At 43.1% G+C, this 71,008-nt stretch overlaps 4 protein-coding genes across 7 annotated transcripts; 3 read left to right on the top strand and 1 right to left on the bottom strand.

Moving 5' to 3' along the window:
* The first annotated feature begins 22,290 nt into the window (after positions 1 to 22,290).
* Positions 22,291 to 23,286, top strand: Or52w1 (olfactory receptor family 52 subfamily W member 1). Its single transcript, XM_048427712.2, has one exon. The coding sequence runs from the start codon at positions 22,291 to 22,293 to the stop codon at positions 23,284 to 23,286; it is 996 nt and encodes a 331-aa protein (XP_048283669.1).
* A 5,282-nt stretch (positions 23,287 to 28,568) lies between these two features.
* On the top strand, positions 28,569 to 32,226 carry C7H11orf42 (chromosome 7 C11orf42 homolog). 2 transcript variants are annotated; one of them, XM_085692841.2, is made up of 3 exons: positions 28,569 to 28,936; positions 30,879 to 31,680; positions 32,057 to 32,226. In XM_085692841.2, the coding sequence occupies exons 1-3, from the start codon at positions 28,865 to 28,867 to the stop codon at positions 32,224 to 32,226; spliced, it is 1,044 nt and encodes a 347-aa protein (XP_085548967.2). In that variant the 5' UTR covers positions 28,569 to 28,864. The 2 variants fall into 2 exon arrangements, with proteins under 2 accessions (XP_085548967.2, XP_048283596.3); XM_048427639.3 differs by having other exon boundaries at positions 31,956 to 32,191.
* Positions 32,227 to 32,408: 182 nt separating this feature from the next.
* On the bottom strand, positions 32,409 to 55,162 carry Fhip1b (FHF complex subunit HOOK interacting protein 1B). 3 transcript variants are annotated; one of them, XM_048427636.3, is made up of 12 exons: positions 55,026 to 55,162; positions 44,232 to 44,560; positions 43,451 to 44,092; positions 42,984 to 43,142; positions 42,712 to 42,798; positions 42,355 to 42,522; positions 39,489 to 39,568; positions 39,097 to 39,302; positions 37,708 to 38,499; positions 35,285 to 35,463; positions 34,964 to 35,126; positions 32,409 to 32,928 (listed from the first exon to the last, which is right to left on the bottom strand). In XM_048427636.3, the coding sequence occupies exons 2-12, from the start codon at positions 44,367 to 44,369 to the stop codon at positions 32,570 to 32,572; spliced, it is 2,973 nt and encodes a 990-aa protein (XP_048283593.2). In that variant the 5' UTR covers positions 44,370 to 44,560; positions 55,026 to 55,162; the 3' UTR covers positions 32,409 to 32,569. The 3 variants fall into 3 exon arrangements, with proteins under 3 accessions (XP_048283593.2, XP_048283594.2, XP_048283595.2); XM_048427637.3 differs by having other exon boundaries at positions 39,139 to 39,302; XM_048427638.3 differs by lacking the exon at positions 32,409 to 32,928 and having other exon boundaries at positions 34,970 to 35,126; positions 35,262 to 35,463.
* Positions 55,163 to 56,835: 1,673 nt separating this feature from the next.
* Positions 56,836 to 64,307, top strand: Cnga4 (cyclic nucleotide gated channel subunit alpha 4). Its single transcript, XM_048427674.3, has 6 exons — positions 56,836 to 60,364; positions 60,442 to 60,543; positions 60,715 to 60,821; positions 61,051 to 61,696; positions 62,406 to 62,755; positions 63,218 to 64,307. Exons 1-6 carry the CDS (start codon positions 60,303 to 60,305, stop codon positions 63,673 to 63,675), a joined length of 1,725 nt encoding a protein of 574 aa, XP_048283631.2. The 5' UTR covers positions 56,836 to 60,302; the 3' UTR covers positions 63,676 to 64,307.
* Positions 64,308 to 71,008: the final 6,701 nt, after the last annotated feature.

Below are 71,008 nucleotides of genomic sequence, written 5' to 3'. Positions count from 1 at the left end.
CACACCTCGGCATGCATGTGCAATCACACACAATTTTTATTTTAAAGACTTGACTCTTCCCAGGTCCAAGAAGATGTCCCCAGCTTGTTCCTTGGGCAGCAGAGGAGAGGGTGCCTGAACTGGCCTTGTCCCATAGCCACACTGATGAATATCTTGTATATCACCATAGAACCTTCATCTGGTGATGGATGGAGATAGAGACAGAGGCCCACAGTGGAGCACTGGACTTAGCTCCCAAAGTCCAAATGAGGAGCAGAAGGAGGGGAAACATGAGCAAGGAAGTCAGGACCACGAGGGGTGCGTCCACCCACTGAGACAGTGGGACTGATCTAATGGGAGCTCACCAAGGCCAGCTGGTCTGGGAGTGATGGAGCACGTGATCAAACCAGACTCTCTGAATGTGGCTGTCAATGAAGGCTGACTGAGAAGCCAAGGACAATGGCACTGGGTTTTGATTCTACTACATGGACTGTCTTTGTGGGAGCCTGGTTTGTTTGGATGCTCACCTTTATAGTTCTGGATGGAGGGGGTAGGACCTTGGACTTCCCACGGGGCAGGGAATCCTGACTGCTCTTAGGACTGGAGAGGGGGGAGGGGAGAGGAGGGAAAAGGGAAGTAGGGAGGAGGTGGAAATTTTTAATAAATAAATAAATAAATAAGAATGGGAGCTAACTGAAACCCAGGCTGTAACTACACAAAGAGGACCAACAGGTGAGTGACCACCCACCAAGCAGGACATCCCATTCTCTAAGCTCTCTATATTGGGGTAAAACCCTGGGACCCTCCCGACCTACCTCAGTTTCTCTAGCCAGCCAGCAGGCAAGCTTCCTGCAGGTAAGTTGCTCCAACACCCCCACCCCATTGACCAGAACCTGCAAGCTACAAGTTCCATGTTTCTCCCAAACCCTAATATCCCCCCATAACCTCAGAGGAACTCTGAAACACAGGCTGCAACTACACAGAAAGGACCAAGAGGTAGGCTGCTCCAACAACCCACCCCATCTATCAGACCCTGTAAGATGCAAGTCCCACTTCATCCCCAAACCCTCCTATACCTCCTACCCCACAACCTCAGGGGAACTCTGAAACACAGGCTGCAACTACACAGAGAAGACCATGAGAGGAACCCTGAAGCACAGGGTGTGACTGCAAAGATTGGACCAAGAGAGCGAACCAAGAGAGTAGGCCAAGAGAGTGGGCCAAGGAAGACCTCAGTGGCTCTTTGAGACACAGGCAGAGACAGTGTACAGAGCAGACCAAGAACAGTTCCCATAAAGACACAAATGGCCACTGCAAGAACTTGACCAAGAGAAAAAGACACTGCCGACACCAACTAGAGAAAGTGATGGGTAGGCGCCAAAGGAAGAATTCATTCAACAACCTAAAAAGCAACATAGTAACACCAGAACCCAGTGGTCATACAGCAGGAAGACTTGATAATACTAACCCAGAAGGAGAAGAAAACTATTTTAAATGTAACTTTATGAGGACGCTGAAGATCTTTAAAGAGGATGTGAAAAATTCCCTTAAAGAAATTTTTCTTTCTTTAAGAAAATACAAGCAAAAAAAAATGGAAGAAATCAATAAATCTCCCAAAGAAACTCAAGAAAACTAAGAAAAAAACAAACAGGTGAAGCACATAGTTCAAAGAATTCAAGACTTAAAGACTGAAATAGAGGTAATAAAGAAAACACAAACTGAGGGAATTCTGAAAATGGAAAATCTGGGTAAATGAACAGGAACTACAGAGGAAAGCATAACCAACAGAATACAAGAAATGAAAGACAGAATCTCAGGTGTTGAAGATACTGTAGAGGAAATAGATTCATCAGTCAAAGAAAACATTAAATCCAACAAATTCTTAACACAAAATATCCAGAAAATCTGGGACACCATGAAAAGAACAAACCTAAGAAAAATAGGGATAGAAGAAGAAGAAGAACTCCAGCTCAAAAGCACAGAAAATATATTCAACAAAATCATAGAAAAAAACATTCCCAACCTAAAGAAGGAGATCCCTCTGAGGGTAAAAGAAGCTTACAAAACACCAAATAAACAGGAGCAAAAATAAGTCTCCTCACCATATAATAACCAAAACACTAAACACATAGAATAAATAAAGAATATAAAGAGTTGCAAAGGAAAAGGATCAAGTAACATATAAAGGCAGACCTATCAAAATTGCATCCACCTTCTCAATGAAAACCATGAAAGCCAGAAGGTCCTGGGCAGATGTGTTGCAGACACTAAGAGACCATGGATGCAAGCCCAGACTACTATACCCAGAAAAGCTTTCAATCACCATCAATGGAGAAAACAAGATATTCCATGACAAAACCAGATTTAAACAATACGTATCCACATATCCAGCCCTACAGAAAGTACTAGAAGGAAAAACTCCAGTCCAAGGAAGTTAACAGCACCCACAAAAGCACAGGCAACAGATTACCTCACACCAGTAAATCCCAAAGATGGGAAACATATAAACACTACCACTGAAAAATAACAGGAATTAACAATCACTGGTCATTAATATCTCTTAATTTCAATGAATTCAATTCACCTATAAAAAGACACAGAATAAAAGAATAGATATGAAAGCAGGATCCATCTTTCTGCTGTATACATGAGACACACCTCAACCTCAAAGAAGATATTGCCTCAGAGTAAAGGGTTGGGAAAAGATTTTCCGATCAAATGGACCTAAGAAACAATCGGGTGTAGCTGTCATAATATCTAACAAAATAGACTTCAAACTAAAATCAATGATAAGCGATGGAGATACTTCATACTCATAACAGAAACAATCTATCAAGATGAAGTCTCAATCCTGAACATCTATGTCCCTAATACAAGACCACCCACATATGGAAAGGAAACATTACCAAAGATTAAACTGCACATCAAACCCCACGGAGACTTCAACATCCCACTCGCAGCAATGGACAGGTCAACCATACAGAAACTTAACAGAAAAATAAGAGAACTAACAGATGTCATGACTCAAATGGACTTAACAGACATCTATAGAAAATTTTACCCAAACACAAAAGAATATACTTTCTTCTCAGCACCTCATGTAACCTGCTCTAAAATTGACCACATACTCAGTAGCAAAGCAAATCTCTACAGATACAAAAAATTTGGAGTAACCCCCTGTTACTTATCGGGTCATCATGGTGTAAAGTTAGAATTTAACAACAACACTACTCTCAGAAAGCCTACAAACTCATGGAAATTGAACAGTGAACTACTAAACCACTCCTGGGTCAAGGAAGAAAAAATAATTAAGACTTCCTAGAATTCAACAAAAATGAAGGCACAACATACCCAAACCTATGGGACACTATGAAAGCAGTACTAAGAGGAAAGTTCATAGCACTGAGTACCTACGTGAAGAAAGCGGAGAAATCTCACATTAGCAACTTAACAGCACACCTGAAAGCTGTAGAACAAAAAGAAGCAGACTCACCCAGGAGGAGCAGATGCCAGGAAATAATCAAATTGAGGGCTGAAATCAATAAAATCGAAACAAAGAAAGCAATACAAAGAATCAATGAGGCAAAGAGTTGGTTCTTTGAGAAAATCAACAAGATAGACAAACCCTTATCCAAACTTACCAAAAAGCAGAGAGAGAACATCCAAATTAACAAAATCAGAAATGAAAAGTAGGACATAACAACAGACACCAAGGAAATCCAGAGAATCATTAGGTCATACTTCAAAAACTTGTACTCTACAAAATTGGAAAGTGTAAAAGAAAGGACAATTTTCTAGATCAGTACCACATACCAAAATTAAACCAAGACCAGGTGAACAATTTAAATAGACCTATAACCTGCAAGGAAATCAAAAGCCTCCCAACCAAAAAAAAAGCCCAGGGATGGATAGTTTCAGTGCAGAATTCTATCAGAATTTCAAAGAAGAGCTAACACCTATACTCCACAAACTATTCTACACAATAGAAACAGAGGTGTTGGAGGGGACTGCTTGTTAGTTCCCAGCCACTTAGACCCAAAATGATCACATAGAAACCATGTTATTTAAATCACTGTTAGGCCCATTAGCTCTAACTTCTTATTGGCTAACTCTTACATATTAATTCAACTCATTTCTATTAATCTGTGTATCGCCACCTGACTGTAGCTTACTGTATAAAGTTCTAGTATCCGTCTCTGGCAGGGCTACATGGCTTCTCCTTGACTCCTCCTTCTTTATCCCAGCATTCAGTTTAGTTTTCCTCACCTAGCTAAGTTCTGCCTTGTTATAGGTTCAAAGCAGTTTCTTTATTAATCAATGGCAATCACAGCATACAGAGGGGAATCACACATCACAGAAGCAAAACTCTTTTCATGAGGCTACAGTTACCCTGATACTGAAACCACACAAGGCTCAACCAAGAAAGAGAATGACAGACCAATCTCACTCATGAACATTAATGCAAAAATAATCAATAAAATACTGCAAACCAAATCTAAGAACACATCAAAAAAAATCATCCACCATGATCAAGTTGGCTTCATCCCAGAGATGCAGCAATGGTTCGATATACAAAAATCTATCAATGTAATCCACAATATAAATAAACTGAAAGGAAAAAACCATATGATCATCTCATTAGATGATGAAAAATCATTCCACAAAATCCAACACCCCTTCATGTTAAAGGTCTTGGAAAGATCAGGGATACAAGGAACATATCTAAACATATTAAAAGCAATACACAGCAAGTTGACAGCCAACATCAAATTAAATGGAGAGAAACTAAAAGCAATTCTACTAAAACCAAGAACAAGACAAGGCTGTCCACTCTCTCCATATCTCATAGTTCTTGAAGTTCTGGTTACAGCAATAAGAAAACAGAAAGAGCAAGGGGATTCAGATTGTAAAGAAAGAAGTCAAACTTTTGCTGTTTGCAGATGATATGATAGTATACATAAGTGATCTCAAAAATTCTACAACTCAAACACTCAGAGAACTCCTTCAGTTGATAAATACCTTCAATAATGTGGCAGTATACAAGAATAACTCAAAAACATCAGTAGCCTGCCTATATACAAATAATAAAAAAAAGCTGAGATAGAAATCACAGAAACATCACCCATCAAAATAACCACAGACAACATAAAATACCTTGGGGTAACACTAACTAAACAAGTGTAAGACCTGTTTGACAAGAACGTTGTTTTTGAAGAAAGAAACTGAAGAAGATACCAGAAAATAGAAAGATATCCCATGATCTTGGATAGGTAGGATCAACATAGTAAAAATGGCAATTCTACAAAAAGCAATCTATAGATTCAATGCAATACCCATCAAAATTCCAACACAATTCTTCACAGACCTTGAGAGAACAAAACTCAACTTCATATGGACAAACAAAAAACTCAGGATAGCCAAAACAATCTTGTACAATAAAGTAACTTTCATAAACATCACCAACCTTGACATCAAGCTCTACTACAGAGTTACAATAATGAAAACAACTTGGTATTGGCATAAAAACAGATAGGTTGACCACTGGAATCAAATCAGAGATCCAGATATTAATCCACATACCTATGAACACCTGATTTTTGACAAAGAAGTTAAAACTATACAATGGAAAAAAAAGAAAGCATCTTCAACAAATGGTACTGGCATAATTAGATGTAAACATGTTAGAATGATGGAAATAGATCCATCTCTATCCCCATGCACAAAACTCAAGTCCAAAGACCTCAATATAAATCTAATTGCATCGAACCTGATAGAAGAGAAAGTTGGAAATAGTCCTCAATGCATGGGCACAAGAAACCACTTCTTATATATAACACCAGTAGCACAGACACTGAGAACAATAATAAATAAATGGGAACTCCTGAAACTGAGAAGCTTTGTAAAGCAAAGGACACAGTCAATAAGACAAAAAGGCAGCCTACTGAATGGGAAAAGATTCACATCAGACAGAGGATTGATCTTCAAAATATATAAATAACTCGAGAAATTAGACATCAAAGTTCCAAATAATCCAATTAAAAATTGAGCACAGAACTAAACAGAGAATTCTCAACAGAAGAATCTCAAATGGTCAAAGACACTTAAAGAAATGTTCAACATCCTTAGTCATCAGGGAAATGCAAATCAAAACAACTCTGAGATACCATCTTACACCAGTCCAAATGGCTAAGATCAGAAACACCAATGACAACTTATGCTGGAAAGGATTTGGAGTAAGGAGAATTGCTGGCGGAAATGCAAACTTGTACAGCCACTCTGGAAATCAGTATGGCATTTTCTTAGAAAATTGAGAATCAACCTACCTCAGGACCCAGCAATACCACTCTTGGGCATATACCAAAAGGATGCTCAATCATACCACAAGGGAACTGGTTCAACTATATTCATAGCAGCACTTTTTATAATAGCCAGAACCTGGAAAAAACCTAGATGCCCCTCAACTGAAGAACAGACAAAGAAAATATAGTACATTTACACAATGGAATACTACTCAGCTGTAAAAAACAGTATCTTGAAATGTAGTATGTGTGAGTCAGTTTGTTTGTTGGGGTTTCTGTCCCGCCTGGTACCCCACAGCCGGCAAATTCCAAAGAAAATCACACAAAGTCTACATTAGGTTATAAACTGATTGGCCCATTAGCTCAGTCTTCTTATTAACTAATTCTTACATCTTACGGTAACCCATAATTCTTGTCTGTGTTAGCCATGTGGCTCAGTACCTTTTCCAGCTGTCAGCTCACATGTTGCTTCTTCGGTGATCTGGGCAGGAGTGGTGGAGGGAGCTTCCTGCTTCCCAGAATAATCCTGTTCTCATCGCCCCACCTCTACTTCCTGTCTGGTTGACCCACCTATACTTCCTATCTGGCCAATCAGCATTTTATTAAAATATAATTGACAGATTACAGACAATTCTCCCGCACCATTGAAATTTGCATGCAAATGAATGCAACTAGAAAAAAAAAAAAACATTCTGAGTGAGGTAACCCAGACCCAGAAAGATGAACGTGGTATGTACTCACTAATAAGTGGATACTAGCTGTAAAGCAAAGGATATGGAGCCTATAGTTTATGACCCTAGAGAAGCTCAGTAACAAGGTGAACCTTAAGAAAACCATATAGATCCACTTGGAAAGGGGAAATGAATAAGATTTTCTGATAAAATTGTGAGCATGGGGATGAAGGGAGAAGGAAAGGTAAAAGGGTAAGAGGGGGGAGAAGGGGAGGGGGAAGGAGAACTTGAGGGAATGGAATAGTTCAGATGGAAGAAGGATAGAGATGGAGAGCAAGGAAAGAGATATTTTGATTGAGGGAGCCACTGTGGGGCTATCAAGAATCCTGACACTAGAAAAATTCCCAGGAATCCACAAGCAGGACCCCAGCTAAGACACTAAGCAATAGTAGAGAGGGTGGCCAAACTGGCCTTGGCCTGTAGTCAGATTGATGAATATCTTAAATGTCACCATAGAACCTTCATCCAGAAAATGATGGAAAGAGAGGCAGAGACCCACAGTGGAGCAACGGGCTGAGCTCCCAAAGTCCAGTTGAAGAGTGGGAGGAGTGAGGATATGAGCAAAGAGGTCAAGACCATGATGGGGACATCCACTGAAACAGTCTACCTGAGCTAATGGGAGCTCACCAACTCTAGTCAGACAGAGAAGGAACCAGGATAGGACCAAACCAGGCCCTCTGAATGTGGGTGACAGTTGCATGGCTGGGGAAGACTGCGGGGCCACTGGCAGTGGCACCAGGATTTATTCCTACTGCTTGTACTGGCCTTTTGGGAACCTATTCTCTTTGGATGATACCTTGCTCAGCCTAGATATAGTAGGGAGGGCCTTGGACCTTCCCCAAGGCAATGTGCCTTATCCTCTCTTAGGAGTGGATGCGGGGTTAGGAGGGGGAAAAGGTGGAGGGAGTGGGAGAAGGGGATGGAGTGGGAACTGGGATTGGTATGTAAAATGAAAAAAAAATATAGTTTGTTTCCTTTTAAAAAAATAAAATAAAGAAAGAAGAATAGGGAGGTGAAAGCTTTCCTAATTATACATAAAACTGGAGATTACTACCTAGAATATTGCAGTAAGGAATTGCAACACAAGCAAAGTGGTGCATCCTATACATAATCCCAGCTCTTGAGAGGTAGAGTCAAGAGAATCAGAAATTAAAGGCCAGTCTTTGTTCCAAAACGAGTTTCAGGATAAAGGTTAACCTGGGTTACACAGAACCTGTCTCAAAAAAAACAAACAAACAAACAAACAAAAAAACAGAAAAAGACAAAAAATTAACTGCAAGAAGTTAAACACTGACAAACCAAAGCATCCAATCACCCAATCAGTAATGGGCTAATTAATTGAATGGCCAGCTCTCAAAGAAAGAAATACAAATGGCCAATTTAAAGGTATTATGAGACCACTTCACCACAGTGAGAATGACAGCAATCAGAAAAAGTAAATGCCAGCAAAGGCCGGTGAGGATATGGGAGAACAGACTCTTGCTTTCTTACTCATGAAAGTGTAAGCTGGTGTACACCATGGAAATCAGCTAAAAACAATCAACCACATGACCCAGCTATCCATTCCTATGTATAAACCCTAAGACTGGATGAAGAGAGAGGGAAGAGCACAGAAAGACTTGATGGAGCAATAGCTTAAAGCAGTTCTAAAAATTCTTATAGCACTGCAGACCTACATTTTTAAAAAGTCCTTGCCAGGCAGTGGTGGCGCATGCCTTTAATCCCAGCACTCAGGAGGCAGAGGCAGATAGATCTCTGTGAGTTCAAGGCCTGCCTGGTCTACAGAGAGACTTCCAGGACAACCAGAGATACACAGAGAAACGCTGTCATGAAAAAAAATCAACAGATGCAACATAAACAGAATAATATCATTAAGAACAGAAAACAGGGTGGAGAGATGGCTCAGAGGTTAAAAGTACTGACTGCTCTTGCAGAGGACCAGGGTTTGGTTTCCAGCATCTACATGGAGGCTCACAGTGATCTGTAACTTCAGTTCCAGGGAAACCAATGCCCCCTTCTGGATTCTGCATGTACATGTTCAGGCAAAAATAAATTTTAAAAATAATAATAAACCTTTAAAAATAAGTTAATGAAATTGATTCAACAAAATTAGATGACAACATTTGCATCATTCATTGTAGCATTATTAGAAATAAAATCACAGATTTTTGTGGGTTTTGTTTTTGCTTTTTCAAGACAAGATTTCTCTGTGTAACTACCCTAGTTGTCCTGGAACTCACTCTCTAGAACAGGCTGACCCTGAACTCACAGAGATCTGCCTGCCTCTACCTCCTGAGTGCTGGGATTAAAGGCGTGTGCCACCACCACCTGGCTGTTTGTGTTTTTATGTGAAGCTCCTTATTGTATTTCGTTTGCAAAGACGAGCAAGGTCTGCTTCTTTCACTTTACTTCCCCTTCTGTTTTCAAAAGGCAGTTTCAGCAGGCTTCCTGCAGAATATGACAATGTACAGAAAAGATTGTCGATTGCCACAGTCTGATGGCTTCCAGGGTTGTATTGTTGCTGAGTTCATATTTCCTTAATGTCCAGTCTCCACTACAATTTTGTAGTCAATGTGTACATTTTAAAATTTTAAAAAACACAAAAATAAATGTATATATGTTTGGACATGTATATATTATACATATGTCTACTTGGGAAATGGTTTTTCCACTCTACCTTATTTTTAGAAGTATGCAAAGATGTAATGTATGAAAAGGGGGCACTCTGTAATTGCTGGTTAGGAAACTTTGCTGCCCTGTGTACTAATAGGCTAGAATTTCAGTAGCCAGTGACCATCCATAGCCAAGTGAGTGTGGTGGGACTTCAAGATGTGAACTGAGACAATTCACTCCAGCTGTTTGAGGAGCAGTGTTTCACAGGGGAAAAAAAGCTCACATAAGGAGTTCTTCTCTTTGAAATAAAGTAGAAAAGTTCACCTCAAAAAAAAAAAAAGTTGTATCTATTGACCTGAAGAAAGTCTGCAGTGTGTTCCTGTCAGGCACATAAATGCAGTGCCTGGGATAGAGATGGCAGTCACTAGCAGTCACTCTGTGAGTAAGCAGAAGGGTGTGTGGGATGCTAACAAGTCCCTCATTAGGCATGAGGAGGTGGTAAAACAAGAACAAAGCCAGGCACTGATGGCGCACACCTTTAATCCCAGCACTCAAGAGGCAGAGACAGGCAGATCCCTGTGAGTTTGAGGCCAGTCTGGTTTACAGAGCGAGTTCCAGGACAGACTCCAAAGTTACAGAGAAACCCTGTCTGGAAAATTCAAAAGACAAAAAAAGAATAAAACAAGAACAGAGATTATTATTAATTTAGTTTTTATATGCCTTTATTTTATTTAACAGATAATTGTGAAATTTATTTTTAAAAGAGACCATTAATAAACAATACTGAAAATATATTTGGATGATTTATAAAAAGCCATCAACCTAGAAAATAAACAGAAACACGGTGGGTCATGTGAGAGCCACTGCAGGACAGTCAGAATAGATAATAGCAGACAATAAAAGACCCTAAAGTGAGGCAAATGCAATCCTGATTCTCTTGGACCTTGCAGTGACAGCCCCCAGAGAAAAGAAAGTGGCTGAACACAAAAGCAATCAACAAACTGAGGCAGTGTCTCTAGGGGGCTCAAGGACTGTGTTCTCAGGCTCCGCAGCCTACCACACTTCTGTGATTCTATCCACCACACAGAAATGGAGGAGGATGGCTCAGCACACACAGGACTGACTGGCCAATGCAGAAGTAGAAGAAGTAAACTCTTAAAGATGTGTATTTGAGCAATGTGGAAATGGAGAAAACTGGTGTTTTCAATGAGTCTTCCCCGGCTCCGACAGTCACACGTTCAGTATAGCCAGTTCCATGGAGTAGCTAACACTGCTCAGTACTCAAGGAAAGGAGGTGATAAGGGGTGCTAACCAAGGAACCAGGGGGCATTGGATGGATTTTTATAAAATCTATAGAAAATACCTGTGTGCTTTCAGCAGGGAGAATTGTGTGACATCAAATTCAAAAGAGCAACTCCAGAGCGAAGGCAGAAAGCGCTGCATCACAGATGGGAGCCATGGTGAGGATTCTTTAAAAGAAAATTTGTGTGGATGTGAGGGTCATCGAGTGAGCACAGAGGACAGGAGAAAGGCCATTTGTTTGCCTGCTGATCTCATGGGGGGCTGCTCCTTCAATCTCAAACAGGAAGTGCAAGCTGAGAAGAAATTAAATTACCCCAGGAACACATGATGAGACTCGAGCTGATTTTGTTTTATTAAGTCCACACAACCCTGAAACACGCTGTCATCGAGAGAATCCATTCTGGACTCACACTGACCTGGATGCAAGTTCACACTCATTAGACGTTTGGTGGGCATCAGTAAGCTACATACTCATCAACTATATCATATATAGCATACAAATAATAGCATCGAGCTCCACCCTGAGATGATAAACGTACAATGCTTAGCCAACACCTGACTAAGGAGCATTTGGTAACTCATGATTTGAGAGCTGTTAGGTGTGTACACATCAGGGAAGAACACAGTCTTTACAACCTCAGGGAAGAAAAGATATAATAAATCATATTTAAAAAGCATATGTCCTAGACATGGCTTTATTAAAATTCAAATTTCCTACAAGGTAAAAGAGACCATAAACAAGATTAGAAAGCATCAGCTGGAAGGTTATATTTCTAATGTAAAAATGAAGGGTTGCTGTCTATAATACTTACAACCATCTACATACTTATGCAAGAAGAAAGACAACTGGCTAGAAAAACCGACAAAAGAAACGATGGGACTTTCCAGTCGAGAAATCCTGAATAACCAATAAATACACATAAAATGTATATTAAAACAAGATAATATTATTAATTATAGTCATAAAATATCAGTCTGATAATATAAAGTTAACAATGGTGTTTAAAAAATAAAGTTTCTAAAAAGAAGCCAAATTAGAACAATTTTACAATACTCTACTAAAAAAGAAATGTGCATATCTTTTACCACATGGAAATATGCTTTAGAGAAGGGCATGAAATTTTTACATCTCCATTTATTTAGAAGATGTATACAAATTTGTCAATATAGTATACATAGAAAAATAGCCAGAAGCACTTTTTAAATATATTTTAAAATACATATTTAGTGTGATCATAGGATATTAAACTATACACCAATTTAAAAGGGTGATAAAAATCTGCTAACCTGTATAAGCAGAATTCAGAAACACAATGTCTATATATAATAGGACTTACTTCATGCAGGTATATAAAAACACCAACTAAGAAAAGCATTACAATTCATAGCAATTATTTTAACATGAGAAAACAGGACATCTAAGGGATAAAAGATACCTTATATCTGTAATTTTTATTACCTATATTAAAAATAACTTAAAGCAAGTGGGATAAAACATTAATAATTTACAATCTTAGATCTCCTGATTCTTGTGCATATTCTTATTCTTTGTATTTTTATATGTTGGCCACTTCTAAGGTAAAAGTATAATTTTTCCAGTAAAATACAAAAAAAATTCTACTAGAGACAAGAGGACCGTCATGAGAGGGCTGTGGTGCTCCAGAGTAAGGCATGAAAAAGGACACACTCCAGTGGGGACGGGAGGCTCAGACACACGAGGTCTAATGAGAAGCCCTTGACGGCTATGTGAGTTTTGTCTTAGTACATTTAAGCTGTTGTGATAAAGTATTGCAGATTGTGTGGCTTACACAACCAGCATTTCCATCTCACCATTCTTGGGGTTGAGAAGTCCAAAATTGAGGCACCTGCTGAGGAAGTTCCCAAGCGGAGCTCTGTTCCTGACTGAGTCAGCTAGCTGCCTTCTCCCTGGGTCACGTGTAAGATATGAGGAGATAGGGAGGAGCAGAGGGAAAGAGAAAGCCTGCTCTTCCATTCTTGTAAGGACACTAATCTCATTCAGAGGGTCTTGTGCTCTCAGCTAAGCCCAAAGTGTTGACTGAGGTTTCTGTCCTGCCCAGTTGTGTAGTCGTTAAGTCCCAAAGAAACACACAGACATCTACATTAATTGTAAACAGATTGGCCTAGTAGCTCAGGCTTCTTATTAACTCTTATAACTTATATTAGCCCATAAATCTTATCTGTGTTAGCCACATGGCGTGGTACCTTTTTCAGCAAGGCAGTCACATCTTGCTTGCTCTGTGTCTGGCCTCCTCTGTGTCTGGGTGATGGCTGCAGACTGAAACTTCCCTCTTCCCAGAATTCTTGTTGCTCTGCCTCTACTTCCTGCCTGGTTGCTTCACCTATACTTCCTGCCTGGCTATTGGCCAATCAGTGTTTATTTAAAATACAAGTGACAGGGTACAGACCATTGTCCCATAGCACCAAAGCCCCACCTGCAAATATCAGAGTGGGAATTGGTGCAGCATATGAATTGGGGGACACAAATACACATTCCCCAACAAAATGTATGACTATTTATCCACCTACAGTATTGTGCTTGGCATATAATGAATTCTTAATGTCTCCTGAATTCTGTGTCTAATATTGGTGTTTTTCCTGCTTATGAGTCACTCATGCAGTGAGAGTTCAGAGGGAAGAAGATACTGGTGCACTGTCTAGAACCTCTGAGAAATCCTGTTTGTTGTTTTGAAACAGTCTCACTCTGTAGCCCAGGCTACCCTTAAACTAATAGCAATTCCCCTGTCTCAACCTTCTATGAGACATCATGTCTGGACAGGAAGTAATTTCTCGATTCCCTTAGCCAAATTCCAATAAAGGGAGTCACTTCAGGAGCATCTTCGAAAAGCTAGGGAACCTTTACAAAAACCCATATCTCTACAAGGAAAGCTTTGGGAAAACACCCAAGTACAGGGTGAAGTACTGTCTTCAGCCAGTGTTAGTATCATTATTAATAATAATAATACCACTTCACTTCCATACTTTTTCTGGAAAGAAACAAAATATTCTCTATGTTGAAAGAGTTCCTTAGTGTCCCTAATCCAGTTTCATAGGTCTAGTGTTAGTTACTGGTTAAATACAGGCAAAGACAGTGTCAGTCCCAGAATTCTATGGTTAGAATGGGACTAATAACAGATAATGCACACAAGGTTAACAAAACCAGATATGGCAGGGTATGGTAACACACACTAGTAATCTCAGATGTTGAAGAAGCTGAGACAGGAAGATCATTAGTCTGAGGCCAACCTGGGTTATGTAGTGTTCCAGCACAAGTTGGGTAACTTTGTGAGATCATACCTTAAGAAAAAAATTAAGGACTAGAAATATAACTCCGTGATAAATAACTTGCCAAGACCATGTATGAGCCCTAGATTCAACCCCCAGTGAGATAAAAATGTATACATACATGCATACAAAAATACATACTAAACATGATCTATTCTACAAGACTGTAAGTTCCACAAGATCCTACTATAAAGGAGATGGCCTCGATACAAGCACATCTACTATCCCCAGATGTAGAGATTGATAGTGCCCAGTGGTTTATAGGCCTTCACATTCAAGAGCTAGAAGGCCCAATTTGGTCGGGGTGATTGATGCTAGAAGACAGAGTGGGTGTGTAAGGTGATTCCATGATCTTTCCACATGTCCATCTGGTAGGACCACATGACCTTACAAGGGCTCTCTCTTCTCTGGATTTAAGGGAAGATGAAGTTTGACTACCGTGATGCTGCTAGTTCCACCAGGGTCTCGCACTGACCTGGTAATTGTGGTCTGGTAGTTCAGAGTTACTTGGGATTCTGAAAGAGGATTCAGTGTTGAGTGTAAGCCCAAGGTTTTCTGAAATGTAATCTACTGTATAAATGGTAATATATGTTATTGTTCACAGACCATGTAAAGTAAAAAACAAGACATAAAAAAACATAGAAGAGGCCCACCCGGGCACATGCTGGTATCTGACAAACCTGCTCTATGGAAGATGATGGTGGCAGCTACATTAATCAAAGTATGAGAGACAGAGTCAAACTCCAAACAGAGCCTCCTCAATCCTGTTTTCTATGCCAGTCCCAAAGCAACTGAGAGGTTCAATGTCCTCTTCTCTGCAAACACCACGGCTGTCAAAGTTATAATCTGTGCTAGGCAAGAAGGAAATTCGGTTTAGCATAACTCCATAGCCAATATTGGTTAAAACTTCTAGAATTTGACACCAAGCAGCTTATTGTAGGCATATTAAGTGTAGTACAATTTGGGGAAAAAATCCTGGTGTAACACAAGCCCCTGTGCACAAGGAGGCATGATTACTTTGAACTTCTTCTCAAAGAAGAAGTCACTTGTTCTATGAAGATGGGTTCTGGAGATAGGCTACATGTGTAATCCTAAGGGTCTAGGGGAGGATCTGGTGTGGTCTGTCATAGAGATAGCACAGAAGTTACCTAGGTTGTTAACTACCTCTAGTCCTTCTGGGGGAGTCTGGGGAAGCCCCTAGTCATACAGACAGCACGCAAGTCATCTAGACTATTAGCCACAACTGGTCCTGGTTATGGGAGCTTGTGAGGAGCCAGGTATGGCCTGGCCCTACAGATAGCACAGGGATTACTAGGCTATTAGTTACCCTCATCCCCAGGCCTCTGGGTAGAAAGCACATTATACATCTTTTCCTTTGAGAGGACACCCCAGTATGTTTAACATTTCTTATTTCCCTAAAGCTTTCTGTGAACACAAGGACCTTTGTGTTCCCAACACCTCTCTTCCCATGCTACTACCCACAAACCTGGGATGTCTCAAATCCTCCTGTGGAAAGCAGGTCCTGTCACATTAGTTATATAAAGTCATAGGTATATTATCAAATCTCCTTAAGTCAAGTGACCCCAATATGCACTCAGAGAACTTCTATAATTATGATCTATGGTCTAGAATACCAACAAATCTACAGGTGCATCTTATAAACTCAAAATATAGCAGGTTTCCAAGAACTCAAATATTCAATTTGGATTTGTTGGATCTAAGGGTCTATGATTTATCTTACGGGCCATTCTGATATACAGCCCAAACTCTCTGGATTATCTCTTGAAGTCAAAGCATTTTTCTCCAACTCTCTCCATAGCTGTCCATCTACAATTCCTACTCCATGAGTATGGCCTTTCTTCCTCAATCAATCATTATCCAATGCCTAATAATTACACCAAACTGGGACCACTCATCAAAACCAAAGTCTTCTGATTTGTCCCAGAAGCAAGACCTGTCATCCATAGCTATCCTAATATACTTTGACCATGTGCTAAATTTCAGCTGAAATACTTCATGGTGATGAACAGCAACTACACTAAAGCCAAACTATTTGAGCTTGTGCATTAACTTTGTTGTTTGTTGGCTGTGACTACTGGCAGATTATTTATTTTGTGTCATAGGTTTTTAGTTTGGTTGCTTTGTTTTGTTTTGTAAAGCAAGGGAAAGATTCATACTTACTTTAAAACCTTTTTGGAGATGAGGGTGTGACTCAGCACATGCATGTGGGAAACAAATGGCACCATGACCATTTGCTGAGGTTTTCTCCAGGGAAAGAACTGTAGAATATTACTTTACACTGTATGAATATGTGTCACTATGACTGGGTTAATAAAGAAGCTGACTGGACAATAGCTAGGCAGGTAGAGGTTGGGGCTTGCAGAAAAGGAGCATAAAGAATGAGGAGAGGAATCTCTGAGTATCAGGAGAAGATGCAGAGAGAAGTAGATGAACTTGTCATGCTGAAAAGACGTATCAAGCCACATGGCAGAGCATAGAAAAGAAATACTGGTTAATTTAAAATGTAAGAGTTGGCTTATAATAAGCCTGAGCTATTGGCTGAGCATTTATAATTAATAGTAAGTCTCTGAGCCTCTGAGTGGCTATTTGGGAGCAGTTGCTGGGACAAGAAAACTCTACCTACATATGGCACCCAACATGGGGCAAAAGAGATCCTTATAAAACCTGAGAAAGTTTTTTTTAAAAAAAAAAGTTCCAAACAGACAAAAACAGAATCAAATAAGGCTTCTTGGTAATTGCTTTTTCTCAAGCGCTGTTTCCTAGCAGTAGAGGCATGGCTCCTTTAATCAGTGCTAGCAGCTAACACAGTGCAGCTCTTTTAAGAGGTCCTGCTACTGAACACTTAAATGGGGCTTATGAGCAGAGGGTGGTGTACTACTGGATGGCAGTATGGACCCAACAACTTCTCAGAGCTGGGACAGTAAACATGGCTCCTGTGGGTATCTCCAACATGAGGCTAAGCTCTCAGAAAACCAAAGGGGATAAGCCAACCACCAACTGCTAAATTGATCAATGCTGGTGACTGACACAGTAGCTTAGGATTCATCTCATGTGATCTAAAAATAATGGATGCTCATTAAAGTCAGACCCAAATGGAAAAAAAAAACCTCCAAATGGACTACAGTATGTTTAAAAATATACATAGGCTTGGGAGAGAAAAGAAAAAGGGTAGAGACAGTCACAGATAAAAATGTTTAAAAATAATAAAGTCCTAAAAAAGGAATAAAATTTTATTTATACACACACACACACACACACCATGTAAAAATAGGAAATATAGAGTCTGGTTTCTGTATGTTATCGTGTTGTCTTTAGGTTTCCTAATTGCTAATGAACAAACAAGATATGCTAAGATACATTGGGTTATAAAAACTGCTAGATTAAACCAACCTATATATTTCAAAAATGTCTTGACTTCAAAATGGAAATCAAAAGATATGTTACTTTGGGGAAGCTGTTATGCTTTTATTTCCACAGGAAATGAGAGACTGTGGATTTATTCCAAGTTTATATGGACCAGGTTTAAATGGGGAAGACCCCTTAAAATCCTGACTACAGACATAAAGAAATAAACCTATGAGACATGTGATCTATATTTTACCTGCTCAAACATAAAACAAAAGAAAAACATCTTTGGTTGACTTGTGTATAAAGCATAATCTATACTTTTATTAATACAGGCATGCATGTTACCTTTAAAAGTTTATGTATTTTTCAGAACAAAGTGATCAGACACCAATGAAAACAGAAGACCTAGATAATGGAGCATCTCAAAATGTCTCTATTACAGTCTCCCCAGAGTTCTACATCCAAAACAGTTTGAAGGCTGCTGGTGAAGATGGACCAACCTCACAAACTACTCCAGTCAAAACCTAACAAGTACCCTGATTTTTTCAAGGTTTCCCCCAAAGATACCAGGGCCCACAGACAACATGAAGTATTGTAGCAAATGATGCCCACATTACCAAGAGATGGGATATGGACAGGGTTTGACTATTCAGTGGATTATGAATGTTTATCATTTTTAGGGGGGGTTGATTGCAAGTTGTTACTAGACATAGCCAAAAAGAGCTATACAATAGAGTTAAATTTAAAGATCTCTTTCTAAAGGAAAAAGGAGAATATGATATAGGGATGATGGAGAAAAATGATAATTATTGAATCTACTTTAACCCAAAAGAACAACTATTAATCGCACAATATTTTACATTGGTATGGATTTTAGTTTATTGATACAAATTTCAAGTTAATTTTTTTTGCTGTTTGTATGTTTCTACTCTTGTTTGGGGTACTGCATTTATGCAGCTCATTTAAATGCAATGTATAATTAAAAACTACAGAGTAATAGTCATCTATAATAGTCAAACTTATAGTCAGGTATGTTTTCAAGGTCACACATATATATTTAGATAGATAGTCTTCAAACACTTCAAAGATCTATAGACTATGGCATTTAAGATGTTTTGATAATATGAGGCTTTATCTGATAATGAGACATGACTGCTCCTGGCAACATCAATCTACTTCAGAGGAGATGATGGGCATCAAAGAACTCCATATAGAGTTTGCTTTCTTTGTGGCAAAAGCTAGCTACTGTGCAAGAAATTGCCCTTTCCTCAACTCTGACAGTGTGTTTTCCAAATTGGACAAGGAGGACACAAAAGAAAGCAACTACCAAACACTGCCAAGATAAAACAAAACAGTTATTTAAAAGTCCTGCTTTTCAGAAAAGTCTGCCAGATATTCTAGGCCTGTAGGCCAAAGATGGATGCCCCAACCTTGTAGAGGAACCTTGGGTAATTGTCTAAGCAGCTAGGTATCTTTGTCATTTCTATAGTTTTGGAAGTCATTTGCTCTGCACTTCCTGTTTACTCAGGTAATATGATATCCTTCTCAAGTCTTTAATGGGGTTGAAGATGAGAGAGTTACAATTACCATTCTCCCTAACTATGGTAGAAAGTAAATTATAAATTTAATTACAAATTATAAAATATAATTTATAAGTATAAAACTCTGGACTCTTTAGGGGAGGACAACCGATGGAATATTTTCTTTATTTTGCCAAATTCAAATGGACTGAATATTGTAACTGTAATTCTTACTTGCTGTTTTGTTGTATATAATTTTATTATGCTAAAGCCAAAACCTTTCTTTTTAATTAGACAAAAAGAGAAAATGTGGAATATTCCTTTACACTAAATTAATATGTGTCTCTGTGGTTGAGTTAATAAAGAAGTTGAATGATTAATAGCTGGACAGGTAGAGGTTAGGCAGAACTTGCAGAAAAAAAGAGCGTGAAGAAGGAGAGGAGTCTCTGAGAATCGGGAGGAGCTGCAAAAAGGAGATGAACTTGTACTAAAAAATGTATTGAGTCACGTGATAGAGCATAGATAAGAAATACGGATTAATTTAAAGTGTAAGTGCTAATAGCAAGCCTGAGCTATTGGCTGAGCATTTATAACTGGTAAGTTTCTGAGTGGTTATTTGGGAGCAGCTACCAGGACAATAAAGTTCAGTCTACAAACAAGAGGTTTCTTTTTCTGTGTTGCCACTGTATCAAGTACTGACCTCAGTTAGTTTAACTGCCTTAGTACCTCTCCACAAGTATGATAGGAAAAAAGGGTAGATTATAAACTCCTGGAGGACATTAGGTCTCCATAGGGCTACTGCATCTTTTCACAAGTGGCACAGGACCAGGAACAAAAGTTTCAGTCAGTTCTGCTGCAGTGCTGGTTTTGAAGTGCAAACTTGTTAAAAAGCAGCTGACACAGTAGGAAATTGAGCAATGAATTTCATGCCTCTAAGCAATTATGTAATTTCAGAAACTAGAAAAACACAGAAAACTTCACACAGATGATCCTGGCTGAGCAGGAAAACTCAGTATGTACTCTTCAAATATGTCAGTTAGAACTTCCAATCCAATTCTGACAGGTCTTTCTACAAAACTCAAGGTTTTTTTCTTGATAAAGTGCTGCATTTATTGTAGTATTTGCATACATTCTAGCCATATAATGCCTAAAACAGTTCTGTCGCCTTTTTTTTTTTGGTGTGTGTGTGTGTGTGTGTGTGTGTGTGTGTGTGTGTGTGTGTGCATGTGGAGGTCAGAGGTTCATTTCCTCAATTGCTTTCCATTTATTTATAAAGCAGGGTCTCTTGCTAAGCCTAGAGCAACTCTAGACTAGCTACACTATTCAAGTGACCCCCTGCCTGTGCCAACTGCCAGGATTACAGGTAGGCCACCACACACACTTGACTGTTATGTAGGAGCTAAGGAACCCAACTCTAGCCTTCATACTTGGGTGGCAAGTACTTTATCCCATGAGCTATCCTCCTGGTCTTCATTGCTACCGTTTTCATGTGTGTCACTGATATTTTGGGGTGCTACATCCTTACTTCCATTTTTCTAGTAAGATCATTGGTTTTCACTATGATTTTTGCATAGTGTGGTCATTTTAAGGATGTCTCTTTTTTACATCAGAAAGAACTGCACTCAGTATCTTCTGCTCAGTGGTGAACAACACTTTTTCTTCTAACTCCTAAAACTGTAGAAACAAGTGTACTTGTCATCCTAGGCTTTAGGACTAGCAGATCTGTTCAATTGAAAGGAATAAATGCTCATTCCAACCGAATGAATGCTAGACAATGTGAAGCTGTGAAGACAATGTGGCGAATTAGAAGTAAAGCTTGCTCTATGTTTCTACTAGCGAGAAGAGACAAATAATTATTACAACAGAGTGGAGTGGATGCCATTCTATAGAATTACACAAGTTCTCTCCAACTATGAAGACCTCCCAGAGGAAATGTTCCCCTTTCCCAGATATTTCAAAGACTTTCTTTGCTTGCCCCTTTCCTGCCATGTTCCTGAACATGCTGAGTCTCTGAGCACTGAGGCAGGATACTGTACAGAGAAGAGTTAATATGGCACAGGTGGGAAGGATAAGGGCCCTGAGGGATGCAGGTAGAATAGACTCATAAAAGGTCCCAAGAGGCACTGGTCAAGGTAAAGAAAGGCTGCCAGCACACAGTGCTCAGAGTAACTTCCTAGTCAAGTCTTCAGCTGGTGGTTTTGTCTTCACTCAACATTGAAGTTTCTGCTGGGGGTGGATGCTCTCGGGGACTCCATCTACTCACCCTGCCTTCTCCATCAGAGGTGTTTTTTCACATACTTAGTACTCTAGGATTTCTACTGTTTCCTCCTTCAGTTGCCTTACCTGCGAGGCATTCCAGGAATAAGTCTCTAGTGGAACCCCCTTCTGGATCCAGAAGAATGGAAGAATGCCAACAGGAAAAGTTTCTTTTTGCTGTCATCGTCTCTCTTCGTTGCTCCCTACTCCCAACTTAACTCTCCACCTGATGTTCAAGATTACAGCTTCAGCACCAAATCCAGAATAATGTAAGCATCCCTTGAAATTGCCAGATTTCCTTCTGTCATTCCAGGCTCCCAGCTTCACTCCTGATCCTACTTGTGCCCCCATTACAGTTTCTTCTTGTCTTCCTATTCTGCCTCCTCCTCGCTTCCTAGTGTATTGGTTCCCCAAATATTAATTCAAAGAAACAGTTAAGATCACTGTGTCTACCCCTGTCACAGAATAAAAATCATTGAGGTTCAAAATCCCTCCCAAAAATATAATTAAGACGAGATAACTGGTCACTCCACACCAGTCTTCTCCCCAAATACATAGACCAAGACTGAATGCCCTTGGACTCCAAGGGAGAAGGCAGTCATCTCGCCTGTCTCCTCAGATGACCTCACACTGGAGGGCTTTGCCTGTACCAGCCACTGTATCAGTTAACCACTTCCTTAAGCCTTCCTTTCTGCTCCTGCCTCTGCTCTCCCTACAACACTCACAGATTACTAGGAGCAAAGGATTCTCCCACCCTAGATAGCTAGTATCATGACCATAATTATTCATCCAACCCATGCTAAAGAAAATTATGCTCCTGTAATATTTCAGGCCCTTTGCCAGTCCACGGGTGGGTTTGTTCCACTGTGACATCTCTAGAATGTCTCCTCCTGCCCTCCCCCATCAGGAATAATACACATGAGACCCAAACTTTATCCTTACAGGATGACACACAGTCTAACTTCACAGTCCAACTCCACCTTACAATGCCCAGTTTTCTTCATATTGACTGGTATTCCAGGGTTGGGAGACAGACAGACCTGGCTGACACTGGTGTTTGGGCCCATGTATCTGCTGGCCCTGCTGGGCAATGCAACACTTCTGACAGTGATCCGGATAGACTCTACACTGCACCAGCCCATGTTTCTACTCCTGGCTACATTGGCAGCTACCGACTTGGGCTTAGCCACATCTATAGCCCCAGGGTTGTTGGCTGTCTTGTGGTTTGGGCCCCAATCTGTGCAATACGCTGTCTGCCTCATCCAGATGTTCTTTGTACATGCACTGACTGCTGTGGAATCTGGTGTGCTTCTGGCCATGGCCTGTGATCGTGCTGTGGCAGTAGGGCGTCCACTACACTACCCTATCTTGGTTACTAAAGCCCGGGTGGGCTATGCAGTCTCGGCACTGACACTGAAAGCTGTGGCTATTGTGGTGCCTTTCCCCCTGCTGGTGGCACGATTTGAGCACTTCCATGCCAGGATCATACACCATGCGTATTGTGCACACATGGCAGTCGTAGAGCTAGTGGTGGGTAACACACGGGTCAACAACTTGTATGGGCTAGCACTTTCATTGGCTGTGTCTGGTGTAGATATTCTGGGCATTGCTGGATCATATGGGCTCATTGCTCATGCTGTGCTTCGGTTGCCTACCCGGGAGGCCCGGGCAAAGGCCTTTGGCACATGTAGTTCTCACATCTGTGTCATCCTGGCCTTCTATGTGCCTGGTCTCTTCTCCTACCTCACACACCGCTTTGGTCGTCACACTGTCCCAAAGTCAGTGCATATTCTTTTGTCCAACATCTATTTGCTGCTGCCACCTGCCCTCAACCCCCTCATCTATGGGGTCCGCACCAAGCAGATCAGGGACCGATTCTTAGAAATGTTTAAATTCAGAAAAAAGCAGTTTTAACGGACAGTGGGTCATTGTCCTATAAATGCATAGAACTGTGATGACCCAAAAGGTATTTGCTGTGAAGCCCTTGGAAAGTATACCACTGGTACCTGTAGACTTTGGCCTAGTCAGTCATGTCTTGCTTGAATGGATGCAAAGGCAGGTGCTGCACATTACCATGCAGGGAAAATAAGGAGATGAAGGAACTAGTTGAGATTTAAAGATCTAGTTTATTTGAGAATCTCCCTTTCCTGTCCCCACCCCATCATTTCAACCCAAGTCTCACTATGCTTCTTAAATGTGTTGGCACTTGTCTGAACTTAATAACCCTCTCTGTACCTGAAGTCAGAGTCTACTTTCAGACTATTCTCGAGGAATTATACAAACTTATACTCCACATTTTAAGAATCTGTAAAATGTACCAATTTAGCCAGGATATGAGAATTCTCTTGGTCTTGTGTGTAATTACAACTTCCTCTTCCTTCAGTTCCAACAAAGAACCTCAAAGTAATACCTACAACTTCTTTCTCTGGGGTTGGGATTTTGAGAGTCAAGTATCCAACTAAAAAATAAAGCTTGTATTTAAATGATCAAATCATTATAATCACCTGTCAACCTGTCCTTTTGTGTACCCTCAGCCAAGAATGTACAATCCCCACCAGAACCCATATATGTCTCGCTCACTGTCACAACAGCATGTGATACTGTATCACATGGTGCAACATGATGAAATGGGAATATTTCATGCTGCTGCCACTTCCCAAACAGAGATATTAAACAGGAATTGGCATGGTGTTGCCCAATGGGGGAATTCATTTTCAGTTAAGGATGGATAATAGAAGGAATAAAATATAATAGGCAGGGAGCCACAGCTGTAAAGACAGAGAAAACTGAAGCCATCAAGTCGTGGTGTTAGTCACAGAGACCTAAAGCAACAAAACCCAGCACAGCAGCTCAGAGAGCTGGACCAAGCACCACGGGACAACACACAGACCAGGTAGGTCCTGTGTAGGACATTTGTCATTTCTAAGACTAAATGGGGTCTCATTAGACTCCAATAAACAAGTAAGAATTACCTCAAAATGTCTGCATGGTTTCAAGTAAGATCACACTGAATCTGCATGGCTGAAGAGAGCGTCTAATCCAGTGTCTCTCAACCTCCTAAGGCAGCAACCCTTTAAGACAATTCTTCATGCTGTGGTGACTACCAACCATAAAATTATTTTTGTTGCTACTTCAAAACCTTAATTTTGCTACTGTTATGAATCATAATGTAAATATCTTTGGAGATAGTGGCTTGTCAAGGGGGTCACAACCCATAGGTCAGGAACCACTGGTCTAGCCAATCATGTGTAAGTTTAGTTATTCCCAAAACTTATCTTTTCATGAACTGTAAGTTTAAAAGCCCTCCAAGAAATGATCTTGTAGAAAACTAATGAAATGCTAGTCCTAGAGCTGGAGGAGATGGCTCAGTGGAAAAACTCCTTGTCTGAAAAAGCATGACAACCTCCATTCAGATTCCCAGCACTCACATAAAAGTCAGGTGCAAGTCTCTATCCCCAGTACTGAGGAGGAGGACAGAGAAGGACAGGCAGATCCCTGGAACACCCTGGGCAATCAGCAAACTCTAGGTTCAGAGAGAGACTGTCCCAAAAGACAAGGTGAAGAATGACACCCAACTTTAACTCTGGTTCCTCTATACACATGTGTGCATAAAAAGGCATACTGAACCTGATGGATCACAAGCTAAGATATCCATCTCTCTTAAGAAATTTTCTTTTGATAAATCTATTGAGAAAATAACTGAGATGTGAACAAACATCTGGCAGTAGGATATTTATTACATTATAAAGAAATATAAAGGAATTCTGTGTGATAATCCAATGTCACACATACATACACACACACCATTTTCCCTCTGATACATGGGAAGGGATATCATGTGCAAATAATGTTCATGAGCAATGAGTCCATCACCACCCCACCATGGGGAGAGCAATGAGTGCATCACCATCCCACCGTTGAGAGACTGTTCTAAGGCACTTTCAGCTCCTAGCTGTGCACAGTTCTTGAAAGGTCGCTTGTTCCACGGCTGTGTGCTGAGAATGTGTTTCCTTCGAGCCAAAAATCTAACACATTTGTGTTTTGTTGACACTGCATACACATACCTACCATGTGATATGTTCAGAAAGCTTTACCAGCACATTCTTATTCTTCATAATAACCTGAGAATTAACTGTATGCCACAGTCCACCACCTATACTTTCTAAATAAATAATCTCTGTAAAACCATTTTTTTTATAGTTTTGGCCCAAACCCTAGCCCCAACCATTGTGATCTTACTTATAGCCTTTATTTCACTTGGTGTTAATATTAACATATTTAACTGGAAAGAATGTTGATATGCCTGACTACAGGGCTTAAAACTGAAAAATTCTTAGCTTTAGTATATATTTATCCCAAAAAGTTTAAAATAAAGCATCAAGGGTTTGTATAATTATTCCTGCGGTCTGAAATAAGAGATTATTAAAGATTTTTTATCACCTTAAAGTCTTTACTGTCAATGCTATCCTACACTGCCATGAGATTCATGCAGATGATCTCATGTTCTCTGCATAAATCATCCTTTTTATTTACTCCTAGTCTCCATCCAGATCACTCTCTGATATCCTCAAAGTGATCAGTGCCTCTTTCCAAAGATACCACAGATTGATACCACACGGGAAGCAAATCCCTGCAAGACAAGGCCCAACAGCCCAACCCTTGGGCTCACCAACTCATCCAGGACTCAACTTTCAGTCTTAGACACTGAACAAAAAGGAAAGACAGACTTACTCAATGTTAAGGTAGAGCATCATAGAATTTAGGAGGCCTGGAGATTCACAGGAATCAGAAAGTGAGAAAAAGGCAGAAGGTGTGGGCTTCCAGCTGAGTAGTTTAACAGAATCCAATCTGCCCTCTGAACCCTTGTCCATGAACAAACATTCTAAAGTCTTCTGCTTCCTATCTGACCAGCACGCCACCATCCCTGCACTGATCTCATCCCTCTCTTCTCATTCTGGACTCCCTTGTCATCTACACGTTCATCACTCTCGGTCAGCTCTTCTTCCACACTGCACAGGTGCAGAGGTCCACAGTTCTGCCCCTTCTACTGGACTCTATCTGCCTTTTATTCTACTTCAGTGTTCCTTAACAGAATTTCCTTCACAAGGGAACAGTTGCCAACTACACTACACTATATATCCTTTCCTTGTCAACCAAAATGACCAGGTGCGATGGTATACACCTGCAATAGTAGCACTTAACACAGCAGACAGAAGTACAAGGAGGAGGCCAGCTTCAGTGACACAGTGACATGCTGGCTCAGGGGATGGAGAGAACGGCTCAGAGAGTAAAAGCACTAGCTGCTCTTCCAGAGGACAAGGATTCAGTTCCCAGCACCCATACAGTGACTCACAACTGTCTCTAATTCCAGTCCAAGGAATCCGATGCCCTCCTCTGGACCCCACTGGTACCAGGCATACACATGATGCACAGATACACATGTAGACAAAACATTCAAAATTAGAGTCCTAATGTCAAAGATGGTATTGTGTGAGGGGGTAGTTAAATAGGCACAAAAAAGAAAGAGCTTGGTTTTAGTACTCTTAAGAAACCCAAAGTTTCTCACTCGAACTGTTGTGGCTTCTCTTGCATCCTGCCCACTTCCTTTTCACTAAACCACATGTATTTTTCTCTCATCGCACACTGAAGTGAGCCTTGCAACAGCACCAAAAGGAGCTACTGTTCAATAGTAAGAGCTGGAACCCTAGATCTGTTATTAACTATTCACTGTATTGTTGGCTAATTAATTTTTTCTGAACCTTTGCTTCACTATAAAAAGAAACAGTAATACCTACTCCAGAAAAGAAGATGGGCACAGTGGTACACATCTGTAAACCCAGCATTCAAGAATCTGAGAGAGGAGGACTGCTCTGAGTTCTGGCCAGCTTGCAGCTACAGAATGAGCTCAGAGCTATTCTGGATTACACAGTGAGGCTGTCTCAAGAAAACAAACAAACAAAATACCAAGAGATTCCTAAAAGAATCCTCTAAGATAACACATTCCGTACATGATACAGGCCCTAGCACAGAAGGGTTCAAAAAATACTTGACATTAATTTCTTTCCTGAAAACAAGACTCAGCCTACTGTCACTCATTTGCTAAAAGACCTGGCACCTGTACATTGGTTTTTTTCTGAGGAGACATGCTTGCCTACCCTGGAGTCAACTGTGTTCCTTTTGGAAAGTTTTCTAGAAAACCCTCTCCCTTCACTGCAGTAACCTTCTGTGTGATATGACATCTCTCACTTTGGCTGGTTCAGATGATAGCCAGCTTGGCAAGACAGCAATTTCCTCTAGGTCTGGTTGCAACAGGACACCCCTAGACAGGAGACCTCCAGGGGTCTCAGGAAGGGGAGTATGGGACAGACAAGAAATGGAGCAGGGAGATGAATATTAGAAAGTTCTAACATGATTTCTTTCAAAGACTTATTCTTCTCCAGCAAAATACTAGTTGAGATCTCTAGAACAAAGACAGAAAGAAGAGTAATAACGTGAGTGTGAGAGGAAACTACTACATATACTACATACCAATCGGCCTAGGACAGGAATGGAGCATGAAGAAAATCTCCATGTTTACCTGGGTAATTCTGGCTTCCTGAAAATTCTTGCCAGTTACTAAGGGAACAAAATCTCATTTGGATCTTACTCTCCCCGTCGCCACTGCTCTGCCTCACACCCTCCTACACACACCTGCTTTCTGCTGCTTTTATAACCCACTCATTAATAGCTGGTTTCAACCTTGGAGCTTTTAGAAGTCAGGGTTCCCAGGCATACCCCAGATAAATTAAATCAGAATCTCTGAGAATAGGAAAAAGAATAGGGTAATTTACAGGTTAAGAATCACTGGAGTCTTTACTGTTGTTGCTATTGTTGTTTGTTTGCTTTCAGTGTAAGTCTTGATCTATATCCATATCTTTCAGGACCCCAGTGCAACTTAAAGGAAATCTACAACTAATTAGATGAAAATTAGTCTAGTAAAGCAGTTAAAGAGAAGTGATCCCACCCTGTTTCCTTAAAGAACTACAGATCAGGAGCCTGAGACAGAAAAATTGTGCTGCACTTAACTTCCCCAAAGCAAGAGAATGACCACTTTGGGCTGAGGCGGAAGACCATGAGACCATGAAACAAGACTGTGGAAGATTAAAAAAAAAAAAAAATGGGAGTGAAAAGAGGAGAAAAGAAAGAAGAGAGCATCTTTGTGTTATTAAAAGAACAGGGCAGGCATACAGGGGAAAAATGAAATGGCAATAGAGAGGAAGAAAAAGGAAAAGGAAATAAAAAAAACTGTAAATATTATGACCTACAGGCTACAAGGAAGCAGTAGAGTTACTGTCCTCTCTGTATCCAAGGCTCCATCACCTAGCAGGACCTCTATGACCTCATGCTGAAGTAGATCACAGCCCAAGGTGGGGGACGGGAGGCTTACCTCCCTGCGCAGCTTGGGGGTTCCTGCAGCAGCCACTACCCTGCCCAACCCCTCCCACTTCCTACCATGTTGGTCAGTAACCCCCACCTGCTAACACTGGATGAAGCAGATGCCACTTGGACCCTCATCAAGGATAAGGTAGGTAAAATAAGGAGGCTAAGGAGGAAGTGGCTAAGTGTGACCAGGCTGATTCTTAGGTGGTCTCTGTGTACAAAGAGAAGGGACATCAAAGACAACAGTAGCAGCAGTAACTGACATATAAAAGCCACAAAATAAACACCTAAGTGAATGAATGAACTGAGGATGAACAACTAATTTAAGACAAACATCAAAATCCTTGAGAGGAAAAAGGAAAAAATGTGTATTTCCAAGCTTAAACTACCATATTAGAGAAGTGGCCATCAGACTTGAGGCACTTAACAACCATTGCTTGGAAATATGCTCACCACAGAGACAAGGGAAGCAGAAATAAGAGAGCAAAGGATTTTCCCAAGATTAAGAGTAATTGGTTTCAACAGTGCTAATCTGTATCTACCCTAGAACTGCTGAAATTACAGTGAACATAAATGAGGCCTTCCTCCATAGGAAAGAAAAAAGAAAACTCTTCTTATATTATTATCTCAGTGGATATCTCAGGGCAGAGATACAAGGATAAGCGGGACGACTTCAAGCAGAACGGGGCACCTTTGAGTGCCCTTATTTCCTTCTTTCAATGTATATCCAGCACCTCAAAAACAGCTTTATGGTAGAAAGTAAAAGCAGGTCAGCTTCAGGGGCCATTGGATGAACTCAATGTAGGAGCACAGATATGTGGGATCTGGTGGATAAAAAGTAGGTCACTTGGAACTTTTATGTGCCCTTGCTCTCTAGCATAACTGAGAGCCAGAGGATTCAGTCAAAGAAACTTTGAATGAATCGCTATCTTAATAGCTAAGTTACTAACTACTAAAGAGGATCTTGCAGTGTTCCCAGGTACTCTCAATAACTGCTCACCAGTTACACATATTCCAAACAAAAACAAGAAATAAAGAAGGATAAACCTAAGAAACTAGAAACCCTAAATGGATACTGGAACGAGACAAACTGGAATGAGACAAAGATTAGGCCTCACACTCAGAGAAACAACTATCCCTCACAGGTAGGGTAGAAAACACAAAAGAGGTAACTGACCCTCACAAAGAACAGGCACTGTAAGCCTACATCTGTGTACCCGTTCTCACTAATATTATCCATGTAACTCATCACCTAAGTATGATCTTTGAAGATTCCTTTTTTCCACATTCATGATAAGACTAAGTTCTACCAATTCTGTGACTTCAACTTCCCATTATTTTAGCTCAGGAAATAAAATCATGTTTTGCTTGCATTATTTCAACAGTCTTGTTATTTCTCTTTCCTGCTTTATGCCTATTAAAAAATTAGTTCTCTTCTTCCTGGTCCCATCTTCCATCCAGAGCCTACAAATGGCTTTCCATTGGCCTCAGAATAAAACAATCACTTATAAAAGGCATATACACACAGCTTTCCATAAACTAACTCCTGTGTGCCTTTTCTCTTCCTACCTTAAATGCAAGCAGTAAGAAATCATGTGTTCCTAAAATGTACATGATTTGATGGTTCAGGGATTTTCCCTGGCTGTCCTTTCTGCTAGGAATGACTACTGCCCAACCTACTAATACCTCCAAAGCCCAAGTACTGCCACTACCAAACTTCTTTGACCATCTTTCTATCAAAGACAAAGGCTGTTAAATCACCTGTCTTTGTCTCATCCTGCTATCACTACTGTTATACATAATGCTAACTACTGTTCACATTTTTGTCTCCTCCATTAGCCCAAGCTTCTTTAGGATAAGGACGAAGTCTCATTCTTTCATGTATCCAAGTATCTACCATAATCTGGCACAAAATAAGACATTCAAGGTTTTGCTACAGGAGGGAACTAGGTGATAAGAAGTGTGGGTCTATGTATACTACAGAAATGTACTTAAAGAGTGAACAGTGGTGGGAAGGTCAATTTAGACAACACAAGTTAACCTCTGACCTTAACTCAGACCCTGACTTATAAACTGGCCACCTGCAGGTCATCGAGGAGCGTTTTGGGTCCAATGTAGTGGCAGTACCTTTCCTGTCGGATGCAGCCTGCTATGATCTACTGGGCGTGCTAGTGAAACAGTCCCGTCCAGCTCACACCCGCCTAATTTTGCCAGGCCGGCAGGGTCGAAGGGCACTGAAATCAGTAGGGTTGCTACCAAATCTTCTAGAACAGGCAGGGTCTGATGGTGTCTTTGCCCACTGCACTCGGGAATACTCACCAAATGGCCAAGCCGAGATAGCCTATGAAGAAATGAGAATGTTGGATGGGCAGCCCTGCCGGATCCGCCTACATATGGGAGGCCTGCGCAAGAAAGTTGCCTTCCTGCTGCTACCACCAGGGCAGGTGAGCCTACAGCAGAATCTTCCTTGGCTCCGAAGCACCCACAGCATCTACGTCATCTACCAGGTCTTTTCCTGCACCTGGCTGCAGCTAGGGCTGTTACCTACAGCCCGTGAGCCCCAGCTGCTCCAGTTACAGCGGTCATTACCTATTGCTTTCTCCTGCCTCAAGTTTTCACTGCAGCCCAAGGGTGTGCTGGGACCACAGAAGTCTCTGACCAAAAAAGACCCATTGCCCCAAGGAGCCATCTGGGTTAGACCTAGCCTTAGCATCTTATCAACTCTGGCCCCCACATCAGTACCTGCCGATGCCCTTGAAGTTGCTGATGTATCTCCACCTGTCCCAGCCCCACCTACACCACCTCCCCAAGAAGGGCCAGAAAGCAGACCCACCAGATTCTCCTATAAGGGTCGAAACCCCTTCCGGAGAGGCCCCTATATGCTTTCAGGTACTGCTAGAGGAAATGAAGATGAAGGGTGGGAAAGACCATTGGAGGGAGAGGGTACAGGGAATATAGCCCAGGAATGGGTTGAGAAGCCCAGAGTGTGTGCAGGACCCTTATGAAGGGACAGACTTGAGGGAGCCCAGGGAGGGTGAGATGGAAGCATGGCCCTGGTAAGGGTGTGTGGTGGGGGCGGGGGGCATGTAACAAAATCAGAGGGAGGGACTAGGGCGGAAGATCAGGGCGGGCATGAGTCAAGCTATGACTATCCCCAACCCTAGCAGAGAACTGGCTCTTCAGTCCCCGCAACCCCCCACCAGGAGCCCAGGGTGGGGGCCCCGGGGACCCCGACCGGCACTCCATGTCCCTGCCCCTGCTGCAGGGTCTGTCCTCGGAGTTCGACAGCGACGAATGAAGCTGGGACAAGAGACGCAGGGGGCAAGGCCCCTAAGATCTGACATAGGGATACTGGTCCCCAATAAACATCAGCTGCTGCACCCCCAAACCACCCTGGGCCTGTGTGCTTCTTCCTTCTGGGAGCCAGAAAAATGAGTCTCCATTTTCCCCTAAGCATTAAGTCCTCTCACTTCTAAGAGTAAAGGGGCTCTCTTGAAACCCAACCACCAGTGTTATCACCAGAAAGGCCTCCTGATGATTCATGTCCCACCTGCATACAACCTTCACAGGGCCACAGCCCCAGAGATAAAGGGTGCCAAAGAAGAATGAGCACAAAATAGAGATTTCCCTTTTATACATATTGCAACAAGTTCTCATAAAACATTCATCTGAAATAAATTAAAAAGTCCATTTGTCACTGCCTCCAAACATAAAAAGGAGCCCGTGTCCTGGAATTCAGCCCAGGCCACAGTAGGCCCTGATTGTCCATGGAAGAAAATTAAGGATTGAGGGGCCCAACGCCTGAGATGGGAGGAACAGATACCTCCTCTGAAGTATCCAACAAGAAAGGCGAGGTGACGGCATGGGCCTGGGAGATGGCAGCCAACTCCTTGAGAAACTCAGGGAAAATGACTGCACAGTAGACAGCGTTCTTGACTCGCAGAGCCTCACCTTGTCGTTCAGAAGCTCCGCTCCGGGGGAGCAGAACTGGAGTTGAAGCGCCTGGAGAGGCCCCACCTAGTCCAAATCCTGTTCCTTCTCGCCCAGGTTGAAGAACCTGTGCCGCCTGCCGGGCTCTGGTGGGACTATGTGCATGCCGCAGGAGTAACTCCCCCAAGGATGGCCTCCGGCTCCTCACTGAGAAGAAACAGGAGTATCAAGAAGGTGCTGGGATCAGGGAACCTGCTCTAGTCTGGGGAACAGATTCCCCAACCCCCTTAGGTTCTTGAACTTCTCCCCTGGGTTCTGGAAGAATGGAAGGACAAGATGGACAAAAACTGAATTGAAGTTCCTTTTTTGTCTCATCTCTAAAAATGACTAAAGATTTGAGACAGGTGTTTTTCCTCATACCAAAATCCTGCTTTCCCCTCTATCCAGTCTCCTCAGCAGCCAGTATTGAACTACTTTATTCCCAGCTACAACTCCTTCCTTCTCCATGACCCCTCGTCCTAAAGAATTTAATCTAACCACTGTTAGATGGCTCCCATACATAATATGCCCCAGCTTTGTGTTTCCTATCATTCTCTAGAGCAGTGGTTCTCAACTTCTTAATGCTGTGACCCTTTAATACAGATCCTCATGTTGTGCTGACCCCCAACCATAAAACCATTTCATAACTGTAATTTTGCTACTGTTCTGAATTGTAATATAAACACCTGATATGTAGGCTATCTGATATGCAATCCCCAAAGGGGTCACAGCCCACAGGTTGAGAACCATTGCTCTAGCACCACATCCAGTCAACTACTTCTACTTTGCTCTGACTACCTAAAGCTGACCTGCATCATCCGCTCCTTCAATACCCACATGTACAACTGCAGTTCAGGGACGGCTTCATTTCTTAACACTTCACTGCCTGTCTAGGATCAGTGTCCTTACACTACTACTTCATCACTCACCAGTCCCCGCCCTATACCACCAAGACCTCCCTCCTGCTGGGTATGCCCAGACAACTTCATATTTGTTTGACTCAAACTGTCTAACTTTCTGGATTCCATCACTTAAGTAGCCTATCTCTAGCCCCTCGATTATAGGAAATGTCTCTATTCGCCACCTCTAACAGTGCTTACAGAGACACCATACAGACTTATTAACCTTGCATTCAGAACCTTCACAACCAGGGTCTCACTCAGCAACCTACCTTCATTGGATTCAATAGGCATCTTATATCTATCTGCAGCTTCCTTCAGCTACAATTTGTCATTTCTACTTTTTTATCCTTTCTGCCATAGTTATCTCCACCTGGGAGAACCCTGAAAATATTGCTGTGATCTTCCCTACGCTGACTTCATGCTCTTCTATCATTAACTCAACATCAATAATTTCTTCCCAAGGCTTCTCTCTCATGCACTAAACTATGAACTCAAGAACTTAAGAATGTCACATTTTAATGCTTTCTTAGCTCCTCAACTACTACCAAATCCTGCCATATTTAATGCTTCCTTGTCTCCTTAACCACTGATAGTTCTGTAAAAACCTCCTTCCCAAGTAATAAAAGACAAGATCTCCTGAATACATTGGGAGCGTGGGGACCATAGGAGAGGGTTCGAGGGAGAGAGGCAGGGAGGGGAGAAGAGAAAAATGTATAGCTTAAAAAATTAATATAAATTAATAAATAAAAATTTTAAAAAAAACTTCCTTCCCAACTCTGCCCTACCAGATGCTTGCTGCTTTCCTTCCCACTACTCAAATTCAAACCTCCCTGGTCTTGATTGTTCTTCCTGAATCCCTTCTCTTAACTCCAATTCATCTACAATCACTCCTAACAATAAGATTTTTAAAACTTCTCCTGGTTTCTAAGTGTCTGAACGAAAAATCACTACTTCTGCCAGCATAGCTTCCACTCTAAAAGCCTCTTACTCTGGCCAAACCTTTCTAGCCATATCGCCAATTGCTCCACAGCCTTGTAAACCCCCCTACTCTCATCGTTTGAAGGCAAATACCACATCAAGTTCTCACAATATCTCAATCCAAGAACTTCTTTCCCTTTCCTTATTCCTCTATCATTATGCAGGTTTTTGTAGATACTGACAATTAGGTTCTTAATATAATGACTCTATCTTCTGACTCAAAACCTGAAGAAAAAAAAAGGAAGACTCAAACTGGATCTTAACTAACTTGGGCTAATGAGGTGTCTAGGGAGAATAAGGAAGGATCGTCAGTTAGTCCTTACCTACAGACTCAGAGCGGCGGGGAGCAGGGCCTGCTGTAGGACCTTCAGCCCAGTCCAGCTTGCCACGAGCAATGAGGTACTTCTTGGCTTTGGATAGCAGAGCAGGGAAGTCCTCCTGGGAGGCTGCAAAGCTCTCAATCTTATTCTTCACAGATCCCAGCACCTGTGAGACACAATTTTAGAATGTTTCTAGTGGTTTCACATTGACACAAGCCTTCCTAGTCCCACTGCACCTGTTCCCAGGCCACCCAAGGTCACTCTAGCTGTGGGCCTGGCCCACCACTGAGCCTGGACGCACCCATGCATGCATGCATCGCACACCTGCAGCAGGGACTTGACACTGGGCTGGAAGACCATGTTGGTGTTGAGCAGGAAAGAGCGGAGCAGGGGCTGGGGGTGACAGGCCAGCTGGGCCACCAGCCCCGTCAGCAGGAAGTTGACATAGACGGAGTTCTGCAGCATGTTCTCGAGTTTGGCAAAGAGCACAGCCATGAAGGGGCCTGGGAAGGGGGTGGGCACAAGGATACAAGGCCTGAACACAGTGCACATCGCAAGCATTCCTCCCCTAAACAAGACCCCCACTAGATGAAAACTGCAAGAATCTGAGTGTGTTAAATGACCTGTGACCACTTTCTCTGGACAATTAAGGTATCCAGATGCCAGCATTATAAATATTATGACTGAAGAGTCAGATCTCAGGCTCTAGAGTGTAGATACATCTCAGATTTCAGATGTGCTCTGTGACTTGGTAAGTTGAAAGCTTGCCAACATTTAGTTTCCTATTTATAGTAAAATAAATATACCTACCTCATAAGATAATTAAGAGGACCAATGAGATATCAATGTCAAATATCAAGTACAAGAGCTGGCAAATTTTTTCATTTGATTATAACCATATCCTACACTATATTTCTCAGTTTTTAAAAAGCTTCATTGAAGAACAGAACAGAAGAATACACACAGACCAAGTCACAAAGCCAGTTCCATGTAAGACAGAGTAACAAAATAGTGGTCAGAAAGAAAGCAAAAAAGATATAACAGCAGCAAAAAAAGAGACTGTGAATTTCAAAGCAAGTAGAAGTCTTTAGAGGTACAGAGACAGTGTCAGTTTTGTCTTTCAGGAGCAGGGAATCAAGGAGGTAGACTAGGCTCTAACAGGAATAGAATAGCTTAGTTCGGAGGCAAAGGAAACTGGTTCAGGATGAGAAGGGATTAGCATTCCATCCTAGGAGAAATGCCTTAAGATATAACATGACACTGGACCACTGAAGCCATCACAGTATTTTCGATGAAATATTTTTATAGAAATAGAATATTATTTAAACTTTGATAGAAGAATGATGTACAAGTGGTGAATCCTAAAACAGATTTTATACCACCATCTACCTGGTGTATCCATAGGACTAGTCTTAGCCCAGAAGAAATACTAGCTTAAGGGTCCAAACAAAATTTCTAGCTTTATCCTTCTGTTCATTCCCTGGGACTATCTTCTAAGGGTTAATGCAAAGAGTACAAATGACTTTACAAAGAAAAGGGAAAGAAGCATCAATTAATATAAACTCTGGAAAAACCACACCACCACCTAGAGGTGCTGAGCAGAAAAGGAATGGAGCAGAAGCTAAATGAATAGGAAGATAGTTTTCTATAGTATGCTAAAGAAGGAATATGGCTCCAGACAGAAGCAATCCCAGGTTTATCAAGATATGCAGCATACAAACTTGACTCTTGACAACTAGGATAGGTGGTGCCTTACTGAACTTCAATCTTCCATGACCCACTAATAAAAATCCCAGCGAAAAGCTACCATTTGTTGTGTTTTCACAATGTGCCAATATTATATTGAATGATTTTTCATGTACCAATAAAACTTAAGGAGTGCTTAATCTAAACTCTGTAGTCTTAACCCTAGCTACTATACTGCTTCCCAGAGATTGTTTTGTTTTGCTTTGTCTTCCCATGCTAAGATATAGATTACAGCTTGATAAAGACTTGTCTTGCTCATAATCAAAACAAAGAAGAACCAGTACAAAATCTCAGATTGGACCTAGCTCCACAGGATCAACCCAGAAGGGCCTATCAGGTACACTTCGAACTATGCTTTGTCATTTGCCCTCAAAGAATATCACCCACCCACCCCCAATCCTTACTAATCATACGTCCTTAAAATAACTGTATTGGACAGTGATGGTAACGAAGAAGGTACAAGACAATGAATAGGAAAAATGAAATCAGGCCCTTCTTTGAAGAGGCAGGGAGGAAGGTGCTGAACAGAAGGGAAAGCACCAAAAGAGCTGACTCCAGGGCCATCAAAGACCTAGCAGAAGACTCAAAGCCCAAATACACAGACTGGTGGGAATGGCACAAAACAGAGGTGCACATAGTCTTTCGCACAGAACAGTACAAACATCATTCATGTGGTTCAGATATATTATTAACCAAGCACAGAGCATCCTATTTACAAATCCCAGAAAATGGCCAGACTAAAGGAAAAGGAGAAGCATGCATGCAAGGATAAACAAGCCTCAGACTTAAGTCAATATACAAACTAGCACAAGCATGGAAACACATAACAAGAAACATGAAGACACAGTATGACATGATTGTATGCAGAAGGGACTCAAGCAAAATGGATCAGGGCTAGGCAAACACACAGAAATGGCACAGCCAAAAAGTCTTAGAACTCTGCACAGACATGTTGAGAACATGCAAGTGTACACAGAACAGGTTTAAGTTAAATAGCTTACCAGTGAATGGCTGCCTCGGCATCTGGTGGAGAGTTCGCAGAGGGCTGCTGAGGAAGGGGCCAGGGGGCTCAGGAGGGCAGGTGAAGCTCTCGTAGGCCTCCTCCTCCTCAGGAGGTAGTGGAGGCTCTAGGGGAGGCTCTGAACCAGCTCCACCATTGCTCAATGCCACCTCCAGCTCCCGGAGCTCTTGCCCAAAGCTCTCTAATCCTGCCACACCCTCAGAGGTACCCTCTAATAATTCCTTAACTCCTTCCTGTGGCACCAGTCGTGGCACCAGACGAACCTTCTTGGCTCCTTCTGGCCATGGCCCTGGTAATCCATTGAGCTGGGGTGGGAGTAGGTGGCCAGGGGTATCCCCTACACCCACAGCTAGCCCCCTACTCCCTAGGTTTTCCTCCTCCCCTTCCCCCACATTGTCCCTGTCCTCCTCAGGCAGTAGGCAGCGTTTCTTAGTCCGGGAGCCAAGAGGGTTAGGCTCAGGAGGGGGCCGCTCGCCATCATAAGGGGCAGACCAGGTTCGGCAGGCTCGGACACAGCGGTCTACACCACGGCGAGCCTCACGAAGATATTCCAGATAATTGTCTTCTAGCTCACCAGGCTCCTCTGAAGGGCTAGGCCGTCGGGCAGGGCTGGAATTTGGGGATGCATTAAGCCCTGGGGAACGTGGAGCTGGACCTGGGGACTCAGAGCCACCTAGACTCTGCTGCCGAAGAAACAGAGCCAGACGGGACGGTGTGGAGGGCCGAGGCACTGTTACCACTGAAGAAGAATCAACACTTGGGCTTCCAGGGCCTTTACAGGGAAGAAAACATAAGCAAAATCAAGGAGATAGTCAAGAGGAGCAAACAAGAGATCTAGAGGCTAAAGGAGAAGACAGTGAGGAAGTAGAAATGGAACTATTTTGATAGCTAATTCTCAAGTCCCAAGACTAATTCACCCTAATCGATCACCCCTCACCACCTCCATCAATGAAAAAAAATGTAAACAGAGTCAGGTGGTGGTGGAGCACACCTTTTTATCCCAGCACTCCTGGGAGGCAGAGGTAGGTAGATCTCTATGAGTTTGAGGTCTGCCTGGTCTACAGATTGAGTTCTAAGACAGCCAGAGCTGTAACACAAAAAAACCCTGTCTCCAATAAATAAATAAATAAACAAACAACAAACAGACAAAAATCAAACAAAAGAACCCACCCAAACAGAACACATGATTGAAATAAAGGAGAGAGGTGGACTAGACCTTTCCAGAAGTAATTTATCTGGAAAGGTTAAAGATCTTCTCCGTAAGACCACTCATCAATCTCCCCAGAAAAGGAATTCCTCTCATTGTCACCTTCCTCCCCTCACCATACCCCTGCTTTCTCTCTAGGCTCCCGCAGAACCCAGGCCATACCCGTGATGTCCTCCCTTCTCCCTGCCTCTCTGCTAGGCCCACCTCGTGCCCATGAGGCATGCTCTGGACGAGGTGGGCTAGGGGCATGGTGTCGACAACAGCGAGGGATTAGGGAGAGAAACTTGTCAGCTGCTCGTCCATAAAGATCCACATCACGCACAGCTGGCTTCTGGCTCAGCATCACATGGTTACATGGGACAAGATACCTGGGAAACAGCAGAAAGAGAATATGGCGTCATCAGGGAAGACAGCACCTGAAAGCAGGCCAAGTGAACTACATTGCTAAACTAGGCTCAGGAGGACCCTCAAAAACAATCCCAATACAGCCCCATCACCCCAATAAAACTAGGCCCTGAGGGTCAGCCATCCCTCAGCCCTGCCCCCACAGGTACCTGAGAACCAGCTGCAGCAGAACATCCTCACAGCTGAGATTCAGAAGGGTCCTGAAGAGACTCAGAGAGACCATGCAGAGCTGAGGGGGAAGGGGAGGGAGGGAGTCACCATAAGAGCTGTCTATCCTCCAAACTATTCACCAGTGGGAACTCTCATTCCCCCAACCGCAGGCCCAAGCAATCACTCCAAGAACAGCCTATGCACTAAGGTCTAGCACATACACCGTATGTTATGTATTAACCAGATAAACACATATCTTTGTGAACAAGACTTTACTAGTGTCAGATCCACTAGAGTTCTACAGACCCTATACATAACTGGACTATCTGTCAACACATTGATTCCATCAATGCTCCAAAGAGACCTCAAGAAAACAGACACTAAGAAACACTATACCAAAGCAAATGATTCACAGAAAACTACAGCAATATTACCGTCAAGTAAACACCTGTCAGAAGAGACTGCAGTCACACAGTAATTGAATGGCTGACAATAAGGAATCAGAGGGAACCTGGAACAATACCAACTAGGAAGTAGGGGGAGTCATCAGTTTGGAGTCTGAGTCACCTCTCCAACCCCAGTGTCTCTGAGAAGGTGGGATAAAGAGAAGCTCAGGGCAACTGACAGGAAAAGGAAAAAGTAAGTGAGAAGGCCAAGAGCAGACAAACCTCTTGTTTTCAAAAAAGAAGAAACCTTATTCATTTCTACCTAGACAAAAATAACAGACGTACAGTAAGCTAACTTCACTGCTCTGAATACCTCAAGCATTTTATACTTTTCTTACAGCAAGTACGTCAGACATCTTGGTCTTGTATAGTCTTGGCACTGCTTGCTAGGTGGCTGTGAGAGAACTAAGTGGATCGATAGTAAGAGAAAGTTCACATTTGGAGTAACATAGATATCCTAATGACCACTTTAGCCAGCAATGAGATCTCAGACTCACTCAAGAATAAAGAGTGAGCAGGAAAATAGGTCTTCAAAGATCTCCTGACTGAACCTATAAACATTTTACTTGGCAGACCAGAAGAGACTTTACAGATATGATGAAAATTATGGACTTTCTGGGCCTTATAGTATGGCTTAGTGATAGAGTACTTATTTAGTATGCATGAGGTCCTGGGTATAATAATACAGCATCATAACCTAGAAAGCACAGTGAGACTGTCTCAAAGATAAAAGAAAAAGAAGGCCTGGGAAAGTAACTCAGTGGTAGTGTGCTTGCCTTTGCACACACAAAGCCCTGGATTTGGCTCCCAGCACTGTTTATAAGAAAAAAAATGTAAAGAAAAGAAAAATTGATAAGGGGGCTCAAAATATAGCAGGAATGTGACCCATCAGTGTTGGCTCCAAAAATAGAAAAGGTAGTCAAATTGGGGAGGGTCTTCAACAGACAGCAAGAACAGTCCAAATATGTACTCCAGAACTAAAAGATAATAAAATGTTTTAAATCACTAAGTTTGTGGTAATTTGTTTTGATAGCAACTAGTAACTAACCAAGATAATCAGGCTCACAGACAAGTTAGCCAATTTTGATAGCAACTAGTAACTAACCAAGATAATCAGGCTCACAGACAAGTTAATCAAAGTGGCTCACTTAAAGGCACAAAAGCCAAGCTAACTACCTTAAAATGACTGGAAAGTAGAAATCAAAGCATTTATATGTTTAACATGGGTATCCTTAAATCAGAAGAGAACTGGTTCCCCTAAAAACCAGAAACTAAGAAGTAGAAACCCCAAGAACATGAAAAGCCCATTAAAAAAAAAAAAAACTTGAAGATTAACAGAAGTGCTAGAGACTAAAAACAATGAAAGAAAATCAAAAAGGTTAAGATTAGGATGAAAGAATGAAAGAATGGCAGATAAACACAAGAAGAATGGAAATGAATCTCAAGAAGGAAATTAACTGTCAAAGAAATCCAGGAGGTCAGACAGACCTAATACCATGGCATGCTCTAGCTTAAGATAAGAATAAAAGTTTATCTTTATGAAATTAAACATCTGATATCAGAAACATACCCACCTCTTCTTTTGTCTCTCCTCTCTAAAATGCATTACTGGAATCTTCTCAACTCTCACTGCCTTCTCCCTCTAGTTCATTCCATCTCTAGTCATAATACACATTCCCTGTTGCACGCTATTCCCTTTGCCTAAACTGCTCTTACTTAATATTCAATAGCTGACTCCATTATCTTAGGCATAACATAACATCCTCTGAGATGTCTTCCCTGGGCAATCCATTTTCTTATTAAACTTTTTTTTTCTGCACAAACAGTAACCTCAATTTTCAACTATTTTAGTAACTTCATTTGATATTTATACTCTCCATAAAATGAGCTCTAAGACAACAGCAGCAGTGACTACCATTGTGTTCCTACCACCTAGTAACCCAACAGGATGTCATTATCAATAAACTCGTGCAGGTAGAAGGAATCTAAGTGGGCAGGTGGATGGCTATGCGCCCTAACTACAGTTCAAATGCAGCGAATCCAAAGAGAAGAGAATGCAAGCCAACAAGGAAAAGCTGAACCATTTATTAGTACAGACACAAAACTCAAAGCACTTTCTATCACCTACAGCAACTGAGAGAGGATAAACAGCTTAAGGGAACTGTGGAGCAATACCTAACAATCATTGCACCACGGCAAAGCCTCTGGCCATAATGGATGACTGTGCCGTAGATGAACATAGTATAAAAACAGGGAAGCAAATTAAATTCTTTACTCAAAATGGCTAAAGTTTAGTGCTACAAACTGCCACATTAAAGTGAATACCCCCAAAAAAGAGCAGAAACACCTTTTGACAACAGAAATCAGAGAAAGATGGCTCACCCAGGTAGTAAGCCAGGACAGAGTTTAAGAGCCATACCCGGGAGTTGCTGCCAATACGGGCAACAAGGGTGTCAAGGATGGTGTGGGTGTCATGCCGGTGTAACAACAGGAATCGCAGGAAGGTACGGAGCAAGGCAGGCTCAGAGATGCTCCGCAGAAAAAGTTCCAGATAAGCGGTACTGGCAATCATCTCCTCCACAGAGGTCTGGATGAAGGGGAGACAAAACTTGGAGACTTAGGTTTCCCTGCACATACATGGCTCATACTTCCTGGGTTCTAGGGAACAGGAAGTATCAGAAAGGGAAAAGAGGAAGAAAACGCTACCTAACGTCTCCCATATGAATCATTTCACTGGTCAGTCACACACCAGTCCAGGTCCACCTATCATCCTTACCTTGTGCAGGGCAGGGCCCATGACAGGCACCAGGAAACCATTATGGATATAATCAACCAGCTGCTTCTGCACCAGGGGGTGAGCTACCTAGATAGAACAAGAGGGGGAAAAGGGGATTATGAAGAGTCTACTGCCTGGAAGAGAGCAAAGTAATATAGTAAAGATAGACATCCTAACCCCAAGTTCTATAGCAGAACTCCAGGAAACGGATCCGCTTACCCCAACTTCCCAGAAGCACCAAGGGTCACACTCCTTAGGAACCCTAGTCCTACCTGAATGACCGCATTGCAGAACTCTAGGGAACTCATGAAGAGTGCAAGCGCTGGCACTCCTATCCAGTCTTCCCGTCGCAAGCAGTGCCAATCATCCCCTGGAACTTCAATCTTTCGGGGCAGTGAGGAGTATAGGGCACTCAGCCCTGTGGCCAGCACCTAAGGAAGATTACCAGAGATTCAGATAATATAACGGCTTTGGGAGCTAACTAGTCATAAGATTTGAAGGGAATACAGTTAAAAAAACACTACCAATGCTGATATCAAGTTGCCATGCAGGCCCTCACCTGCAACACCTGCCCTATCTAGTTATACTCATGTTTCACCCCCATTCCAGCTCCAAGGAGTTGCTTTCAAATCTGAAATAAAGGTCTCTCTCCCTGACACCTAGCCTTTCCATATCTCCTGGATAGGAAGATGATGTCCAATGTCCACACACCCTACTCCCCATCCTAGGGTTTGCTAACCGGACAGAAATAAGAGTGATCTGCGATGTAGCGGCCCACAGTGGGGCTCCCATCTGAGAGAGCCATGAGCAGAAGTAGAGCATCACGGGCCTGCTGACCCAGGGTGCCTTCTCGATGGACAAATGGGACAAGGCGAGAAAAGAGGAGAAGACGTGGAGCAGCTCCAGGCTCAGGAGGTGGCTGCAAGAAAAACTCGAGCAATGAAGGCTCCCGAGCAACACACACACACAGTTGGCTGAGAAGTAGCACCAGGCCTTCATCCAGTGCTGGGCTACTGGGCACAGGACGACCACAGGCATCCAGCAGGGCAAGCAGAGCCTCACGAACTGGCCCATGCCGCAACAAAGGCTGGCGAGCTTCGCTCACAAGCATCTCAAATAGTTTCAGCTGCTCAGCCCGCCGTTCCTCAACTCCATCCCCAAACTCATCCCATTGCAGCTGCCATGTCAGCACTCGGCTCAGCAGATCTTCACGCAGAGCAAACTCTAGCAGGGGCCCAGGGCCTGAAGGGGCTGAAGGGATTGCTCGATCCTCTGCCAGCAATGTTAGCATTTGGTATGTGTGGTTTCGCACAGCACTGAGATCATCAGCTGTGCCTCCAGCAGATGCCCGAGGGCCTTGCCGCTCCAGGATTCGCACCACCTAAGGCAAAGGACAGAAAAGAGGAAAAAATCTAAAAAAACAAGGTAACTAAATGGGGTGATAAGAACACAGAACACTCTGAAGGTTAGGACTACTAGGGTGAGTAACAGACTAGATATTTTATCATGGAGTCTCCTACCTGAGACCAGTGATTCTTGAAGACCATGAGGCAAGTCTCAGGGTCAGCCACGACAGGGGTCTGCAGACTGGCCCCTTGAGGTACACGGTGCCCAGGGACCCGGGAGGCCAGCCTGCTCAGCCAATTCATCTTCTCCATGAGGCAGGCTGGACAGGGCCAGCAGCCTGAGCACTATACTTTGAGATTGTACCAGCTGGAGGCTTTCTCCACTTCTGTCTCCAATCTGCTTCATCCGGTCTGTAGGAGCCAGTAGCTGGCCATAGAGCCACAGATTACACCAAACTGGAATAGCAAGCCCAGAGTTCACTGCCCAGTCCAGAGCTGCAAACCTAATTCAAAGGGAGAAGATGAAAAGGATAAATAGGAGCCCACCACTCTCAGCTCCCCTGGAAGAATAACTCAGAAGCTTTCCACTGAAAATTCCACGTAGCCAGTAGTGGTGGCAGTGTACTCTTTTAATCTGAGAGCACGGAAAAGCAGAGGCTGGCAGACCTCTGTGAGTCTGAGACTACAGTTGGTCTACAGAGCAAGTTCCAGGACAGCAAGGGCTACTCAGAAAATCCTGTCTCAAAACAAACAAAACAAAACACAACAACAAAAAGAACTCAGGTCCACACAGTCAGCACATGAAATTTACATGCCCAAAAAAAGAACACATAATTTCTCCCACCAAACCTGTAGCTTCCTCAACCTTTTCTATCTCAGTAAACGTCACCAATGCTCGCCTACATGCTCAGATCAAAAGTCCAAACATGGTCCTTTTTTATCCTTTTCCTTCCAATATCTAATTTTACAACAAATCTTGTCATTTCAGAAGATAATGAGTTCAAAGCTAGCTTGAGCTACATAAAGTTCAAGACAAGCTGAGGCTACAAAGTTATGACTTTGTCTCACAAAGAAAATAACAGGGATAAAAAAAAGAAAATTAAAATCATGTCTCACTATTACAATAGATTCTAGTTTAGTTTTGAGACAGGTGAGCTTTGAATTCACTATGTAACCCAGGCTATCCTCAAATTCATCATCCTCTTGCCTCACTGTCTCACCTTTGCCAATTCTGTGATTAAGGGATGCATGTCACTATGACTGGCTTAAATTGCCCTCCTAAGAGTTTAGTCTCCATCTGGCAAGCATACTAGTTTTAAAACCTAGATTTTACTCCATTTCTCTTCTACTGGACAGCCAGGGACTTCCTATTACACTAGTAATCACCCTAACCCTAACCTACAGAAAAGGCTAGACAACATAATCTCTCTGTCAGTCTCCTCCTCACAGGACTTATTTGTCACGGGTCTTATTTCCTATTCCTTGAGCCTAGAATGTTCTCCACTCTTCCCCTTACTCCCACAGTTCCAGTTAAATGCCATCTTCTTAGAGATGCCCACCCTACTTAACAATTTTATCTAGTTTATCTTCCTACCTTCATTTTCTAGCTTATTAATCCCTTCTTAATAGAGTCTATGATCTGAAAACTATCTTATCTATATACTTATCTTTTCCATGAAGAAATCAGTTCTTTGAAGGCAGGATTTGCCTATCTTACTTTTTTTTTCTTCTCAAGACAGGGTTTCTCTGTAGCTTTGGCGCCTGTCCTGGAACTAGCTCTTGTAGACCAGGCTGACTTCGAACTTACAGAGATCTGCCTACTTGACTCCCAAGTGCTGGGATTAAAGGTGTGCATCACCACCACCCAGACCTTAATTACTTTTTTAACCTCAGTGGATAGAATAGTATCTACCTGTTGAATGTTTGAATAAATATCTGCTCAATTAATGGACAAATAAACAACAAACACCAAACTAGTTATTGGCCCACAGCTCCTTCTCCATCACACCTAACAACACCTTTTCATCAGTATTGTCTCTAATGAGTAAAAACTCTTCAGAGGAACTATGTGGTTCAGTCATGTTTCCTCTTTAGACTCAAAAGGAACTTAAAGAACCCAGAAATATAATAGCAGTCCCATACTCTGACCTAAGGTTACACTAACCAACACTTCCTTTCATCCATTTCGTTCAGTCACCTCATCACAACTAAAGGAAGGCGGCAACTGTGCAGAAGGATACCTTTTATAGACGAGATTGAATAAAGGGAAAGCCAGTCCTAAAGATCAGGGAAGGTACATTCAACTGATTAACTGAAAGTATAATGGTACTAATAAAGTACTGGGCACTCTGCTAAGTAAGCACTGGAAACACAGGTAAGACAAAAATAGGGCTGAGTGGGCAAAATACATAGAAATATTTGCAAAATATAATAGAAGAGCAAAGAAAAGCAACTAAGTCTGCCTGAGGGTCTGGAAGAGGGTTCCACAGAGACAGTATCTGACTCAGGCCTTTAAATGATGAGACTCTAGTTACATGAGTAGCTTTCTTCATAGCAAAAACAATAAAGCCAGGCAGAATAGCTCACATCTATAATCCCAGTGCTTGGAAGGCTGAGGCAGGAAGATCGTGAGTTCTAGTATGGCCTAAGCTATAAGTTAAAACAAATCTCAATAAAATAAAATAAAATAACCAAAAGAACAATAATTGGGAAAAAAGCACGACAAATGAGCCTGCAGATTCAGTGTGGCTTAACCACTACTTAGAGAGCAGATGCATGGTACTGAGTTGAAAAGGAAGAGTGAAGGTTACAAACACCACTGAATGTTATGCTATAAGAATTTGAGTTTTACCTATTGACATCCTGGAGACAAAAAAAAAAAAAAAGACATGGTAAGATCAGATTTGCTTTTAAAAATAGCTCAGACAGAATTGTAAGGGAGAGCAGAGAGGGACAGATATCAGTAAAGAAATTATAAGTTGTTTCAGTAGTCTCTTTTTAAAAAGTAATGGCATAAACCAAGGTAACAAAATACCAATAAAAAGCTAAATCTTAGATTGAACCCTATCTCAACATGTCCTGTGCAGTAAGTATTCATATCTGTAATGTCTTTGCAAATTATTTATACTGTGTTTCTTCTACTTCTACAGGGAGCAAAAATTTCATTCTTTGAAATCCTAGTGCCAATAAACCATTCAAAAAATGTTTGTGAAACTAAATGTTGGCTCGATATAATTATAACAGCCAATGTATATACTGAACACTTACTACATACATACCAAGCTCTGCTCTGAGCATTACTTATTAGTATTCTCATTTTACAAATGAGGAAACCAAAACCCAGAGAGGCTACAAAAACTGCCTCAAATTAGCCAGCTGATAAGAAGCTAGACTAGAATATAACTGAAGACAATGTGCCTCTGGATTTAATCTAAACATGAAAACAATAAGACCTGGCACACACAGGAGCAAGAGAGATGATTAAGCTGACTAACACAGGAGACTTGGGAACGACACCATAACTATCTTGTAACACACAAGGGGAACTGTGTTTCACAAAAAGTGATGACATCAGGTATAGTACACACCTGAAATCCCAGCACTCAGACTAAATCAGGACGACTGACAGTTCAAGGCCAGCCTGAGCTGCATAAAGGGCTCCAATTAGCCCAAGCTACAATAGCAAGAAACTACCTGGAGGGGAAAGAATAAGATGGGGGAAGAGGATGAGACAAAGAAGACAGACAACAAAAGTTTTATGCACATTAAATTTTGAGACACTTAAAGAATACTTATAATATTCAAAAAAGCAGGAAAGAAATGTAGTCCCAGTGGTAGAGTGCTTGTCTAACGTGTGCAAAGCCCTGGGTTCAATCCCCAGCACCACATATACCAGGAATGATGGTACACACCTACAACCCTAGCATTGGGGAGGTGGAGAAAGACTGGCCAGAAATCCTAGATCATTTTCAACTATAAATGAGTTTAAAGCCAACCTGGGCTATGTGAGACTATCAAAAAAACAAAATAAAATCAAAAAACAAGAAAAATAGCATACTTAAGTTCAAGAGTGAAATTAAACTGAACATAAAAATTCAGAAGTTACAGCATATAGGCAAATAAGGAAGCTGTGAATAATATTATTAAAAAACAACAACAACAAAAAAAAACCTAAGGGCTCAATCTTAAGAACACCAGGACTTAAGGAAGCAAAGTGTGGTGGTTTGAATAAAAATGGCCTCCATAGACTCACAGGAAATGGCACTATTATGAGGTGTGGATTTGTTGGAGGAAATATGTCACTGGGAGTGGGCTTTGAAGTTTCAAATGTTCAAGTCAGGTCCAGTGTCTCTCACTCTTCTTGTTGCCTGCTAATCAAGATGTAGAACTCTCAGCTCCTTCTCCAGTACCACGTCTACCTGCAAGCCATGCTTCTAAACCTTTATAAGCCAGCCCCAATTAAATGTTTTCCTTTATAAGAGTTGCCATAGTCATGGTGTCTTCATAGCAACAGAAACCCTAAGACACACAGAGAATTTGGTAAGAAAGATTTAGCCAGATGTAATGAATGCTGCATGCCTATAATCCCAGCACTTGAGAAGCTGAGGTACAAAGATCATCAGTTTGAGACCAGCCTAAGTTATATAACAAGATAATTTCTCAAAAAAAAAAAACAAGACAAAAATGCCACACATGGTGTATGTATGCCTTTAATCCCAGCACTCAGGAGGCAGAGGTATATGAATTCAAAGCCAGCCTGGACTTACATGGAGAACTTCAGTCAAGCTAAGGGGTACAAAGAGAAACACTGTGCCCCCCCCCAAAAAAAACCATGCACACACCACACAGGCACCAAAGACAGTAAAAGTAGTCAGAAATTAAAGGAGAAATTCAAAATATAACAATATAGAAATCAAGAATGTTTCAAGAGACTGGAAGGAGATTGCCTAAAATCCCATAGGAAGAAGTAGAATGAAGATGGAAAACAGTTCGCTGGTTTTATTGAGGGTTTTTTGTTTTTTTTAGATAATCTTATTAAAAAAATTCAAGAACTGAGAACCAGAGAAATATATGATGTACTTTAACAAATTTCAATGACAAGAGAAAAAAATAGGGCAGTTTGTGTTTTAAAAAGGGGAGGGGGCCAAGAGTTCATATGGTTCTGACCTGAGTGCTGGCCCAGGCCTGTACTCTAGCACCTGGAAGGCCGGAGCAGGGGGAATAACAGTTCCAGGCCAGCCAGGGTGTGCAGAAGAAGAATTTGTGTCAAAAACGGGGGAGGGGGTTTCTTGTTTGGGTTTTTGAGTAGGAAGCTTCAAGTCTTTTTTTATCAACTGAGAAAACAAATCTGAAGAAAGAAAAGTTGATATAATGAATAAATAAGTTAGGAATAACAGACAAAAATAAGGAATAAGATATCTGAGAAAAAAAAGGCATATACCACCTTTTCGAGGAGGAAGGAAAACAGTAGCTCAGGATGAGAGCCACCTCAGGTAAATAGAAAAGCAAAATCAGAGGGACATATCTACAGCCTCACCACCTTATCACCCCTCACTCTGGAGACTAACAGTCAGGGGAAAGGAGTGAGACAGCAGAGAAGCCAGAGTGGATGCTTTACTATTTCATAAACAGCTCCCTATAAACCATCAAACAAGCACACACACTAGCAGCTATGACCAGAAAGGATTCACTGGAAGAAGTACTTATAGTCCCAAGATTTGAGGTCCCAGGAAGATACAGGCTAAGAAATGCAAAGCCCAGAGTTAAACAATAGAAATTCTCCCCTCTAACTGCTATTAACCTTTCAATACTATACTAACCTGTGTTGGTTTCTTTAATCACTGCCTATACCTTTGTAAATATAGTCCCATTATTAATTAAACTCTTGTGAAACCCAGCCTGAGCCATCTGTCACCTGCCACCTGCCAAGGAGCTTGACTGATACAAAAATATCACTGTTTACAGAGTACCCTCTACAACATATCTCATTTGAGGACTGAAAACAAATAGAACCTTATGCTCAGAAAAGAATAACACAAATAGTAGGCAAGGCATGAGCTCTGAAATTCCTCAAACAAAAGTCTGAATCTCAATGCACCCTCTTCCAGTTATGTGATCTTAAATAAACCACAAATCTGAGCCTGTTTCCTTGTCAAAAATTTCCTAAGAAAATAAGTATTCTTTTTAAGAATTAAGTAAGAGAACAGCACTCTGGACATAAAGTCCATATTCTGTAAACTGTTTCTTTGCTCTTTTCCTTTCTGATTCTGTTTGACCAGGGTGTTCCCATCCTTGAGATAAGAGATCTAATCTGCTCTAATGTGTGTCCCTCACACTCAAGCCTCAGTAAACCCAGCAAAATAATCAATGTGTCCAAAACAAACCCCCTCTAGGTTCTGAAAAACTAAAAAACTCCTCTTATCTTATATCTGGGGTACCCTCTCTTGCTCCCCTGCTTAACTACCACAAAGCATCTACAAATGTAAGACTGACCCCCCTCCCACCCCGGCCTTTTCTTACTACTTCTTGTAGCTCCTGAAAAATAACCACTTGGAATCTGCACCTCAGAAATCAAAACTGAATCTAGGCCTTAAATACTGAAAAAATACGAAAGGCCGTTCCTTGGTATTCCTGCCACCTATTTAAACTCCAAGCAAAATCCAAGACAAGATAAAGAGGGCAGAATTGTCATATAGTTATGACGCCCTTTGTCCCACAGCAAAGTCCAAAGAAAAGACAGATTCCCAGATTCCCCCCTCCCATTTATCTGCAGGTTCAATCACAAGCTGAACAGGAAAGAAGCAGCTGATTTCTCCAATCTACACAAGGTCAGTGTCAGCCACTCTCCTCAGGATCCAAAACGCAATACGGCTTTATAGGCCTACACAGCAAAAGGTGTCAACCAACCTCAGAAAACCAGGGACAGGAAGAGGCTCAACCTCAGCCTCCATTTATAACCTTTGCCCTGGGAGAGGCAAAGAGAAAGAAGCAGTAAGGGACTTTATCAGGCAAGGAGACCAAATGACCTTCCAAGAACAGACCTCTTCCTAAGCAAGACGGATAAGGCTGTTACCCCAAACACTAAAAGTGGAAAGACCTGATTAAACCTGTAGAAATACAGTGGAGTAGGGGCACCTAATAGGCTATCTGGAACTCAACTCACACGTACCCTCCCTGCTTTTACATGTCTCAGACAAATGGACTACCAGGATATGAACCACCTCCCCAGTACTACCTGGGCCTCTTGCAGGCATCTCCAGTAACTGCCTTTACAACAGTGGCTCCTCAATGTAACACAGTTATCTCTAACCCTGTTGTTTGAAGGTGACAGAGGATGTCAAAGACTGGGTGAAATTGATCCTAAACGGTAAGAAAAGTTCACTAGGCAAAGAAAAGATGTTCCTAGAAGAGGAAGCAGCTTTTCAAAGATTTCAAGTCTAAAAAAGCAACATGTTTGTTAGAGAACTGTGAACAATTTATTCAAGCTAGAACACAAGGGAGTGGCAACAGACAAGGCATGAAGAGGTGAGCCGAGGCCGTATTAAGAAATTTGGATGTTGTCCTACATGCTACAAGGAGCCAAAGTTTTAAAGCAGTGTAGTTCCGTGCTTGCATTTGTATTTTTAGAAAAATCATTCTAGGAATGGGCAAGAAAAAGACCAACTTTTAAAGCTTTAAAAAAAACTAGATAAGAGCTAAGGAGCTGAGAAACCAGGCTAAGGTTGGGGAAGATGTGGCAATAGAGATAACGGAGGGGAAAGTATATTACCATCTTAGTGACTAAATTTAGGAGAAGGAGCAGAAAAAATAGAAGATGACACCGAAGCCATCCTCTGGATTGATACAAGACACATGGGTGCAAAAACGGGTCAGGGCAAAAACTCTTAAGTTCTGTTCCAGGCATGTTAATTCAAAGATACCTGTGGAGATATATGCATATGTGGTTATATATACAGAACACAGGAAGAGACTGAGACAGATAGAGAAGTAATCACATCACTGTGATGTATTCTTTATATTTCCATATTCTCCCTCTAAACTAAAACTGTCATTCTCTCTCCTAACCAAAATGAGAGCTCTGTGCAACTCTATGAAAGTCCTATGCAACTTCAACAACTTATTTCTATTGTTACCTTATGTTCCCAACAAGAATTTACTGAATGAATAAATGAATGAATTTGTTTTCCAAGTCCTAGTAAGAGTGGCTAGCATATGAACGATATGGGAAAATGGCTACATACACCATCACAAAATGTTTCTATCAGTACAGCACCTGCATCCACATCTTGTCCTCCCAGACCTACCACAATCCTCTATATATCAGAAGTCAAACCCCATTTTAATTGATGTGTTACTGTGGCAACAAAGAGTTTAGTGTAGCAAACAAAAGGCTTTCCAGATTCTGTACCTTCTCTAGCACAATCGAGAATTTAGACAAATCCTAAGAATGCTCTAACATGCCAGCCAAGGCTACATAGTGAGACCCTGTCTCCAAAAAGAAGGAAGGAAAGAAGGAAAGGAGAAGGAAAGGAAAAAGGAATTCTTTAACATGTGATTATGAATATGCACCAGATACTATACATGCCTATTCCGTGTCATTAACATGATATTAAAACCCTTGTCCCTATGACACTCTCAGTCCCCTTAATCTCTTTTGCAAGTAGAACAATTACAAATCATAAAGCTATACTTCTTGTCAGTATGAGGTCCTCGATTTTTTTCAACAACTATGTCATGTCCTTTTCCACATCACCTTTCCTTTCTCTTACGAACCTTCCTTCCTCAAGTAACTAGCACTATGAAGATGCTGAACTCTGAGCATCTTGTCACTATCCTGTGTGACCTCTAGCTGCTGAACCTAATTCATCTCTGAAATAAAATTCCTTTTCCTGCTTCACCAGGTATCAATATAATTTCAGCAAATTTTGAGGCTGCTACATAAAGAATGAAACTTTAATTTTAAAATGAGTTGCTATTTAATATGAAAGCATGAATGCTATTCAGATATCTGAAGTTACACAAAATAACTACGTAAGTACATGTTTCTTTCACCTAAAACAACACACACACACACACACCACTATCATTCCAAACGTCAGGATTTCATAAACCAGTAAAATATTTTTAATTAAAAATATGGTGGTCGGCTGGGCTGTGGTGGTGCATGCCTTTAATCCCAGCACTCGGGAGGCAGAATCCCTGTGAGTTCGAGGCCAGCCTGGTCCACAAGAGCTAGTTCCAGGACAGCTAGGACTGTTACATAGGGAAACCCTGTCTCAGGGTTATCTTCATGATTTTCTTTAAACTTAACATCTACTTTACCAATATTTATTTCTTCAGTGAAGAGCAAAGAGTACCTTAACACCAAAAGAGTAAGAACAATAACCTTGGAATAAAGTACCCCCACCCCCTTAGCAGTACTGGGAATCAAACTCAGGCCTTGAACACAGCAGGGCACTCTCCCACTGAGCTGCACTCCCAGTTCTTTCTTCCGATCTCATATGATGTGCACAGCCAGGAACTGGATGGCTCAGTGTTGAGGGACCATTATTCACCAGCCTGGTACACTTGTAGGACCTATAAAGTTCTGGTAGTCTGGGCAGGCGGCCAAAAGATTTATCATTGTGAAGAAGGACTCTCTGGCCTCCAGAAAGAAGGAAGTATATCTATATCACAGTTTAAAGTAACTAGCTCTGAAGCTGATATTCTAATTCTCAAGGGATGATCTTCATAGGAAAGACCCAAACGTTGTGATGGTTAAGGAGGCTCACGGTGCCTCGGCTACCTCGCCGACTGTCAGTAGAGAAGACCCAGTGATGGAGAAATTATCACATTATCTGTGATAATTAGCCATTATCACAGAGTGAGTCCAACTTTGCAAACTCCGTGTCTGTGTGGGTTGGTAAGGATTTGGGCTTGTTAAATTCAAATAAAATGAACTCGGTTACAGGGTATAGAGGGAGGGATGACTTGTGAACGAATAGAGGAAACTTTTCAGGGTGGTACAAGTGTTTGGCATCTTGGTTTACAAATGTGCACATACATCAAAGCTTATCAGTTTAAAAGAAGAGTAGTTTATTGTGCAAAATTTACCTCCACAAAGCAATGTCTTGTTTTTGCTTTTCAAACTCCTGAGGAGAGTAAACCTAACTACAGGGCTGCAGGTGACAAGCCACGTGACTTAGAATTAGCAACTGCGTCCAATATAGATAACAACCACGGGTATAGAGGAATGGAGTAAGGGAGTAGAGAAGCAGGCAGAGAAAATAATATAAGCAGTTCTACCCCTCCCAAAAAAACTTCGTGAGGGTCTCATCTTAAAGTCTGCTTACAAAAGCGGCATCTGAGGAAAAACTGTGCTTCTGTGGAGGGCTAAAACTCAAACATTTTCATTACCACAGCTATTATTGCTCATGATGCTGTCTTGTGTTGGTTTTCCCCCTCTCGCAAAGCAGCCATGTGCACAACAAATGCACCTATACTGTCTTTCCTTGCTCTAAAACTATTGCTGCACCTGGACAAGACTGGACATCCAAGAAGGCCCCGCAACCAACCTCATCTCTTAGCCAAGTCTCACAACCATCAGCCCCTCTTTCCTCTTTTGCTCTGCCTTCAACTCCTCCATCGAGAAACAGCCAGTCCCCGCAAGTTCCCGCCTTGGCCTTTAACGCTCCTCATCCTCGCATAGGCCTTACCCCCTCAACTCTTGTCCCAGGACGTCCCTCACCTTCCCAAGCTCAGCCAACCCACACCCTCTGCAGACGGGGTCCATGAGTTCCCCCAAACTGGCCCTTCACAAAGCATCTCAGGATCTCCTCCGCCTGGCTTCCCGGTCCACAGCGCCCAGGCTGCTCCCCGCCCCTACCTCAGCCGCTCGCAGCAGCCCCTCACCACCTGCCAACCCCCTCACCCCGTCCCTCACGCCAGCAATTCCCCAGCCCGGTGCCGTCATCCCCAACCCCTCGGCACCTTGCGCCTGTGCGCGCGCCGCGGCCCACGCGTCGCTCTCGCTTGCACCACGCCGCCCTGCCCCGGCCTGTCGGCGGCCGGGCTAGGTGAGTTCAGGCCGCCGCCATCGCTCCTCAGGCGCACCAGCCGCGCCCCGCCCCGCGCCACACGCAGCCCTCGCCCCCGCGCACCTCACGCAACCGCCCAGCGACGCACGGCTGGGCAGCGGCGTGCCAGCTCATTGGCCCGCCCAGGCCCCAGCTAGAGCGTCGACGCTCGTTTCCCGGCAACGGCCGAGCGCAGGGGCGGGGTCGCAATCCGCGTTCCGCGGAAGAAGAGCTTCCGCACCCGCAGGCCCCGCCCTTTCCCGCCTCAGGCTCCGCCCTCCTGAGGATTCCGGTGTGTCATAGGGGCCGACCGGAGAAGAGGCGGTGGCCTGCGGGCAGGGGCGGGGCCTGAGGAGAAATCTTGGCACTGGAGGGCAGACCATTGCTCCGTGGGAGGAACAAGCCTCGGGGTCGGGAACGACCTGGCCTTGGACAGCATCCCACTGGGGGCGGAGGCGAGGGCCAGGGCGGGGGGCGGGACCACAGGTCCTGGGAGGTGCTTCAGCGTCAATTGGGCGGGGCTTCTTCTGAAGTCTGCACCAAGGGCCAGGCTGAGGGCAGGGCCTGTAGAGAAGGCTTTCTAGACTGTGCTGACTGCCACCGAGGTAGCTTATTTTCTTTCGCCGGACGTGTGCACGCCGCTTGGATTCTGTCTTCCTACCCGCGGGGACCGCCTTTTCCTGACCCTCCCAAAGTTTCCATGACCCCGTAGAACGCCGAATAAGTTCCTACACGACAGCCTGGGTTCCTGATCCATTAGAACCGGTCTCTTCAACAGTTAGAATGCAATATCAGGGCTGTAAAAAGAGAAGCATCTAGAAGCAGCACTTAACGTGATTTCTGGGCATAGAAGATGAAGGAGCTGAGGATAGCTTCCAGAAGGAGATGCTGGCTGAAACAAGAGTGAGAAAGACTAAGATAGAGAAATAGTTTCTGATAAAGTCTGTTGACTTATATTATTGTTATCTGATTGTGATCATTGTTCTATAGTTACATAAAATGATGGATTACAGAATCATGGGTAAGGAGTTTACAGTTTTATCTTTGCCACTTTTCTGTAAATCGAAAATTGGTTCACAGTAAAAAGTGTTCAAAAAAAGAAGAAAAATGGAAATTTCGACCTAAGGCAAGGCAGAATGCTCAAGACACTGAGAACTGCAACTAATTCAGTGTGTCTGGAGCCTGGAAACATGCAAAGAGATGAGATCAGATGAGGAGAAAATGGACATAGAAAGTACTGCAGAACTAGTAGGCCATGTTAGTTTATATTGTATTCTTGGAACAATAGAGAGATACAATTTTATACAAGGTCAAGTTGACAGGGCACCTTTGCAGAAGGTCTTTCAACAGCAAGTCCAAAATAGGATAGTAAGACTGTAGAGAAGGGAGCACGTGGACATTAGAAGGGTTAGAGACTGGGCATCTGTAAGAGGGGAGAGGAGTAAATATTTATATCCTATATAAATTTAAAAGCAATAAAAGGAGACTGGAGAGACACCACTGTGACTGAAGTACTGGCTGAGCAAGTGTAAGAAACAGAGTTCAGATTCCCCAGAACCTACAGAAACACCAGTGGGTCTGGTGGTCCAGCTGTACCCAGCTTTGACGGTAACTCAAGTCTGTTGGAAAGAACATGTCTCATTGAATAAGGTGGAAGATCAAGCAAGTATGATTCCTTTCATCAGTCTGGGGCCTCCACATTCACATACAACCATATGCACGCATACACACACACATACACACCACGAAGAATGGAAAAAGAAAAATATTTAAAAACATGTAAAATAACATTGATATTGGAAATGAAGGTATGTTTACCACTGGAATGGCATTGGCTAGAAAGGAGACGAATGATCCCTAAGGCCTATAGCAGTTCTGCCTCTTCATCTGAGTGCTGAGATGGGTGAGCACAGTTTGCAAGAATGTATCAAGTTATATATTTCTCTATTGCTGTTACAGTGGTAGCAGTAGATACTATACTGGATGTACTAGTCAGCTGTCCACAACTGCAACAAATACTTGGGATTAATAAGGTAAAGGAAAAAAGTTTATCTTAGCTCAGAAATTTCTGCCCTTGGTTGCCTTTGGGCCTGTGGTGAGGAAGGATGTCATGGCACAAGTATGTGGCAAAGGAGGCAGCTCACCTCACAGCATCCTGAAAGTAAAGGGACAAATGGAAAATGTCAGAGTCTCAATATCCTCTTCAAGGGCATATTCCCATTGGCATGCTACCTGTCCATGCTGCATTAATTAAATGACCCTTTAATACAGTTCCTAATGTTGTGGTGACCCCCAACCATAAAATTATTTTGTTGCTACCTCATAACTGTAATTTTGCTACTGTTGTGAATCATGATGTAAATATCTGATATGCAGGACCCAAGGGGGTCTCGACCCACAGGTTGAGAACTGCTGCTCCAAAGGCTTCTTCACTTAGTCCTGTGCACTGGGATGGGACAACCAAAAGGCTGAAGTCAGCTCAGACATCCAGAGTTTCTCATAAAATCTAAAAGAGCGAGGATCCTGACAATATGCATTCTGAGAGAACCAACCGAATCTTTGCTGGTCTAGCCTCAGATGTCACACAGCATCTCTCTCTCTATGTTCCATCAGTTGGCAGTCATAAGTGACAAACATCAGAGAATTGAGGCCATTTTTTTTTCAAATATCTGCCATGTTACGTAATAGTAAATTCTGACCCCATGTTTTTTGCTGAAAGGACAGAAATGGGTGTTGAAGACGAAGACTCGGTGGAGAAAGATGAAGCTACAGATGCAATAGGTTGAAAGTGCCTGTGGAGGCTTGGATAAGAATGACCCCCATAGGCTCATCTATTTGAATGTTTAGTCACCAGGGAGTAGAACTATGTGAAAGGGTTAAAAAAGATTAATAAGTGTGGCCTTGTTGGGAAAAGTGTGTCTCTAGGGGTGGGCTTTGAGGTTTCAAAAGTCCATGCCACCCTCCCCACTCTGTCTATGGATTAGGATGTAGCTCTCAAGTACTTCTCCAGCATCATGCCTGCCATGCCTACTGCCATGCTCTCTGCCATGATGATAAATGGACCAAGCTTCTGAAACTGTAAGCAAACTGTAATTAAATGTTTTCATTTATAAGAGTTGCCATGGTGTCTCTTCACAGCAATAGAACAGTGGCTAAGACAGTGTGGCTGTGGGTATCAAAGCAGATTTAGTGTGCAGTTAGTTGTGTGGATGACTGAAGCCCAAGGGAGTTCATGAGTTACTAGATGTCAAAGCAATCCTTTGAATGACCAAGATCAGCCAGAAAGTGTATGGAAGATGGAAAGAGTGAGAGCTAAGTGTTCGAGGAAACACTAGCCTAGGAGGGATGGGCAAAGAAGCTTATAAAAGAGACTAAGAAATAAACAGAAAACCAAGAAATGGTAACATTGCAAACGCTATGGATAAATGCATCTTGAAAAAATTTCTTACTTAAATATTTCTTTCAAGAAACTGCAAAAATATAAATCTGACGTTACCCCATTGCCTATAAAAAAATCAAAGTTAATTTCGTGGATGTTAGAACTCCTCTAATCTGGCCTCTGTCCACCGTTCATCCTCATTCTCATCACTACCTCCCTTTCTTGTCACCTCCCTCTCTCTTTGCGCAAATTTTGGGGTCAGCAAGATGACTCAGCAGGTGAAAGCCCTCGCTACACCAGCTCACCACTAGAGTTTGATCCCTAGATATATCAACTGACTCCAAAAGTTGTACTCTGACCTCCATAGTCACTGAGGCCATGCACTTTCTCTGTCTCTCTTTATTCCTTTTTGTTTTGTTTTGTTTTGTTTTGTTAAGACATAGTTTTCTTGTCTAGTCCTGGCTATCCTGGAATTCACTCTATAGACCAGGCTGGTCTTGAATTCACAAAGACCCACCTGCCTCAACATGTGCTGGGATTGAAGGTGTGTCACCACCGGCTTCTCTCTCTCTCTCTCTCTCTCTCTCTCTCTCTCACACACACACACACACACACACACACACACACTTCTCAAACACCAGTAATATTTATTTTTAAGTATTTTGAAACTATTGACATTCTCCCAGTCACCACGATTTTTCATGCCTCTGCTGTTGCACACTTTGAACACCCTACCTGTCCATTCTCCCATCTCTAGACTTAATTCTTACTTATCCTACAGAGCACAGCTCTTCCTACTACCATAAGAGCCCTCTACATACCCATCTAACAGAGTACTTGCCAGTCTCTGCAAGGATTGCCCTTGTGCATTTACCTAAATGTATCCTACCCTAGTGAACATTCCTCCTGCAAGACTGAGCTTCTGTGGGGTTGTCCCACTCACTTAACACAATATTGGCCTGACACATAGCTGGAATTTTAATGATGACTTCTTGACTGAAAAAGATCATGATACTGACAGGGACATCAGCTTGACGGGGACATTATAGGAGATCTGTTTGTTCTATTATGAAAAGAAATGTTCACAGAAAAAGTTGAGGAAGTTGAGGGTCTATGAAGTATGTCCAATAGCTGATGGTATTGGGCATGGAAGGTAATAGGAAAGGATTGAGGGCAAAGGAGCCTAATATGACACACGTACGCCCCAGAAGATTAGGTGATATGTATGTAGATTAAGATGTAGCTAATGAAAACACCTCTGATGTGAGAGGCACCCCTTTGTCCCTAGAGACTAGTTTACCACCTGACATGAATGAGCCACTTGGAACATAATTGTTACATCAATAACTAGGCCCAAATGGAGAGTGTATATAAGGTAAAACAGAATTCAAACCTACATTGAAGGCAGGCTGGATCTCCTGATCTTGATACCATGGGCTTAAGGGGAAAGCAAAAAAAAAAAAAAAAAGAGAGAGAGAAAAAAAAAGCAATGAAAGTGAAGCTTCCTTTTAAAGCATCCACCTCCCACCACCCCAGGGACCTCATTAAAGGTGTTTAGCTGGGCAGGTGTAAACCAGCTTAGGCCCTGGGAGACAGCGCAGTGTGCTGAACCTACGCTGAGCCTATGTTGCCTCCACCCACTCCATACCTGCTAGCCCAAGTCGTGTTGCTAAGAGCTTCTAAGACAGACTACGCAGCTGGAGCCCCAAGGAGCCTCTTCTGGGAAGCCAGGCACTCGCCCCAACTTTCTCAAGCCACCGTAGTCAGAGAAGCACTGGAAATCCTCCAGGCTTGGGACCAAGTCACAGAACAATGAGTCAGGACAGCAAAGTGAAGACCACAGAGTCCAGCCCCTCAGCCCCATCCAAACCCAGGTGAGGTCTAATTGCCTGTGCCTGGGGCATCATTGAGTGTCTGGTGGACAAACAAGAGGAGTCTCTTCTCCCTACAGGAAGAGGCTGCCTGTCCTAGACCCTTCTGGGGATTATTACTACTGGTGGCTGAACACGATGGTCTTCCCAGTCATGTACAACCTCATCATCGTTGTATGCAGGTTTGGCAGGGGTGCTAAAAGAGGGGGCCTTAAGCTGTACTTAAGAGTGAAGCCAAGGAGAAGGGCAGGCCGGGAGGACAGGGCCTAAAGGGGAGGCACCTTCCCTGGAAGGACTCTAGGAAGAGACTGAGAGACCTGTCCTAGCCAATCCCTTCTGCCCGTGTCCTGCAGAGCCTGCTTTCCTGACTTGCAGCACAGTTACCTGGTGGCCTGGTTTGTCCTGGACTACACGAGTGACCTGCTGTACCTACTAGACATCGGGGTGCGCTTCCACACAGGTCAGTGAGTTTCCGGGGCTAACCTTTGCCTCACATTTCCTTAAAGAACGTGTTAAGAAAGCAGCTACCTCTAGGACTGCACTATCACGTGTTTCTGTGCTTGACAATGTCACAGGGCTCACCCCAGACACCATGGAGAAGGCTATGCATGCTTCCATCTTGCCCTCATGTCTGGCCTGTTCCGGACCTGCCCACAGTTGACCCCGCCCATCTCCTCCTTTCTTCCTAGGATTCCTAGAGCAGGGCATCTTGGTGGTGGACAAAGGTATGATCGCCAGTCGCTATGTCCGCACCTGGAGCTTCCTATTGGACCTGGCTTCCCTGGTCCCCACGGATGCGGCCTATGTGCGGCTGGGTCCCCACATTCCCACACTCAGGCTAAACCGCTTTCTCCGTGTACCCCGCCTCTTTGAGGCCTTTGATCGCACGGAGACCCGCACAGCTTACCCGAATGCTTTCCGCATCGCCAAGCTGATGCTCTACATCTTTGTTGTCATCCATTGGAACAGTTGCTTATACTTTGCCCTGTCCAGGTACCTGGGCTTCGGACGGGATGCATGGGTATACCCAGATCCCGCGCAGCCTGGCTTTGAGCGCTTGCGGCGCCAGTATCTCTACAGCTTCTATTTCTCAACTCTAATTCTGACCACTGTGGGTGACACGCCACTGCCAGCCCGGGAGGAAGAGTACCTCTTCATGGTGGGTGACTTCCTGCTGGCTGTCATGGGTTTCGCCACCATCATGGGTAGCATGAGCTCTGTCATTTACAACATGAACACTGCAGATGCAGCCTTCTACCCAGACCACGCTCTGGTAAAGAAGTACATGAAGCTGCAGCGCGTCAATCGGAGATTGGAGCGACGGGTCATTGACTGGTGAGAGAGGGCTGGCTGCAGACCCAGCTAGGGGAAAGAATGGATGCCTTAGGACCTGAGCCTATTGACCCTGTCCTTTACCTACTGGCTATCTCAGGCAGTTGGAAGATAGACTTCATTAGTAGGTCTACCGGATAGGCTTAGACAGTGGTGTTTTCCACTAAGATCTGGACTAGGGGAAAAGAGCGGACAAAAGACTGACAAGGAGAGTCATTTGGGTACAAGAGTAACAGAGACCCGAGAATGAAAGCTGCCATGGCCTGGGGGGATCTGGGAGACTCTGAAAGGCTGGTGGAGAAGGGAACTATCCAGCCAGGACATGGCCAACATATGGTTGATTACATCAAGATAATGCAAGCTATGTTCTGAATAAAAGGAAACGTCTCAATGTCAGAGCACCACCACAAAGTTGTCTGAGAGGGCGGGAGCTTGCTGACAAAAGCAACTCAGTGTAGAAGTGGTATCAGACACTGTGGCTGGGGTGGGGCCTGACTGGAGGTGAAGGAGGGGTAGGTGCCTTCACACCTTGTAGGAAGTAGAACAGGCCATGTCTGTCACCAAGAAAGGCGACCAGAAAACTGTGAGGTACTCCCTTTGCTCTTTTGAGAACTCAGTGTGCCTGGGTTCCTGGCTGAGCTGAGTCCTGATGGAGTGGGTGGAGGCAGATACACGGGGTTCTGGTAAGGAAATGATACTGCCTTTCTCCCAGGTACCAGCATCTGCAGATCAACAAGAAGATGACCAACGAGGTAGCCATCTTGCAGCACTTGCCGGAGCGGCTGCGGGCAGAGGTTGCTGTGTCCGTCCACCTGTCTACCCTGAGCCGCGTCCAGATCTTCCAGAACTGTGAAGCCAGCCTGCTGGAGGAGCTGGTGCTAAAGCTCCAGCCCCAGACCTACTCACCAGGAGAGTACGTGTGCCGCAAAGGAGACATCGGCCGAGAGATGTACATCATCCGTGAGGGTCAGCTGGCTGTGGTGGCCGATGATGGTGTCACACAGTATGCTGTGCTCGGTGCAGGGCTCTACTTTGGGGAGATCAGTATCATCAATATCAAAGGTGAGTCCCCAAGGGGAAGGGCTAGGGATAGAACCCTAGGACAAGATGGTACTTTGGGGCACATAGATTAAGAAGATCTGGCCCTTGTCTGAGTTGCTACGGGACTCAGGAGAGAAGCAAGATGTAGATTATTTCTTCCCTGGGGAGAAAATGAGCCAAGGTCATTGGTTAGGGTGGTTTCTTAGAAAACAAAGCAGATATGTTCCATGGGCTCTGGTGGAAACGCCAACAGACCAGCAGAAAGTTACTGTACCAGCCATGTTGTTATATAACTGCCCCATTAAATATCTATCAAGGCAGGTTAATAAGCACAGGGATTGGTCTCCAACACATTACTAAAATAAAGCAGAAAAATAAGGAAGTCAGAAACACCAATGTGGCTATATCCTGGTTCAGGAGTGAATGCCACCTTCCTGTCCCTACTAACTACTCTCCTCACATCTGTCTGCCCTTGAACCACAGGGAACATGTCTGGAAACCGACGGACAGCCAACATCAAGAGCCTAGGTTATTCAGACCTGTTCTGCCTCAGCAAGGAGGATCTGCGGGAGGTGCTGAGTGAGTATCCACAGGCCCAGGCCGTCATGGAGGAGAAGGGTCGTGAGATCCTGCTCAAAATGAATAAATTGGATGTGAATGCTGAGGCAGCTGAGATCGCCCTCCAGGAGGCCACAGAGTCTCGGCTAAAAGGTCTTGACCAGCAGCTGGATGATCTACAGACCAAGTTTGCTCGCCTACTAGCTGAGCTGGAGTCCAGTGCGCTGAAGATTGCTTACCGCATTGAAAGACTGGAGTGGCAGACTCGAGAGTGGCCAATGCCAGAGGACATGGCTGAGGCTGATGATGAGGCTGAGCCTGGGGAAGGAACTTCCAAGGATGGAGAGGAAAAGGCTGGCCAGGAGGGACCCTCCAGCATATAATGACCCCATCTTGACCCCAGGGCTCCCAGCTCCAAGTGAATCCAGAATGGTAGGAAAGCTTGCCTGCAGAAACTGCCATCCTATTTGCTAGGTCACAGAGACTTAGGTATATTGGTCTGTAGGTGCCTAGCTAGAGATGTGGGTGATAGCATACATTTGCCCCGTACTCGCCAAAACACACACATACACCCGCAAGCGCTGGCTCAAGGCTGAGCTCCACATACAATGTTTCTGTCTGTGCACATGCACATTCTCATAAGCATAACCGTGACTTACACCCACTTAACCCACAGTCACAGAGAATGATGAATGCGCAGGGAGTGTCAGGGTAGCTTTGGGACATTTAAAGGAGCCTTGCTGGTATAGGACAAAGGCAGTGTTGGAGCTACAGGAAGGAAGTCTGATAGAATGTCTGAACTGCGTTCATTCTAGGTCACCACTTCAACTGCACCAGGTCATGGCCAGACTTCAGGTCTGAGCTGGGCCAGGCAGGGTTGTAAATGAACCTGATGTGTAACTTATAGATACAGCTTAATGATAAGGTCATTATCAGGACAGATAATAATAATTAAGAGGGTTATTGCACCTTAAAACATTTTAAAATGTGTAATTATTTTGTGAGTTATTAATAAAATCTGAGTTTCATAAGGTTGGCAATGGGTTTATCTCATTCATCTCTATGTTTCCAGAGCCCAAACTGCCCAGTACATAGTAGGTGCACACATATACATGTGATGAATATAGTGAGGTGAGCCTAAGCATGTTGGAGGAAATGCCGCTTGTTGGTTCCCAGCCTTCCGGCTAGCTTAGACCTGAAGTAATCACACAGAAACTATATTAATTAAATCACTGCTTGGCCCATTAGCTCTAGCTTCTTATTGGCTAACTCTAACATATTAATTTAACCCATTTCTATTAATCTGTGTATCACCACATGGCTGTGGCTTACCCGCTGAAGTTGTGGCATCTGTCTCTGGCAGGGCTACATGGTTTCTCCCTGACTCTGCCCTTCTTCCTCCCAGCATACAGCCTAGCTTTTCCCACCTAGTTCTGTTCTGCCCTTGCCATAGGCTCAAAGAAGTTCTTTAATAATTAACCAATAAAAGCAACACACAAACAGAAGGGCCTCCCACATCATAAGCACATAAGTCTAATGCTAGAAGAAGGTAAGCCAGTTATTTCCTTAAGAGCTTTCTCTACCATCTGTGCCTCAAATCCCACCGAACTAGAATGGGTGGGTGTAGAAGGCCGCAACCACACTCTCCACCATAGATGGCGCTGCACCGCCAGGTGAGCTAGAAAGCTCACACGTGTTGGTATTTTTCCACTACTCCCAAGGTATCACCTGGGACTGGGAGCAGTTGACCAATCCAAGAATGACACGTCTGAAGCAGGGTCTGTTTCCTATATAAGGGATGGGTTCCATCTTATCTGGGTCTCCGCCATGTTGGCTGATGCCCGCTCTCCCAAGGGGCATTAAAGCTTTACTGCAGAAGTATCCTATGTGTACCACGTGGTTCTTGCTGGCGAGACGGAAGCGCGGGACAGGTGGGTATGATGTGAATGATTTCATCACATACATGATGGACTTAGTGAAGTGAAACTAGGCTTATTAGTGGGATGGACACTCTTAGAATAGGTGAGTCTTATCACTTCATAGAACCCTCATCTGCAGCAACACAGTGATAATGGGCCAGCTCCAACCTCCTGTATGCAGGACAGTAAAGTTTCAAGGCCAGATGTGCATCTTCTTCCTGTGTTCTTCTAGGAGGAGGGGTGTGATGCCACCGTATGGAGTCCTCCAGTGGCAGAGCCAGTGCTTTCACAGTTTGGGACTGTGCTGGGTTGAGGTAGGTTAGAGCACAAATTTAAGTTCCTTTAGTAACAAAAATAAAAATAAATTCTTTTAGTCTAAAAAAGCCTTAGTATGTAATGAGCATCAAGCGAGACACTTCTGTGTAAGAGAAGAAATGTTGCTGAAGCAGTCACTGAGTACCACACGCTTCACCCTCCTCTCCATCACAGGGAATAACTGAAATGTTTACATCCCCTAATATAAGGTACTTTGAATCACAGCATCCAAACCAAGAATCATTAGAAACTTCTGCCCCATTTATGAAATCCAGTTCCCTTAGGACTTGACAATTCACTCAGAAGCAAATGTTCCCATCTGTCTACACAAGCTTGGAGCTGAAAGAACCAAAACTTCTGGACCTGAGGGTAAAATAGTCCTTAAGACTAAAAGAACAGGAATTGAGGATTCTGTTAGTGTTTTCTTTTCTTGCTCTAATATCTTACCACAAACTTCACAGGTTAAAACAGCACCTCTTATTACCTCACAGTATGTGACTCAAATCTAGGCTCTCTTCAGATGGCCGCCAGGTTAGGCTCTTAGCTGCAGGCTTTGGGGAAGAATCTGCTCCCGGATTCATTCCAGCTATTGGCAGAATTTGTCCATCTTGACTGTAGGACTCAGCTCTCTAGTTTTTTGATACATGCCTCTTTTAAGCACCACACCCCACCTTTCCTCCCAAACAATCCCGCTTCTAGGAGCAAAACAAGGGAAAGGCTCTTGTACCAGGCTTTTTCTTTTGGACCACCAACCAGCTCCCAAATCATGACAAGGAGATTTGTTCATTGTGAATGCCTGGCTTTATCTTAGCTCTTATTTTAATCTGTTTCTCTTTACATTTTGCCTTGGGGCTTTTTACCTTTCTTTCTGTATATCTACTCTGTGTCTGGCTGGTTGGCAGCTGCCTGGTTTCTGGTCCCAGGCATGTTTCTCTCTTTTTCCCTCATTCTTTTCTTCTTCCCTCTTCTTTAGCCTAGATTTCTCCTTCTACTTATTTTCTCTGTCCCCCAGCCCTCCCTATTGCTATTCCACCTATTTATTGGCCATTCAGCTATTTATTAGACCAATCAGGTGCCTTAGGCAGGCAAGATGAAACAGCAGCAATCTTTACATAATTAAACAAATGCAACAAATATTTTCATAATTAAACAAATGTAACACACCTTTATATAGTTAAATATTCCACAACGGGCTCTTCTTCGTGGGGCCCCATCAGATTAGGCAAGATCAGCCTGAATAATGCAGAATGATTTCTCTGTATCAAGATAAGCCAACTATTAATTTTAATTATACCTGCAAAGCTCCTGTTGCCATATTCAGAAGACAAAAGTAGTAACAAACAAATTTCTGCCTATTATAATTGGAGGAAAAAACTTGGATTCCACTTTCACAGAGGGTGCGGAATAGGAAGGGCTCAGAATTGAGTCTTTTGGAGCCTGGAGAATGACCACAGCATCATGAAGCACTGGAGAGTAAGAGTGTGCCCCCTAAAAGTGTGTAAGTTTGAATCAAGTGCATCTCAGCCAGCCCTGTCAGAAGACAATAGATTCTGCCCAGATGACCAGAGACATTTGCAAAACCCTAAGTTGGGGAAGAGAAAACAGACAGAAATCCATAAAATACAACTGAGATGAAAAGTTAGATGGTTAGAAACTTTAATGAAATCTGTAAAACTCAGGGTATATACAGTATTTCTCATACTGTTAAGGAGCCAGGTGAGGTGTATGCTAGACATAGGTCTAACCCTTCGGTTCTTATAACCATGTTAAGAAGTTGATTATTATGCTCATTCTTTCTAGACCAGAAACTGGAGCCCATAGAGCAAATGAAAATACTAGATTTGATCTATTGAGGCGTTTCTTTATGACAGGTTCTGGGACAAATGCATTATCTCAGTTCATCATTACAACCATATGAGAAGGATATCGCTATTATCTCCATGTTTAAATGAAGAACCCGAAGCTATGGAATTAAACAGCACACCCCAAATCACTGGGCTCATCAGTCACATGAAAGGAAACCTAGGCTTGTTGTTTTTATTTTATTTTATTTTAAAGGAAAGAGCAAACCTCAGTTTGGGGCTAAAGCCCACCAAGTTCCTTCCTTTGCAGAGAACAGTGTTTTGATCAGTCGCTGTGGTAACCAAGGGAGACCAAGTCATTCCTGCGAAGCAAAGCTATGACCCCCACCCCCGACAAGGTTGCCCAGCGTGATCAAATGTAATCTCAAAGATGCAGTCACAAAGGCAGAAACCACTGTACACTGGAGAAGTGGGGTAGAGGGCAAACATCTATACACCTACATTATGTGTGCTGCTAGATCTGCACCAGAGTATCAAAATATGTCAAGGGCTTTCCTGCTGAGATCATGGCTGCCTTGAGGTTTAGCTCTCCTCCCTTCCAGCAGACCTAGGGGTTCATCGTCTTCTCTTCAAGAGTCATGGCTGCAGGATACCTTGACCTGACTGAGGTATTCAAGGTCTTCAACCCTCCTGTTTTTCCAGTTAGCTACTCTCCTGCAGAAAAAATTATCAGCCCATGTTTCTCTCTCCCCCTCCCTCCCTCCTTCTCTCTCTCTCTCTCTCTCTCTCTCTCTCTCTCTCTGTCTCTCCCTCCCTCCATTCTCCTCCTCTCCCGTCCATCTCCCTCTGCCTTCCTGTGCTTTGTTGCTAGGCATTTGACTGCTAGCCCTGAAAGACAAATGAAAATACTTCTCAAACTGGGGAAGGGTCTGATTCGTATGGAGACAGGCCTTCCACCCTGAGGTAAGAGCCAATGCAGGCTCTAAGAACAGGAGACTGAGTGGGTGGATTCTTGCTTGGGGCTCAGGGGAGTTTGTGAGTCTAGAATCAGAGATGGGTTGTCCAGACGGGATCAAAATCATGGCTCGAGTCAGGGAACTTGTTCAGCTGGACTGAAATACGACCGGTGGAACAGAGCATACAATTGTAGCCAATTGAGGTTTGCTTCTGAAGAAGCCCTTACTAGCTGGACGCCCCTCAGCTTGTACAGAATCCTTCCTAGTTATTGAGAGCAAATACTAGAGACTTAGAATGTGAATTAATTTATGAATGGCAGCTTTCCACCAGCACCTGGTAGATGGAGATTTCTCCACAATCAATGCCGTCTATCGCTATTACGTCCTTAGATAGAAATTTCTCCACAATCAATGTCATCTGTTACTTTACGTCCTCTACCTGTGATTTTCCTCTGAGCCTTCTGAGGCTCTAGTTGCCTAGCTACTGTGGGCCCTTCTAGCAGTACCAGATCTCGCCAGCAGAGGGTGCCAGGTTTTTTTCCTCCACTTACAACACTCTTCCAGGCTTCAGACTTACATTACTTTCTTTGAAAAACTAGGAGAAATATCCAGAAAGAAATGAAATTTGAGGGGCAAGGATATTTCCTCCAAATGAAATTGGAGGGAACTGTTGTCTTGTCTAGTCTGTGGAAACACTTGTTCAGACTTTAAATCTTTTTTAGATTTATTAATTTATTTTATGTGTATATGCATGTATGTCCCTTGTACCCTTAGAGGTGAGAAGAGGACTTCAGATCCTCTGGAAATGGAGTTACAGGTAGTTATGAGCCACCACGTGAGTGGTGGGAACTGAGCCCAGATTCTCTACAAGACTAACAAATTAACAAGTACCTTCCCAAGTTTCAATATCTCAGCCTGTTGCTCTCAGCCTTCCTCCTTCGCCTCCAGCAGGCTACGTAGGAACGCCAGAAGCTAATAAAGTGGGGACATTCTTGGGAGCTGTCTCTGAGCGGCTTCCTTTGGCTCTATTAGCCCTCAGGCGAAGCCTTGACCTGCCTGAGCTCTGGCCGTCCTTGACCAGCTTTGAGGGCCCAGTCTGACACCAAGTGTGATCATCCAGACTACTGGGCCCGTGGCTCTGCTCTCCCCCAGCACAAGTCTAGGGACCTGGAAGGCTAGTACTGCCCCTGATTTCTTTCCGCTACCCAACGTTATTGCCTGACACCAGCTGGCTGCCTTCCCAGCCATTTTCCTCTTTGTTTAATTATGCCAAGGGAAGAGCCTCCTGTGTGGGCAGGGATTGCGTAGGCAGGAGCTCACCACAGAAGCGTATCCACGTATCGTAGAAAGGCAGAGAACGCCTTGAAAGGTGCAGACTAGAGAAAATGCAACCTAATCAGACCCAGAGAAAAGGATTTAGGAATTGGGAAAAGGAGAAAGCTGGAAAGCCCAGGGATTAAGATGTAATTTATCTCCTGCATGAACCCCCCTCCTCTCTCCGTGTGTGTGTGTGTGTGTGTGTGTGTGTGTGTGTGTGTTAGAGCTTATTATGTGATCCTGGCACTACTGTGTGTGTGAAACGTGGGCTTCCCAAGTAAACTACTAGTATTCTGAGAACCTGTCAGCTCCCTAGAGCAGTAAGTTCTTGCAGCACAGGTTAAGCAGCTGGGCATTAGGCGTTCTCTCTTTGGCTGCGTTTACTAAAGCCGCAAGTACCTCCTCCCCCCCCCCCCCCCCGCCACACACACACACACACACACCTCAGTTGTGATATTGATTATTGAAAGAAGACTCATGCCTGTGTTACTGGGTCAGAGCATGTCTGGGAAATGGAAGCCATTCTAACCACACACCACATGAGTCAAGTTTAGAGGACCAGAAGCCCCAAGGCTCCAAACAAAAGCCAAATACATCCCTGGCAGGTCAAGTTACAACAGCTTCTCTCAGCCGGAACCTGGCTCTGCTCAGACATCCTGTGATTTGACATGCTTCTTGAGCGCGTGGGTTGGTTTCTGACTGATTCTAGAAGGAGGGTCCGTGTCTGTCTCCTATTAGCATCCACACTGACTTTGCGTTTCTTGTCATTATCTAAACACCCCGTTTCCTGGCGCTGCACAGCCTTCTCTCCAAAGCCTGGAAGGCCCTCGGCCTGGACCAAATTTCCTCATTTGTTGTAATGAACATCTATTCCCTTAGCACATTGTCATCCCCTTTCTCCCCACCCATGGACATCCCTCTTCTCCACAGTAGCTATTTGTTTTACTTTCCCCCTATAAACCACTTCATTGGCTGAGAGTGTAGCTCAGTGGTAGAGTGTTTGTCCAGCATGAGCAAGGCCAAGGTTTAATCTTCAACACTGCAGAATTCATTAACTAAACAACTTTCACTGGATTAGCCTATTTACGGCACTTCCTGGCCATCGCCTCTCATTACCCAGCAGCAGTCAGACAGAGGAGATGTGGACCGGCACGCTACGCAAATATATACACAGTTGACTGTGAAGAGCTACCCTTCAGCTTCTTTCTCACCTTCCTTCAGGGTCTCTTCAATGGCTTCCTGTCTGGGCTGTTTCTTTTGGGGGTGGTATCACAGAGTTTGACCATGCTCCAGTGAGTATATAGGCAACACAAACTGGATTTGATATAATTTTCTTTTCTTTTGGGGAGGAAGACACAAGGATAGGAGAGTGGACCTGGGAAGAATGGGAATCAAGTGTGATCGGAC

The sequence above is a fragment of the Myodes glareolus genome, chromosome 7, assembly GCF_982192425.1.
Source record: "Myodes glareolus chromosome 7, mMyoGla1.1, whole genome shotgun sequence".
Classification (NCBI taxonomy): domain Eukaryota; kingdom Metazoa; phylum Chordata; class Mammalia; order Rodentia; family Cricetidae; genus Myodes; species Myodes glareolus.
The sequence above is the reverse complement of the archived record's forward strand: the minus strand, read 5'-3'. Positions and strand labels throughout refer to the sequence as shown.

Excerpts from the sequence above, each read along its gene's own strand:
- Or52w1 (XM_048427712.2), top strand. The coding sequence starts at position 22,291 with ATGAGACCCAAACTTTATCCTTACAGGATGACACACAGTCTAACTTCA.
- C7H11orf42 (XM_085692841.2), top strand. The coding sequence starts at position 28,865 with ATGTTGGTCAGTAACCCCCACCTGCTAACACTGGATGAAGCAGATGCC. Across the intron at positions 28,937-30,878 it reads GGACCCTCATCAAGGATAAG|GTCATCGAGGAGCGTTTTGG; the intron begins GTAGGTAAAATA and ends GGCCACCTGCAG. Across the intron at positions 31,681-32,056 it reads AGGCCCCTATATGCTTTCAG|GGTCTGTCCTCGGAGTTCGA; the intron begins GTACTGCTAGAG and ends CCCCTGCTGCAG.
- Fhip1b (XM_048427636.3), bottom strand. The coding sequence starts at position 44,369 with ATGGAGAAGATGAATTGGCTGAGCAGGCTGGCCTCCCGGGTCCCTGGG. Across the intron at positions 39,303-39,488 it reads CTGCTGCAGCTGGTTCTCAG|GTATCTTGTCCCATGTAACC; the intron begins GTACCTGTGGGG and ends GCTGTTTCCCAG. Across the intron at positions 35,464-37,707 it reads GCCGAGGCAGCCATTCACTG|GCCCCTTCATGGCTGTGCTC; the intron begins GTAAGCTATTTA and ends CCCCCTTCCCAG.
- Cnga4 (XM_048427674.3), top strand. The coding sequence starts at position 60,303 with ATGAGTCAGGACAGCAAAGTGAAGACCACAGAGTCCAGCCCCTCAGCC. Across the intron at positions 60,365-60,441 it reads TCAGCCCCATCCAAACCCAG|GAAGAGGCTGCCTGTCCTAG; the intron begins GTGAGGTCTAAT and ends TTCTCCCTACAG. Across the intron at positions 61,697-62,405 it reads GAGCGACGGGTCATTGACTG|GTACCAGCATCTGCAGATCA; the intron begins GTGAGAGAGGGC and ends CCTTTCTCCCAG.